This window comes from Oncorhynchus mykiss, chromosome 1 (genome assembly GCF_013265735.2).
Source record: "Oncorhynchus mykiss isolate Arlee chromosome 1, USDA_OmykA_1.1, whole genome shotgun sequence".
Taxonomy (NCBI): Eukaryota; Metazoa; Chordata; class Actinopteri; order Salmoniformes; family Salmonidae; genus Oncorhynchus; species Oncorhynchus mykiss.
In genome coordinates this window covers 74473217-74545305 of record NC_048565.1, presented here as the reverse complement: position 1 = coordinate 74545305, position 72089 = coordinate 74473217, and the positions used below count along the sequence as shown (strand labels likewise).

The 72089-nt window shown below is 40.1% G+C and overlaps 2 protein-coding genes across 4 annotated transcripts; both read left to right on the top strand.

Annotated features, from left to right (window-relative positions):
- Positions 1-13680: 13680 nt before the first annotated feature.
- LOC110529277 (receptor-type tyrosine-protein phosphatase epsilon) lies at positions 13681-65368 on the top strand. Of its 3 annotated transcripts, XM_021611396.2 has the most exons (21): positions 13681-13928; positions 38879-39173; positions 47120-47191; positions 47375-47468; positions 47932-47996; positions 48634-48770; positions 50556-50646; positions 51149-51225; positions 51353-51389; positions 51564-51661; positions 52198-52317; positions 52455-52618; positions 53252-53387; positions 53480-53629; positions 53752-53845; positions 54072-54148; positions 54248-54382; positions 61308-61433; positions 61664-61815; positions 62885-63020; positions 63226-65368. In XM_021611396.2, the coding sequence occupies exons 3-21, from the start codon at positions 47125-47127 to the stop codon at positions 63298-63300; spliced, it is 2031 nt and encodes a 676-aa protein (XP_021467071.2). In that variant the 5' UTR covers positions 13681-13928; positions 38879-39173; positions 47120-47124; the 3' UTR covers positions 63301-65368. The 3 variants fall into 3 exon arrangements, with proteins under 3 accessions (XP_021467071.2, XP_021467079.2, XP_021467087.1); XM_021611404.2 differs by lacking the exon at positions 38879-39173; XM_021611412.2 differs by lacking the exons at positions 13681-13928; positions 38879-39173; positions 47120-47191; positions 47375-47468 and adding an exon at positions 47706-47815.
- Positions 65369-67027: 1659 nt separating this feature from the next.
- On the top strand, positions 67028-68135 carry gnrh3 (gonadotropin-releasing hormone 3). Its single transcript, NM_001124280.1, is given in 1 exon segment — positions 67028-68135. A coding segment is annotated over 1 exon segment (165 nt). The 5' UTR covers positions 67028-67247; the 3' UTR covers positions 67413-68135.
- Positions 68136-72089: the final 3954 nt, after the last annotated feature.

The following is a 72089-nucleotide window of genomic DNA, read 5'->3' as shown; positions in this document are numbered from 1 at the left end:
CTGTTATTTTCTGTTGGCATTATGAAGGTTATTTGGTGCCATAGATGTGTGCTCTCCGCCTTTTCATACAGACTTATATCCTGGATATAAAGATGGTTGATTTGTGCATAAAAAACTAACATACAGGAATCTACAGTTAAGTTATGGTGTACAGAATCTCTCTCCATTAAGATTCTAGTGGACTTCGGGTGAAATTGTTGCTTCCGTACGACTAAGAAAATGATTCTCTAAAAAGTGATGATGCATTTATACATTTGGATTGGAGCAATTTCATGCTCCACCCTCTCACTCAGGTTAAAAAGCATATCAACAGCATATCAGCATTATGCATAATTACTGAACTCTGATTCTGTGAATATTCATAGAATGACTGCTTTTCAAGCTGCACGCAATTGCAAAATGATACTAATGATGCAGTGTGTGAAACTTAATCTCCCCAGTTTCAGTAAGATTCTTCTAGAATGTTTAATATGAGTAAGGATGAGAATATTCAACATGAGAAAATTATGGTTGGTATGGTTTAAATTAGGCCAATACAATTTGAGAAGGAAGTGTAGGCCTGCAACGTCATCCATTTTACTTATATTTGCCACCAAGCAGATTGAAACATGCATAAGCTACAGGCCCATGACCAATGTAAATTGACTAAGTATTAGGCCTCTGATGTAGCCTAAAGTGTGTGTATGCCTGTGATGACGGCCATCATCATGTGACTGTAGTGCACCATTTTCTCTACTCTGTGAAAGCTACACTTTACACTGAAAGTTGAGTGTTTTGCAGCGTTTTACCCCCGCTAATAATTTGTTGATTTGGCTACATTTTGCATAGATTTTTCAAATGCTTTTTGCAACTAATATGAGCAGACTGCGTTTGGCAACATTATGTCTCAGCCATATCCTTTGTAGCCCATTACAGTAATGTTTTTTTTTATTTAGGACTAATTGCATTTGAGTCATTTGAGTTACCATTCCAGTATTCAAGAAAAAATCTTATCTGTATCATTACCTTGTTCCCCAGAGGTAATTTCCTTGGCGTGCACTCCCAGAAGAGCACAGGTAGTAGTTTGGGAATAGATGCGGAGTCAATGGAACACAGACGCAGACGTTCCATTGTCCAGATTGGCACACAGTCAACAAATCTGATCTAGCAAAGTAGATATTCATTAAATCTGTCATGATTTATGTATTGTAACTGGCCCAGAACTTCCACCTAAAATGACATGCCCAAATCTAACTGCCTGTACCTCAGGACCTGAAGCAAGGAAACGCATATTCTTGATACCGTTTGAAGGAAACACTTTTTGTGGAATTAATGTAGGAGAATATAACACATTAGATATAGTAAAAGATAATACAAACAAAAAAACATGCGTTTTCAATTTTATTTTAATCTTAGAAATGCAAGAGAAAGTCCATTCAATCAGATACGAGTTTAGGTATAATTTAGAGTCTGACTGATCCTGTGAAGCATTACATTACTATACTATATTTTGTATCAAGTCTGCCAGGAGCTTGCCCAAATGTGCTGAATTGGTCAATTGATATATATATGACTCACCACCTGGATTCGGTCTTATGCAGCAAAATTTGAAATGTTTTTTGTTTGGATTGGATAAAAACAGACTCAGAGCGACAAAATGATATATCCTAAAAAGCATTTTTCAGGAACCATGGGAAAGTAATGATACTTTGAAAGTTGATACACTTGAAAGTCACCTTTGAGAAAAGGTCATTTGAATGTTTTGGTACCTACTGGAGAGCTCTCCTTTGTCTACACCCATTCAGCATTGTTCAGATCCTCTTAAGGCAGCCCCACTCATTTCTTTAAGGATTCACATAAACAGTGAGTAGTGTAGTAAAGATTAAGACTAAAAGTGGTAGTAGCCTACAATAAGGAACAATTCCAGGTAAATGGAAAGTGTCCAGATAAAAATGACCCAGATACACTTGTCAAGATTGATGGGTCATGTGAAATAAATGCTACAAGCCCCAGCCACATCCAGCGGTGGAAATTGTCATACTTGAGTAAAAGTATAAATCATTTCAAATTCCTTATATTAAACCAGACAGCACAATTGTTTTTATTATTGACAGATAGCTAGAGGCACAATGTACTTACGTATCAAAAGTTAAATTACAAATATAACCCATTTCAAATTCCTTATATTAAGAAAACCAGACGGCAGAATTGAATTATTGTTTTATTTTTATTGATGGATAGCCAGGGGCATGCTCCAACACTCAGACATAATTTACAAATGGAGCATGTGTGTTTAGTGAGTCTGCCAGATCAGAGGCAGTAGGGATGACCAGGGATGTTCTGTTGATAAGTGAGAGAATTGGACAATTTTCCTGTCAAAATGTAATGAGTTCTTTTGGGTGTCAAGGAAAATGTATGTAGTAAAAAGTACATTATTTTCTTTACAAATGTAGTGAAAAGATTCAAAAATATATAAATAGTAAAGTAATGTACAGATACCACAAAAAACTACTTAAGTAGCACTTTCAAGTATTTTTACACCACTGCCCAAATGCCTTCACACCAGTACATTAGCATGCTTTATATACTGTTACACATGCACTTATCACATAGTATTCCAAACATAAGTTAAGGCCATGCAACCTGTTGAAACCTGAGTGAGTTGTTTTTTTGCACATGTACAGTATATAAACAGATGCATGCACCATATATTTATGTGGTGGACACTTGATACTTATACATAATACAAAATCATGTTACGACCAAACATATCAATATTCATTTTATATATCAATATTTTGCTAAGTCTTGCTAAGTGGAGGGTCTCTACAGAAGGTGTAAATGGTACAGCCAAATGGTTACTTGCATAGTAGCAATATCAGAAATAGTGTCAATATAAATCAAATATACAGTATGTACAAGAACAATATCAATAACGATATCAGTGATAGACGAGGTAGTTATATGCCTACAATCAGGGGTAAAGTGGTTGAGCAGCAGGATAAAAACAAATAGTAGCAGCAACGTCTGGCTTGTGTGTTAGAAGAGAGTCATGTGAATAGAGGCACTGCAGATAGTGCTGATGACTGGTCCGTCCAAACCACGCATGAACAAGGAAATCTATATTCGGAGAGCCTGTTTCTGTTCTGCCCTTGTTTTTGCTGCAGGGCATGTGATCTTGTCCCTGATCTTGTCAAAAATATAGTTTGTCTAGCTGTGTCCAGTTCAGATGATGCTTTTAAAGGCAGACCATCTATGAGAGGAAGGATGTCAGCGTTGCGCAGCAGCTGAAACCTGGTGCCGACAGTCCGAAAGCTCCCTGGCGACAACACCAGGCACCAAAGCATGAAAGCTGTAAAACAGGGAATAACAACAAAAAAAATCAGGAGACATTACAATCCTGCACAACATCAATTCACCTCCCAAGTTTAGATAAGAATAACCTCATACAATGAAAATACTTTTTTTACCTGAAGTGCTGGTACTGCTTGATCTGTGGCAGCGGCCTGAAGTACGGAGTCAGGTGTTGTTGACAGCCATAGCTTTCCACCAGCACCGTGCCATCCTCCAGTCCAACTAGCTGTGGGATATTGACCCCGTCACAGTGCTGTCCTTCACAACACCAGCAATCTCAGACAAAGTGTTCACTCTGGTCTTTCTAAAGAGCTTCTTGATGAGGCCGAAGCACCAGTCAGGGACAAACTTGGTGTGGCCTATGATCAGGAAGTGAAGGTCCAGATTGTGGTGGAGCTTGTGCATGGTCCACCAGGCACAATACCAGAGCACAAACTTGTTCTTGTTTTGGCCACTGCAGTCACCACATTTCAGGTCCACATGTGTTTTCCCCAACTCCATACTTGCATGCATAGTTGATGACTGCGCTGCTGCCTTTGCTTGCTTGTGCCAGCTCTCTTTTTGATGGCTGGTGGATTACAGTCAGGTATGTTCTACTAATTGAAGCTGAAAGACAAATTCCAGATACAAATATTTTAGGATTATTATACAAATAGATGTGAAATGGCATTCTGAGATATAAATACACTTGATTTGATTTGTAGTTATATAGCCCTTCTTACATCAGCTGATATATCAAAGTGCTGTACAGAAACCCAGCCTTAAACCCCAAACAGCAAGCAATGCAGGTGTAGAAACACGGTGGCTAGGAAAAACTCCCTAGAAAGGCCAAAACCTAGGAAGAAACCTAGAGAGGAACCAGGCTATGAGGGGTGGCCAGTCCTCTTCTGGTTGTGCCGGGTGGAGATTATAACAGAACGATCTAGAAGAAAAAGAAACGCACACCTATTTAGGCGAGGTGCTGGCTAGCGGAGTAGAAAACTTGAAGATAAAAGAGAGCCAGCCGCACACTCTAGGAGCTCAGATGCAAACATTTTATTACCAACGTTTCGACAGCCAAGCTGTCTTCATCAGGGTATAATGATTATAACAGAACATGGCCAAGATGTTCAAATGTTCATAAATGACCAGCATGGTAAAATAATAATAATCACAGTAGTTGTCGAGGGTGCAACTAGTTAGCACCCCAGGAGTAAATGTCAGTTGGCTTTTCATAGCCGAGATTTGAAAACAGCAGGTCTGGGACAGGTAGCACGTCGGGTGAACAGGTCATGGCTCCATAGCCTCAGGCAGAACCGTTGAAACTGGAGCAGCAGCACGGCCAGGTGGACTGGGGACAGCAAGGAGTCATCATGCCAGGTAGTCCTGAGGCAAGGTCCTAGGGCTCAGGTCCTCCGAGAGAGAGAAAGAGAGAATTAGAGAGAGCATACTTAAGTTCACACAGGACACCGGATAAGACAGGAGAAATACTCCAGACAAGAAAGACCACGTCAGCGACTCAACGCACTCAAGTGACGCACCCCTCCTAGGGACGGCACACAACTCACAGTTCACTTTACACAACTACACACAGTTCATACAAGTAATGTTAGCTACTGTAGCCAGCCAGCCATCTAACGTCAGCTGGCTAGCTAACAGCAAGCATTAACTAGCAATACAAACTGATTGTCATAGCAGGCTAAAGTTAACCAATAGGTTCAATGGTAGCTAGTTAGCAATGCAAAATGGCATTCTGAGAAAACATCACTAATGTCACACCTCATATACATAAGTTAATGTTAGCTAGCAAGCCAGCTACCTAACCTCAGCTAACGTTAGCTAGCTAACAGCAAGCTGGGGACTTTTGTTTAGACATGTCACGTTGACATTAGCTAGCTAATGAACTATAATCCCAATTCATAGAGTAACGTTACTAGCAATACAAACCGATTGTCATAGCAAGTTAAAGTTAGGTTCAAATAACATTAGGTTCAATGTTAGTTAGCAAACCAGCCATCCATCAAACTCCAGCTCGCTAGCTAACAGCAAGCTTTAGCCTGCAATGAAAACTTTGACAAAATTAGAAATGCATATTATCTGTAGCTAGATTTTTAACTGTATACATGGATGAAAGCTTCACGGCAGGCTGCAACCCCTTTTATAAGACATCGTGTGTTTCCATTTAGTTTGCACAGCTTGTTTGGCCTGTTGTGTTCCACTGATTTCAAAACGTGTTATTTTCAGGGTGAGAGAGTCAGCATTGCATGGCAGACAGCAGGGATCCGAACTGTAGATCCCAGTTCCTACATTTAAACATAACAATTGATTTTATCAAACAAAACTATGCTACATTTTATCTCTGGGACCCTCAGGATGACAAATCAGGCCTCAATGTAAGTACATTATTTACCTTTCAGTGATAAAAGTGTTTTGTTGTTGTGCACTCTCCTCAAGCAATAGCATGGTATTTTGTCACTGTAATAGCTACTGTAAATTCGACACTGCAGTTAGATTAACAATAATTTCAGCTTTCTGCCCATATAAGACATGTCTATGTCCTGGAAAGTTGTCTGTTAGTTACAACGTCATTCTAGTCACATTAGCGCACCTTAGCAACAAATGTCCCGTTTTAGGGACACCGATCCCATTTAAGTCCGATTTGGATATACACCTGTATTTGCCTGTTTTCACTGCAGAACAATGAATGGAATTAATGAATTAATATTTTTATATTTGTGTCAAATTGCCAATTAGCAACCCATTCCTTATGGTATTAATTGACAAATAAACAAACATTACAATAATTCATTATGGTAATTAAATTATCATTCTTCTTCCGGTGTTCTTTACATTGCACATCGCATAAAAAGTGAAAAAAAAGGGTAAAAATAAATACATCAATACAATCAATCAATAGTAAATAAGATTATCCAAACATTAATAACATCCCTAGAGCAGTAAAATAATAGACAGACAGACAGAAAAAAGGAAACAGAAGTCATTTGAACCCAGTCTGGTAAGAGAAGATTCATGTAGAAGTTGTCCATTTCAGGTTTAGAAGAAGTGACTGCTAAATGCTAATGTAAAGGATGTCACACGGCTTGCTTAGCGAGTACCAGTCAGCGCCAAGCAGAAAGCTAGCTATTCGCTGGTGCAAGTGGGGACAGTTCAGGCACACACATCCCCATGTGCTACATTCACCCCTCAAACTTACTCAACAGCAAAACCAGCGCGACTGTAGATCCGAGTCCTGCAATTCAACTTATTTTGACATGGCTTAGGCCTATGACCAGGGTGGGACATTTTTTTATAAAACCACAGGTTAGGTGTATTCAGGATTCTTGGAACATTAAATGAACACACAAAATGTGACTACTTTTAGATTTTGGGGGAATGAAATGTAAAATATGCTAATATGTTTTAGGTGGTTTGACACTTTACTCAAACAGTAATGAAATAAGACAGGCAAATGGGAGTAACAGTGTGGAGGTTGGAAGCAGGGACTGATCCCGGTACTCAGGTGGAAATGATGCCATACGATACGTGCCGGGGAGTGTTACCACTACCTCAAGGCTCTGCACAGGAAATAGCCCTGCTAGTATTAATGGTTGTTGGCAATGGGTAACCAAATCATAGATTGCAGTCTCCTTGGCCATAGACTGCTTGCAAAGTAAAGACACAAGCATTTTGTAAGAAAATCCTGCTTGCTCCTCAGGAGGGTTGGCCACGCCTGGTCTATGTTTCCCAAGTACTAGGTGTTTGAAAATGTTCTTGTTATAACAATGAATTTCCTTAATCACCTAACCTCAAGAAAAATATAATGAATATCAATATTCAGGTGGTTCATGCCTACCTGTTGAAGATCCTTGCCATGATCTTACTGTACATAGACAAAATATGTGTTTATGATTTGTGAGTCCCCTTACCATCTCTGCCTAGCATGCGCACAATACTAAAATGTCAAATTATATTTCATTCTAGGAGCATTTAATATCCAATGCTTATTTGTATGACTTATTCAAAACTGTCCATGAATGGCTACAAAAATACATTTCTGATGGCAAAATTGTGAAGAAGTGGAATAATAAAATAAGTGTGGGGAATAACAGGAATGTTCTTGCTGACAAGCACGCTAATTACCATATATTTTAGCCCATTGTTAAGAATAAAATTGTTCCTCTGATCAGACTAAATAAAGTAAATAAATATTAAAATCTCCTGATGACAAGATGACAATCTGCATCTCACCCTAACCAAATAATTGTTATATTTATTGTCACCCCTCTAGAAACGTATACTTTTGGGTTAGAAAAAATTATGTTCATTGTTACAAATCAGGTCACCCTACCAAACTTCCCTGCTAATACATACAGTAGGTCTCTGTCTGCTGCCTTTTTTGTTGTCTCAGCCTAAATACCAATCACCAAACGAGGGGACAAATGTACACGTTTTTAAAATGCATTTAACCTTCCTTGAACTAGACAAGTCAGTTAAGAGCAAATTCTTATTTACCTCGGCCAAACCCGGACAACTGTGCGCCGCTCAATGGGACTCCCAATTACAGCCGGATGTAATGCAGCCTGGATTCAAACCAGGTACTACACCTCTTGCACTAGTGTCTTAGACCACTGCGCCACTCGGGAGCCCCTAAATGCATGTGTGAATTAAATCGACTTTAGTACATGCTGTCAAAAGGCTGCATTCTGCAATAGGGACGGGAGTAACAGCAACCTAATTTTGTTGACAACGTTGTACATAAAACTACGGAAGTCCAGAGAGGTCATATGAATAAACAATTATTCCCTTGTTATGTCGCGATCACAATTGAATTATCTCATGATCACGACAAAACAAAGTTATTTTGTCTAGTTGTTTAACAAGATTACCTAGCTAGCTAGTTCGCTTATAAGACTAGCCAAGTTAGCTATGTTTGCTTGCATGTGATTGACTGTGGTCTTGGGGGTGCCTGGGAGACAGCCTGGGAGACAGTGCTGCATGTCAGGCATGTTCACTGCTTAAATGCCCCATGAGGGCTTAGTTCCCCCATGAGCTCTTAGCTCAAGGTAAGGGACATTTAGCTTGCTAACATTCTAACGTACAATATAAACGGATAATGAGCTCCAAACACAAATGAAAGCATGATGTTAGCATGAAATGTACCATCGCTAAGTGTGGCAAGCAATAAAAACGTATGCACTGATCGACCGTGGCCTCTGCTGCCTCAGCCATACTGTCAATCTATCATCAATACGCCCACTCCTATTTATAGTTTATCTCGTGATCTCGACAAAATAACTTTTGTTATGTCTTGATCACGAGAAAATTATCTTGTGATCTTGACAAAACAACTTTTGTTATGTTGTGATCATGAGAAATAATTTGATCTCGACATAACGAGGGAATCTTTTTTTAAATTCATGAGAAGAGGGTCAAATGCGTGTTTCACGGCCAATGCGGGAGAGTTGGCAGCTCTGCTACTTAGCCTACCTGATGCAACATGTTTACAGAATGGGGATAGTAGGCCTACAGAGTACCACAGTATAAGTCATAATATCCATAAAACTGAAAGGTCAAACAGGGAAATGGTTCCAAAAACATTTCTCCAATAAGGGATTTTAGAAACAATTAAAATAAAGGTTGTGTTTCGTGTAGGCTTACCCTGGAGTGATGTTTTGATAACCTTGGATATCCTTGATATCAATTAGCATTTTAGATTCTAAGAGTAAATGGAGCTGAATATATTGATAAAAGTAACCTTATCCGAGAGGGATTTACATGGTTATCAGAACGTCACGCCAGGGTAAGTCTACACGAAACACAGCCCTTATTTTAAGTGTTTCTAAAATATCCTATGGGATAAAGGAATGGTGGAAAAATGATTGGAACCATTTCCCTGTTTGACCACAAGGTGTTATGGGTATTATGACACCCGCAATGTAGGGCCTATGTCAAGTTAGGCCAATTTATTTTGCTCCTTTTTTTCTTGCTTTCTCCTTGGTCTTGAGCACATAATGCAGTTGCCAATGATAGCTCCCTAAACCTTACTTCAATAAATTCGGCACCTATTGGAAATACTCTTACATCCTGTTCTACCAACCTATCCTTTGGTCCTGAGACACAGAGAGATTGGGAGAATCTCAATTGTATACTCCTCACATCCTCTCTCCTCACCACCTTCTCAAAACCAATTTAATGAGTAAACTAGTCCCTCCCCTCTGACCTTCTCCCCCAATGGGTCTTGAGAAGGAGAAGAGGAGAGGGGATGTATGCAATTGAGATTCTCCCACAGTAGGCCTATTGTGTGTGTGTGAGTCAAATCAAATATAATTGTATTGGTCACTTAGGCTTACACATACTGTATTTTGCTGATGCTATCACAGGTAGCTCCAATAGTGCAGTATTACCTAACAATACACAGACATAAATAAATATCAGTACGAGCAAGGTCCAAGTCCGGAATAAAATGAGAAAAAGAATACAAATACAGTGCCTTGTGAAAGTATTCGGCCCCCTTGAACTTTGCGACCTTTTGCCACATTTCAGGCTTCAAACATAAAGATATAAAACTGTATTTTTTTGTGAAGAATCAACAACAAGTGGGACACAATCATGAAGTGGAACGACATTTATTGGATATTTCAAAAAAATTTAACAAATCAAAAACTGAAAAATTGGCCGTGCAAAATTATTCAGCCCCCTTAAGTTAATACTTTGTAGCGCCACCTTTTGCTGCGATTACAGCTGTAAGTCGCTTGGGGTATGTCTCTATCAGTTTTACACATCGAGAGACTGACATTTTTTCCCATTCCTCCTTGCAAAACAGCTAGAGCTCAGTGAGGTTGGATGGAGAGCATTTGTGAACAGCAGTTTTCAGTTCTTTCCACAGATTCTCGATTGGATTCAGGTCTGGACTTTGACTTGGCCATTCTAACACCTGGATATGTTTATTATTGAACCATTCCATTGTAGATTTTGCTTTATGTTTTGGATCATTGTCTTGTTGGAAGACAAATCTCCGTCCCTGTCTCAGGTCTTTTGCAGAATGGTCCTGTATTTGGCTCCATCCATCTTCCCATCAATTTTAACCATCTTCCCTGTCCCTGCTGAAGAAAAGCAGGCCCAAACCATGATGCTGCCACCACCATGTTTGACAGTGGGGATGGTGATGGGCTGTGTTGCTTTTACGCCAAACATAACGTTTTGCATTGTTGCCAAAAAGTTCAATTTTGGTTTCATCTAACCAGAGCACCTTCTTCCACATGTTTGGTGTGTCTCCCAGGTGGCTTGTGGCAAACTTTAAACAACACTTTTTATGGATATCTTTAAGAAATGGCTTTCTTCTCGCCACTCTTCCATAAAGGCCAGATTTGTGCAATATACAACTGATTGTTGTCCTATGGACATAGTCTCCCACCTCAGCTGTATATCTCTGCAGTTCATCCAGAGTGATCATGGGCCTCTTGGCTGCATCTCTGATCAGTCTTCTCCTTGTATGAGCTGAAAGTTTAGAGGGACGGCCAGGTCTTGGTAGATTTGCAGTGGTCTGATACTCCTTCCATTTCAATATTATCGCTTGCACAGTGCTCCTTGGGATGTTTAAAGCTTGGGAAATCTTTTTGTATCCAAATACGGCTTTAAACTTCTTCACAACAGTATCTCGGACCTGCCTGGTGTGTTCCTTGTTCTTCATGATGCTCTCTGCGCTTTTAACGGACCTCTGAGACTATCACAGTGCAGGTGCATTTATACGGAGACTTGATTACGCACAGGTGGATTGTATTTATCATCATTAGTCATTTAGGTCAACATTGGATCATTCAGAGATCCTCACTGAACTTCTGGAGAGAGTTTGCTGCACTGAAAATAAAGGCGCTGAATAATTTTGCACGCCCAATTTTTCAGTTTTTGATTTGTTAAAAAAGTTTGAAATATCCAATAAATGTCGTTCCACTTCATGATTGTGTCCCACTTGTTGTTGATTCTTCACAAAAAAATACAGTTTTATATCTTTATGTTTGAAGCCTGAAATGTGGCAAAAGGTCACAAAGTTCAAGGGGGCCGAATACTTTCGCAAGGCACTGTATATATATATATACAGTACCAGTCAAAGGTTTGGACACACATACTCATTCAAGGGTTTTTCTTTATTTATATACAGTATATATATTCGGGACTCGGACGTTGCTCATTCTAATATTTATTTTTAAAAATGTGTATTGTTAGGTATTAATGCACTTTTGGAGCTAGAAAAATTATAATTTCACTGAACCTGTGATAGCATAGGCAAAATACACTACATGACCAAAAGTATGTGGACACCTGCTCGTCTAACATCTCATTCCAAAATCATGGGAATGAATATTGAGTTGGTTCCCCTTTTGCTGCTATAACAGCCTCCCCTTTACTGGGAAGGATTTCCACTAGATGTTGAACATTGCTGCGGGGGACCAACTGCTGCTTGCTTCCATTCAGCCTCAAGCATCAGTGAGGTCGGGCACTAATGTTGGGCCATTAGGCTTGGCTCGCAGTAGGCATTCCAATTCACCCCAAAGGGGTTCGATGGGGTTGAGGTCATGGCTTTGTGAAGGCCATTCAAGTTCTTCCACACCAATCTTGACAAACCATTTCTATATGGACCTCGCTTTGTTTACGGGGGCATTGTCATGCTGAAACAGGAAAAGGCCTTACCCAAAATGTTTCCACAAAGTTGGAAGCACAGAATCTAGAATGTCATTGTATGCTGAAGCGTTAAGATTTCCCTTCACTGGAACTTAAGGGCCCACAGTAGCCCAAACCATGAAAAACAGTCCCAGACCAGTATTACTCCTCCACCAAACTTTACAGTTGGCATTATGTATTCGGGCAGGTAGCGTTCTCCTGTCATCCGCCAAACCCAGATTTGTCTGTTGGACTGCCAGATGGGGGAGCGTGACTCATCAGTCCAGAGAACGTGTTTCCACTGCTCCAGAGTCCGATGCAAGCTTTACACCACTCCAGCTTGGCATTGCGCATGAGGATCTTAGGCTTGTGTGCGGCTGCGGAAACCCATTTCATGAAGCTCCTGACTAACTTGTGCTGACTTTGCTGTTTGGAACTTGGGAGTGTTGCAACTGAGGACAGACAATTTTACTCTCTACATGCTTCAGCACTCGACGTTCCCCTTCTGTGAGCTTGTGTGGCCTACCACTTTGCGGCTGAGCTGTTGTTGCTCCTAGACATTTCCACTTCACAATAACAGCACTTACAGTTGCCCGGGGCAGCTCTAGCAGGGCAGAAATTTGACAAACTGACTTGCTGGAAAGGTGGCATTCTATGACAGTGCCATTTTGAAAGTCATTGAGCTCTTCAGTAAGGCCATTCTACTGCCAATGTTTGTCTATGGAGATTGCATGGTTATTTGCTCAATTTTATACACCTGTCAGCATTGGGTGTGGCTGAAATAGCTAAATCCACTCATTTGAAGGGGTACTCTTGTATATATGTTTCTTATTTTATTTAACCTGGACAACCCTGGGCCAATTGGGACTCCAAATCACAGCCGGTTGGGATACAGCCTGGAATCGAACCAGGGTCTGGTTCTGAGATGCAGTGCCTTAGACCGATGTGCCTTAGACCGATGCGCCACTCGGGAGCCCCATATATAGTGTATGTGTAAGCCTATGTGACCAATAAAATGTGATTTGACCCACGCACACTGTAGGCCTACTGTGGCAGAATCACAATTGCATTCTCCTCGCATCCTCTCTCCTCACTGCTCAAACTCCATTGTAGGAGAAGATCAGAAGGGAGGGACTGGCTTCCTCATCCAATCGGTTTTGAGAAGGAGGCTTTTGGATGATGGTGTGTGTGTACACAATATGGACAGCATATGAATAGAAAGTGTGTGTGTGTGTGTACGTGTGTTTTATAGTTGCTCTCGATTTAAGTAGGCCTAATCCTACCAGCAGATGGCTCTGTTGATACTGTAGTATAGGTTTTGTATGAGAACTGGATGACAACATTAATTATCCTTGAATAAACTTGATTTTGGCTAATAATTAAGTGTGTAGCCTTAATTACTTATTAATATACAACATTTTAGATAGGCCTTTACATAAAACAAAAACGACACATTTAGGCTACCAAAATAATAATCTCATTTTAATTTTCTTCACTTTCGGCTAGTGTGCCTTGTGCCTGCTTATAATATCTTTATTACACTTATGCCGGTACTCGTGCGATATCACTTCAAAGCGTAAGGCAAGGTGGTTACAGCAAAAATACTTAATCATAGAGAAAGTATTATCATAGAACGTCCAAGATCCTATCAACATCAGGAATGTGGATGATGCGAATGCTCTGCTGCGGTGCTCACTTACAGATTAATGTATGCACCCCGGGGAGGGACTAGTTCGCTCGTATTTCTAATGTAGGGACTGTCATAAGGCTTCTCTATCCGCCGAATAGCAAGAGAAATCCTCTCCTAAGAGGTTTACGTCATGGAAGATAGGCTACATTTCCATATGCACTTCTCATAAATACCAGTGAATTAAAACATTAACAGAGCTTTTTTTTCCTCAAACACGAAACCATATCATTCCTCAAGACGCCGCGAGATCACATTTCCGACATCTACGGTAAGAATGCCTCTTCTTTGATGATGCCTCTGTTATTCATATGCCAGCCTGAGCCTCGTTAGCATAAAACCAATTGAAATCGTATTATTGAGATATTACTCTAATGTAGGCTAACCATAGCCCACCCAATCATGTTTGACAATTAAATCCGCGTCAACGAGCTCTGTAAATAGGCCTACCGCATTAAGGCTAACGTTATATGGCAGATGTCAAAACATTTATTATCAGATTGTCCATGTAGCCTAGGTATATTGTGTGCTGTCTTCGAATGCAACATGAATCAATCGATATTTTGCATACCGCTGTTCCTTACATTGGCATGAGACAGAGGTTACCCCATGTAGGCAACGCCTACACACAGCCATACAGTAGCAGCCTACGCTACAGTAAATGCGGGTTAGTGGAGCAAGCCCGCGCCTCTTGCTCCCACCAATAATATTCACAAATGCATTCATTGATAACGTTTGATAACTGTGAATCTAAAAAAATTTAAATGGCACATTTCTGAGCCTTCAGTATTCACCAGCAGTAGACTTTCACAAACAGGGCCGGCTCCAGGCAGAAGCGGTCTCTTTGGGCCCCGAAACTCAGTTGGGGTCTCAATTTACAGTTTAGAGTTAGAATAGGAGAGTACACAAAGTTCAAGTTCATAATTTGGTTGTGCATCAGAAGTTGTACTCTTGTTTTGTCAGCTACTGACAGTCGCTCAATTAGCAATGTCAGCTACCCATTATTAGATTGGTTAGTTAGTCAAGTCAATTATCTACACATCTAGTAAACATGCCCCAATACGGACCGGGCACACAGGGCACATGCCCAGGAGCCCTGACATCCATGGGGTCCCCATTTTGATTTTGTGAGTTATCTCACTCAGACATCATTAATATGGCATAAGTCGTGGCAAAATGTGTAGAATTGCAGGAAATTTGCTTTAAAACTGCAAAAATGTCTCTCCACCCGATGGCAAAATATGTACAATTGCAGGAAATTAACTTTAAATTGTACATTTTTCTCTCCGCCGTCAAGAGGGGGACCACAAAAATATTTGCCCGCTTGGTGGGAGGGCCTCTCAAACAAATATTGCTTAGGGCCCCCAAAAGGCTAGAGCCAGCCCTGCTCACACCTTCAGTGAAGGTGAGGTTAGTCCACCTGGTCTAGACAGAGTTGTGAAGGGGTGAGGAGCAGAGAACACATTAATGTATATTTACAGTGCCTTGCGAAAGTATTCGGCCCCTTTACTTTCAGTGCAGCAAACTCTCTCCAGAAGTTCAGTGAGGATCTTTGAATGATCCAATGTTGACCTAAACGACTAATGATGATAAATACAATCCACCTGTGTGTAATCAAGTCTCCGTATAAATGCACCTGCACTGTGATAGTCTCAGAGGTCCGTTAAAAGCGCAGAGAGCATCATGAAGAACAAGGAACACACCAGGCAGGTCCGAGATACTGTTGTGAAGAAGTTTAAAGCCGGATTTGGATACAAAAAGATTTCCCAAGCTTTAAACATCCCAAGGAGCACTGTGCAAGCGATAATATTGAAATGGAAGGAGTATCAGACCACTGCAAATCTACCAAGACCTGGCCGTCCCTCTAAACTTTCAGCTCATACAAGGAGAAGACTGATCAGAGATGCAGCCAAGAGGCCCATGATCACTCTGGATGAACTGCAGAGATCTACAACTGAGGTGGGAGACTCTGTCCATAGGACAACAATCAGTCGTATATTGCACAAATCTGGCCTTTATGGAAGAGTGGCAAGAAGAAAGCCATTTCTTAAAGATATCCATAAAAAGTGTCGTTTAAAGTTTGCCACAAGCCACCTGGGAGACACACCAAACATGTGGAAGAAGGTGCTCTGGTCAGATGAAACCAAAATGGAACTTTTTGGCAACAATGCAAAACGTTATGTTTGGCGTAAAAGCAACACAGCTCATCACCCTGAACACACCATCCCCACTGTCAAACATGGTGGTGGCAGCATCATGGTTTGGGCCTGCTTTTCTTCAGCAGGGACAGGGAAGATGGTTAAAATTGATGGGAAGATGGATGGAGCCAAATACAGGACCATTCTGGAAGAAAACCTGATGGAGTCTGCAAAAGACCTGAGACTGGGACGGAGATTTGTTTTCCAACAAGACAATGATCCAAAACATAAAGCAAAATCTACAATGGAATGGTTCAAAAATAAACATATCCAGGTGTTAGAATGGCCAAGTCAAAGTCCAGACCTGAATCCAATCGAGAATCTGTGGAAAGAACTGAAAACTGCTGTTCACAAATGCTCTCTATCCAACCTCACTGAGCTCGAGCTGTTTTGCAAGGAGGAATGGGAAAAAATTTCAGTCTCTCGATGTGCAAAACTGATAGAGACATACCCCAAGCGACTTACAGCTGTAATCGCAGCAAAAGGTGGCGCTACAAAGTATTAACTTAAGGGGGCTGAATAATTTTGCACGCCCAATTTTTCAGTTTTTGATTTGTTAAAAAAGTTTGAAATATCCAATAAATGTCGTTCCACTTCATGATTGTGTCCCACTTGTTGTTGATTCTTCACAAAAAAATACAGTTTTATATCTTTATGTTTGAAGCCTGAAATGTGGCAAAAGGTCGTAAAGTTCAAGGGGGCCGAATACTTTCGCAAGGCACTGTATTAGTAGGCTACCCAATACCGCAGGTTGCCTAATGTCTAGCTGTGCGTCAAAAATTGTGCTTGATACTGTAATTGTTAGGGGTGCAGTAGATATGTTATTTGTCAAATAAGTATTATATAAATGATTTCTCTTCATTTTTATTGTCAGTTAAGAACAAATTCTTATTTAGAATGATGGCCTACACCGGCCAAACCCGGACAACGCTGGCTGGGACAATTGTTTGCCGCCCTATGGGACTCTCAATCACGGCCGAATGTAATACAGCCAGGATTCGAACAAGGGTGTCTGTAGTGACACCTCTAGCACTGAGATGCAGTGCCTTTGACCACTGCGACACTCGAGAGCCCCGAGTACATAAGGACATGGAATTGTGTAAATACTTCAGCAATAACTTGTGCTCAACTCTGCATATGTTTATGTGCTCATCAGTGAGGTAATGTTGACTTTTCCATCTTGTGCATAACAGGAGCCTGTATTTAGCCTATCAGACAGCTTTCGGGGGGATTGTTTGATTGAATGAGTGAGTGAGTGAGTGAGTGGATTTGTTTGCATACCTTTCTAAAATCCGATCCTCTTAACAAAGGCACATAATTGAAAGGATATACCATATGCAATGAGTAATTGCTCTGTGTAATGTAAGGAAAACTCTATTAGCCTGTATAACAGTAAATAGACTATGCGGCCCCATTTGGCAGTAATTGGTCCATTATTTGACGTAGGCCTAGCATTCAAATGAATCAATGTTCTCATGCATGAATTATAGATGTTGTTCAATCACAGTATCAGTGTAATGTCCTTCAGCACTATCCCTGATCAAATGACCCAATAAAGCTAGATCATTTTAGACTGATATACAGACGCTTTATCCAGAAGTCTATGACTAATTTATTGGCTGTGACATTCTTTCTCAACCTGGAGATATGTGGGATGGGATTAGATACAATGTGTTGCTCAAATGTAGATTATTCATTTCATGATTACTTTTTTTCCCCATGTCAAGAATTCACAGTCCGGGGGTTGGTAATCACTTCAATAGCAGTGTCTTGCAGGTTTGTCTTTTGCTCAATTGCAATCCAGTTAGGCTGCGTTTAGACAGGCATCCCAAATCGGATAGTTTGTTTTTGCTAATTGATCTTTTGACCAAAAATCAGCTCTGAAAATGTGATTGGAGCCTTAAATACTTTATCTGAGACATTTCAAACAAATGGCATAATACGTGTATTTTGTGGGGAACTTGGACCTTTGCAAATGCGTACTATTCCCATGGAGTAACAACTATACCCTTCATGCTTTTGCTTGGACAAAATATTTTACCAACTGGTTTCTCCTCAGCATTCAATATGCTATGTCTACTCTTACAAGAAAGCAGAAGGAAAGGCTGATTGAAACAGCTTAGCAGACGTGTCTACTGGTTTGAGTTTCCTCAAAATGGTTTAGCATTGAGTAAGCTTACAATGTCTTCAGAAAGTATTCACACCCTTTGACTTTTTCCATATTTTGTTATGTTACAGCCTGAATTTAAAATGTATTAAATTGAGATTTGGTGTCACCGGCCGACACACAATACCCAATCATGTCAAAGTGCAAATATGTTTTTCGACATTTTTACAAATTAATTTAAAATTAAAAGCTGAAATGTCTTGAGTCAATACGTATTCAACCCCTTTGTTATGGCAAGCCTAAAAAGCTGCTTAAGAAGTCACATAATAAGTTGCATGGACTCACTCTGTGTGCAATAATATTGTTTAACATGATTTTTGAATGACTACCTCATCTCTGTACCCCACACAGTGCAGTCGAGCAGTGCATTTCAACCAGTAAGACCAGGGAGGTTTTCCAGTGCCTTGTAAAGAAGGGCACCTATTGGTAGACGTGTAAAAATAAAAAAGCAGACATTGAATATCCCTTTGAGCATTCTGAAGTTATTCATTAAACTTTAGATGGTGTATCAATACACCCAATCACTACAAAGATCCTAACTCAGTTGCCGGAGAGGAAGTAAACTGCTCAGGGATTTCACCATGAGGCCAATGGTGACTTTAAAACTTAGAGTACAATGGCTGTGATAGGAGAAAACTGAGGATGGATCAACAATATTGTAATTACTCTACAATATTAACCTAAATGACAGAGTGAAAAGAAGGAAAATATCCCAAAACATGCATCCTATTTGCAATAAGGTGCTAAAGTAAAACAAAACAAAAATGGCAAAGAAATTATGAATACAAAGTGTTATGTTTGGGGCAAATCCAACTCAACACATCGCTGAGTACTACTTCATATTTTCAAGCATAGTGGTGGCTGCATCATGTTATGTGTATACTTGTCATCGGCAAGGACTAGGGAGTTTTTTAGGATAAAAAAATGGAATAGAGCTAAGAACAGGCAAAATCCTAGAGGAAAACTTGGTTCAGTCTGCTTTCCAACAGCCACTGGGAGACAAATTCATCTTTCAGCAGGACAATAACCTAAAACACAAGGCCAAAAATATCCTGGGGTTGCTTACCAAGACAACATTGAATGTTCCTGAGTGGCCCAGTTACAGTTTAGACTTAAATCGTCTTGAAAATCCATGAAAAGACTTGAAAATGTCTGCCTAGTAAAGATCAACAACAAACGTGACAGAGTTTGAAGAATAAAACAAATAATAATCTGGAAATATTGTACAATCCAGGTGTGCAAATTTCTTAGACTTACCCCGAAACACTCACAGCTGTAATAGCTGCCAAAGGTGATTCTAACATGTATTTACTCACGGCTGTGAATACTTACAGTTGAAGTCGGGAAGTTTACATACACTCAGGTTAGAAGCATTAAGCATTATTTTTCAACAACTCCACAAATTCCTTGTTAACAAACTATAGTTTTGGCAAGTCGGTTAGGACATCTACTTTGTGCATGACACAAGTAATTGTTTACAGACAGATTATTTCACTTATAATTCACTGTATCACAATTCCAGTGGGTCTGAAGTTTACATACACTAAATTGACTGTGCCTTTAAACAGCTTGGAAAATTCCAGAAAATTATGTCATGGCTTTAGAAGCTTCTGATAGGCTAATTGACATCATTTGAGTCAATTGGAGGTGTACCTGTGGATGTATTTCAAGGCCTACCTTCAAACTCGGTGCCTCTTTGCTTGACATCATGGTAAAATCCAAAGAAATCAGCCAAGACCTCAGAAAAAACATTGTAGACCTCCACAAGTCTGGTTCATCCTTGGGCGCAATTTCCAAATGTCTGAAGGTACCACGTTCATCATACAAACAATAGTACGCAAGGATAAACACCATGGGACCATGCAGCCATCATACCACTCAGGAAGGAGGCACATTCTGTTTCCTAGAGATTAACGTACTTTGGGGTGAAAAGTGCAAATTAATCCCAGATCAACAGCAAAGGACCTTGTGAAGATGCTGGAGGAAATAGGTACAAAAGTATCTATATTCCCAGTAAAACGAGTCCTATATCAATATAACCTGAAAGGCCGCTCAGCAAGGAAGAAGCCACTGCTCCAAAACTGTCATAAAAAAGCCAGCCTACGGTTTGTAACTGCACATGGGGACAAAAGATCGTACTTTTTGGAGAAATGTCTTCTGGTCTGATGAAACAAAAATAGAACTGTTTGGCCATAATGACGATCGTTATGTTTAGAGGATAAAGGGGGAGGCTTGCAAGCCGCAGAACACCATCTCAACCAACAGTGAAGCACGGGGATGGCAGCATCATGTTGTGTTTTTTTTTTGCTGTAGGAGGGACTGGTGCACTTCACAATATAGATGGCGTCATGAGGACGGAAAATTATGTGGTTATATTGAAGCAACATCTCAAGACATCAGTCAGGAAGTTAAAGCTTGGTTGCAAATGGGTCTTCCAAATGGACAATGACCCCAAGCATACTTCCAAAGTTGTGGCAAAATGGCTTAAGGACAACAAAGTCAAGGTATTGGAGTGGCCATCACAAAGCCCTGACCTCAATCCTATAGAAAATGTGTTGGCAGAACTGATAAAGTGTGTGGGAGCAAGGAGGCCTACAAACCTGACTCAGTTACACCAGCTCTGTCAGGAGGAATGGGCCAAAATTCACCAAACTTATTGTGGGAAGCTTGTGGAAGGCTACCCAAAATATTTGACCCAAGTGAAACACTTTAAAGGCAATGCTACCAAATACTAATTGAGTGTATGTAAACTTCTGACCCACTGGAAATGTGATGAAAGAAATAAAAGCTGAAATAAATCACTCTGCTATTATTCTGACATTTCACATTCTTAAAATAAAGTGATGATCCTAACTGACCTAAGACAGGGAATTTTTACTAGGATTAAATGTCAGGAATTGTGAAAAACTGAGTTTAAATGTATTTGGCTACGGTGTAAATAAACTTCCGACTTCAACTGTATGTAAATTGTATATTTCTGGGGGTGGGGTGCTTTGGATAACTACTGGCTGTATGCGAACGAGTGATGCGCGTTTGGACCAATACTGGCTGTATCCGAGGCTCAGATCCGAGGCTCACATATAAATCGAATGCTGCATGCGACTGAAGAGAGAAAAAACAATCAATTTGCTAGTTACAGCATCAGCGCCCGTTCTGGAAAGTGGAGAGTGGAAAGGCAGTTTGCCAGTATAAACCTGTTTGGGTGCATTGAACCGCTAGCCGGACACCAACGACAACATCCGGTGAAATTGCAGAGCGTGAAATTCAAAATACAAAAATCGTAATATTAAACATTCATGAAAATACAAGTGTCATAAATAATTTCAAAGCTTAACTTCTTGTTAATCCAACCACGTTGTCAGATTTCAAAAATACTTTACAGCGAAAGCATACCATACGATTATCTGAGAACAGGGCCCCACATCAAAATACTTTTTCAACCAGCACAGTCGTCACAAAATCACGAATAGCGATTAAATAAATCACTTACCTTTGAAGATCTTCATCTGTTTGCAATCCCAAGTGTCCCAGCTACACAATGAATGGATGTTTTGTTCGATAAAGTCCTTCATATCCAAAAAGGTCTGTTTAGTTGGCGCCAAAGATCTCAGTAATCCACTTGTTCAACATGCATACAAACAAATCCAACAAGTTACCGGTAAAGTTTGTCCAAACAAGTCAAACGATGTTTCTAATTAATCCCCAGGTACTCTAATATCTAAATAAACGATAATATTTAGGATGGAGAATAGTATGTTCAATAGGGAAGATAAATAACGAAGGGCACGCAACTCATTCACGCGCCAACAAGACTACTTTTCTAATGAGAGACACCTTGTAGTTTTTCCAACTACATGCTAATTTTTCAAAAAACAAGCCTGAAACCCTTTCTAAAGACTGTTGACATCTAGTGGAAGCTATAGGAACTGCAATCTGGGTCCTATCTATTTGTATTTCCCATAGGCTAGCACTGAAATGGCCTGTGACCTCAAAAATATTAATATTCCACATGGATTTCGCCTGCCATATCAGTTCTGTTATACTCACAAACATTATTTTAACCGTTTTAGAAACTTCAAAGTGTTTTCTGTCCAATGCTACCAAATATATGCATATCCTAGCTTCTGGGCCTGAGTAACAGGCAGTTTACGCGAATCGAATTCTCCGTTAGCTAGCCAGAGAAATGTTGAGCAACATTAACCAACGTTACAACATCAGATGAGCTAATGCTAGTAACCTAATACTTTAATTCGCTATAGTTTTAACTGGTATAGGACTGCTTGCTGTTCCTCAAGTTATAACGCGTTAGTTGCTTACTGGACCCTGGCAATCTGTGTGAAAAGTTATCTAGCTAATGAACTATCTGTGAACTAATGTTTTCCCTCTACAGTATGTGGTTAATTTTCAGAATGAAAGAATTAGGTGAAAATGGAGCGTGCTTTGTTAAACAAGTAGATTCAGAGATCAAGCGGAGCTGGAGCTGTTGACTTTGGGCTTTGGCTTAAGCTGGATGTCACTATAGAGTTGAAACACCACACACTTTCCCTCTTTCTCACCTTTTCAATACAGTGGATGAAAAGGTGTATACTCTCTGCCTGAAAGAGATCAATTATGCCAACAAAGGTTATAATTCTCTGCTGGCACATTGTAGAACAGATGTCCACAGGCAGAAAGTGTAGAATGTAATAATGTGCAGTGTAGCCCAAATATATACAGTGCCTTGCGAAAGTATTCGGCCCCCTTGAACTTTGCAACCTTTTGCCACATTTCAGGCTTCAAACATAAAGATATAAAACTGTATTTTTTTGTGAAGAATCAACAACAAGTGGGACACAATCATGAAGTGGAACGACATTTATTGGATATATCAAACTTTTTTAACAAATCAAAAACGGAAAAGTGCAGCAAACTCTCTCCAGAAGTTCAGTGAGGATCTCTGAATGATCCAATGTTGACCTAAATGACTAATGATGATAAATACAATCCACCTGTGTGTAATCAAGTCTCCGTATAAATGCACCTGCACTGTGATAGTCTCAGAGGTCCGTTAAAAACGCAGAGAGCATCATGAAGAACAAGGAACACACCAGGCAGGTCCGAGATACTGTTGTGAAGAAGTTTAAAGCCGTATTTGGATACAAAAAGATTTCCCAAGCTTTAAACATCCCAAGGAGCACTGTGCAAGCGATAATATTGATATTGAAGGAGTATCAGACCACTGCAAATCTACCAAGACCTGGCCGTCCCTCTAAACTTTCAGCTCATACAAGGAGAAGACTGATCAGAGATGCAGCCAAGAGGCCCATGATCACTCTGGATGAACTGCAGAGATCTACAGCTGAGGTGGGAGACTCTGTCTATAGGACAACAATCAGTCGTATATTGCACAAATCTGGCCTTTATGGAAGAGTGGCAAGAAGAAAGCCATTTCTTAAAGATATCCATAAAAAGTGTCGTTTAAAGTTTGCCACAAGCCACCTGGGAGACACACCAAACATGTGGAAGAAGGTGCTCTGGTCAGATGAAACCAAAATTGAACTTTTTGGCAACAATGCAAAACGTTATGTTTGGCGTAAAAGCAACACAGCCCATCACCATCCCCACTGTCAAACATGGTGGTGGCAGCATCATAGTTTGGGCCTGCTTTTCTTCAGCAGGGACAGGGAAGATGGTTAAAATTGATGGGAAGATGGATGGAGCCAAATACAGGACCATTCTGGAAGAAAACCTGATGGAGTCTGCAAAAGACCTGAGACTGGGACGGAGATTTGTCTTCCAACAAGACAATGATCCAAAACATAAAGCAAAATCTACAATGGAATGGTTCAAAAATAAACATATCCAGGTGTTAGAATGGCCAAGTCAAAGTCCAGACCTGAATCCAATCGAGAATCTGTGGAAAGAACTGAAAACTGCTGTTCACAAATGCTCTCCATCCAACCTCACTGAGCTCAAGCTGTTTTGCAAGGAGGAATGGGAAAAAAATTCAGTCTCTCGATGTGCAAAACTGATAGTTTTGTGCAAAACATGTGCAAAACATACCCCAAGCGACTTACAGCTGTAATCGCAGCAAAAGGTGGCGCTACAAAGTATTAACTTAAGGGGGCTGAATAATTTTGCACGCCCAATTTTTCAGTTTTTGATTTGTTAAAAAAGTTTGAAATATCCAATAAATGTCGTTCCACTTCATGATTGTGTCCCACTTGTTGTTGATTCTTCACAAAAAAATAGTTTTATATTTTTATGTTTGAAGCCTGAAATGTGGCAAAAGGTCGCAAAGTTCAAGGGGGCCGAATACTTTCGCAAGGCACTGTATATTTTTGTGTTCAACTTGACAGTAACGTGTGTTATTGAGGGGGGACTATTACATTTTTTTACCCGGTGAACGTTATTTATTTTTTTGTAACACAACAAAATGTGCCATAAATCAATATTAATACTTTCTGAAGGCACTGTATACACTTCCTCTTTTTGACTCAACTAACCAGTGACCACATTAAGGCTGAGCCATCAGCTACAACTATGCATGAGTATGTCAAATGTTTTAAAAGGGGGCTTCCTGTCTTCATCTCATTTTCTTTATCGGCACCAATTTGACAACACAGAATTTGTTAAATACATGTGTAGTTGAATGAATCCCTTGTTGCTCTTATCGTGAGATACTCGTTGTTTACTACAGTTTGTTCATACACCGAAACACATACAGAACACGCCCATGGTTGCACAGAGTTGTTATATGAATTTCAAGATCCACTTCCATGCTCTGACATTGCTGAAAAAATTCAGATTGCAGTCTGTCTGAGAAATAATTTGATGGTTGCCATAGATGTGCAATTATATTACAGCTATAAAATCTCTTCCTGCTACCTTTACAGTCCCATCAGGCATGAGACTGGACAATAGAGCATTAGGGTTGGATGGATGAAAAAGGTATGGTAGGGGAGGATGACAGGGAGAGATTAGATGAGAGGAAGTGGATATCGATGAATTGGCCATCTCTAAGTAGAATGAGTCCAGAGAGAGGTCAAACAAGCCATTTTCCATGCTAATCTGAAATGTGAATTGGCTGTAAACTCAATCAATCAATCTAATGTATTTATAAAGCCCTTTTTACATCAGCCGATGTCACAAAGTGGTATACTGTTTAACATTCCATGATATGTTGTCAGTGTTATCAGATTTACAGACAATAACACTAGGGAGGACACTGAGAACCATGTTGACATCACTGTGTTTGCAAATGGCAGAAAATAAACAGAGGCTACCTCATCCATCTGTCATTATTCATATTTGAGAGTATGCAGAAGGGTTTTGTGTTTCAGTCATTCAAATCTTTGCAAAGATTGAGTTGCATAGTATTGGCAGGAAGTGTTAAGATGGCTCGTGTCATGTCTTTGGCTATGACGGATTAAGTCATATGAAAGAAAAGAAAAGGGGCTGGGTTTGAGTGAAAGAGCGGAAAGACTGAGGGACAAAGGGAGAAGCTGTGCTATTGTAAATACAGTATCTTATGCATTCTAAATTATTGCCCATTTGGAAAAGGAAAATGCAATAAATATTTACTCTGAGCTGCGCCTCGGTAGGTTGGTGGTAGATGGAAGGCCGTGTTGCCAAACCGAGTCCTTTGTCCTTTGAAGAATGTCTCTGGTGGTCAATTGGATACGTTGTAGTAACATCATTGTGTGGTAGACAGAATACTCTGTCTGTTCTTTCCTAGCCCGCGTTTGCAGCTGCTGTGGCTAACTCAACGGCTAGGAGGAATCACTTCTGTAGTGAATAAGAGTTCAAAGTTCATACCATTCACAACAAAAGCTCACACTGAGGTTGGCTTAGTTCTGTAGTTGACATGTTAGTCCTTTTAACGCAGAGGCTGCAGACCTCACGTACTTGGAACAGGAGGTTAAAACTTTCGTCAAAACTTTATATAGTGGATCGAGAAGGGTGTGTCTGAAAAGTTTTAGAACCCATGTCTCTTCACTGATTGAGCAGTGAAAACCCAAACCTTATGAAAACCCAAATCTCTCATTTGGAAGCTAAAATTACATTTCATATCCTCACCAATAATGTTATATTCAAACATTTAAATTGAACAATAATTCCATGTGACTCCGATAACTACAATGTGCAGACATTCCACTGTAGAGTTTATGTCATACTGTCATTGATGAGAATGTCTCAGAGAACAACCGAACTGACATCATATTCATTAAGTTCCACCGCATATGTTCAATTGGTCTGATTACCAGAATATAGTTCATTTCCCCACCCCCACCTTCTGATGTTCCCAGAATCTCTATGTTAACAAAGGGGTTTTCAAATGTAACCTCAGTAGGGTAGAGAGAGGAAAAAGGGGGGAGAGGTATTTATGACTGTCATAAACCTAACCCCAGGCCAACGTCATGACACTCGCTTATATCAAAATTGATTAATTCTCAAAGAAAATGGACCTTTTTTATTTTTAACTGCCCTGTATACCCAAAGGTGCTGATACAATCCACACTGTTTATTTTTCAACCCCTGGTAGTAAGCGATTTGGCAAATATTGCAGACCAATCATATTGAGTGACGCTTGCAAACCACCCTGGTATGTGTTCTACTAAAGCTGACATAGGGGGTGTATCTGAGCTTATTGCTACTTTAAATCTGGTTTTGAGCGGCTGGTAATTGCAATTGGGAGGATAAAGTTAAGAGGCTCTAGAATGTTATGCATTTGATTTAGTCTGCCTTGCGTCATTGAAATAAGATGCTCCTGTCAATAGGAGGCCTGTTGGCGTGAGAGAAAAGAAGAGGGAGAGAAACCTTGTATACACTTGTATGCATGTGCATAGGCTACATCTGTTTATGGGGGAGTGAAAACATGACACGTTGAAGTATCAACCTCAATGTGCATTTTACAATGCATTAGTCACCCTGGAGCAAACCAAGATGATGAGGTACGCCTGGCCTTGCACTGTCCCTGTAGTATAAGCCGTGGGAGGAGGTTGACTTGCCAAAGGATCACACAACAAAGTTTCCTTGTTGTCATAATGATGCATTGTGTGGGAATGGATTTGCCTATGTTCCTTATATGGCTTGTGGGACTGGGATGTGTTGGTGATACCAACCCTATATCCTCTGGTATAATAAATGGACCTTGCCATAGCATTACTGTAATAAACAGTTAGTAGCAGCATCACAGTGAGGGGCAAGGTCATCAACAGGATGACCACCGTCAAGTCGTGATTTCATGTGTGTTTTACATCAGATATCGTTCAACAACTTGATGTGTGCTGATCTGACTCAGTGGAGAGGATGTTCATTAATAGGGGATGCCAGTGGTTTCAGTGAGTAAATGACGGGGTGAGAGAAGAAAATGTTTATTCACTTTAATGAGCCCGTCTGCATCATAACACAAAGAGCTGTTTAGCAGTCATGAAACCCAACTGTGAGAAGCTAACTTGGAACATTAGAGACTGAAACTGTAAAGTGTGTTTTATGATTATGACACTAGTTACCATGCATTTCTGTTAAAGTTGGAACCCACATTGTAGGATGATTTGTTCAGTTGTTATGCTAATGATCATGTTTTCCGGTTCCTGGTCCCGCCTTGGCTGTGGCCTAGAAGTGTCATTTTTGGTCCGCTGAAACTCGAGGGTGGGATCTCTGGAGTCAGTGGTTGAGGTTTGCTCTTCCATCCACACTCTAACTCAATCACATTCATTCATGACATGATGTGCAATATCTGTGATGATAAATATGTATCCTGTTAGCATTTCAAATGCACACATCCACTTTGCAAAAACTCCACAAACTTCTCCACACATCCGTGTTCAGTATCTTTCTCGAAACGGCAGACCACAACTACAGATGTTAGTAGCTTATGTTATGATTAGGAATGTTAGACACCAGTCATTTACTGGAAAATACAGGTTCAGATTCTCCTCATACATGTACTGGGATGAGGAGAATCTGAACCTGTATTTTATAGTAAATTACTGTGTAACTTGTTTATTTGCATGTCACAAATTCTGCTTGGTAACTGCTATGCCATTTTTGCTGTCAATCTTCACTATCATTTAACAGGATGCAATTATATACACGCATCAATCAATATCACAGTTCTTATCTTGTCATTGAGGTTTGGACCATGAGTAAAATAGCAAATCAAATCAAATTGTATTTGTCACATGCGCTGAATACAACAGGTGTAGTAGACCTTACAGTGAAATGCTTACTTACAAGCCCTTAACCAACATTGCAGTTTTCAGAAAAATGGCTACAAAAAAAATTGAAAGAAAAGTTACAACTAATTAAAGAGCAGCAGTAAAATAACAATAGCGAGGAAATATACAGGGTAGAGATCGACTGATACTGATATTGATTATTGGACGGCCAAAAAAAGCCGATACTGATTAATTGGACGACTGTTTGAATATATATTTGTAATAATGACAATTACAACAATACTGAATGAACACTTTTATTTTAACTTAATATAATACATAAATAAAATAAATGTAGTCTCAACTAAATAATGAAACATGTTCAATTTGGTTTAAATAATGCAAAAACACAGTGTTGGAGAAGAAAGTAAAACTTTTAAGTTCCTTGCTCAGAACATGAGAACATATGAAAGCTGGTGGTTTCTTTTAACATGAGTCTTCAATATTCCCAGTTTTAGGTTGTCATTATTATAGGAATTTATAAAGGAATTATGATGCGTTGACTATTTCTCTCTATACCATTTCTATTTCATAAACCTTTGACTATTGGATGTTCTTATAGGCACTTTAGTATTGCCAGCCTAATCTCGGGAGTTGATAGGCTTGAAGTCATAAACAGAGCTGTGCTTCAAGCATTGCTAAGAGCTGCTGGCAAACACAGTAAAGTGCTGTTTCAATGAATGCTTACGAGCCTGCTGCTGCCTACCACCGCTCAGTCAGTCTGCTCTATCAAATATCAAATCATAGACTTAATTATAATATAAGAAACACACAGAAATACGAGCCTTTGGTCATTAATATGGTCTAATCCGGAAACTATCATTTCGAAAACGAAATGTTTATTCTTTCAGTGAAATACAGAACCGTCCCGTATTTTAACGAATGGGTGGCAACCCTAAGTCTAAATATTGCTGTTACATTGCACAACATTGTAATTATAATATACACCACTCAAAAAAATAAAGGAAACACTTAAACAACACAATGTAACTCCAAGTCAAAAACACTGTGAAATCAAAATGTCCACTTAGGAAGCAACACTGATTGACAATAAATTGCACATGTTGTTGTGCAAATGGAATAGACAACAGGTGGAAATTATAGGCAATTAGCAAGACACCCCCAATAAAGGAGTGGTTCTGCAGGTGGTGACCACAGACCACTTCTCAGTTCCTATGCTTCCTGGCTGATGTTTTGGTCACTTTCACTCTAGTGGTAGCATGAGACGGAGTCTACAACCCACACAAGTGGCTCAGGTAGTGCAGCTCATCCAGGATGGCACATCAATGCGAGCTGTGGCAAGAAGGTTTCCAGAGCATGGAGGCGCTACCAGGAGACAGGCCAGTACAGGAGACGTGGAGGAGGCCGTAGGAGGGCAACAACCCAGTAGCAGGACCGCTACCTCCGCCTTTGTGCAAGGAGGAGCAGGAGGAGCACTGCCAGAGCCCTGCAAAATGACCCCCAGCAGGCCACAAATGTGCACGTGTCTGCTCAAACGGTCAGAAACAGACTCCATGAGGGTGGTATGAGGAACCGACGTCCACAGGTGGGGGTTGTGCTTACTACAGCCCAACACCGTGCAGGATGTTTGGCATTTGCCAGAGAACACCAAGATTGGCAAATTCGCCACTGGCGCCCTGTGCTCTTCACAGATGAAAGCAGGTTCACACTGAGCACATGTGACAGACGTGACAGAGTCTGGAGATGCCGTGAAGAACGTTCTGCTGCCTGCAACATCCTCCAATATGACCGGTTTGGCAGTGGGTCAGTCATGGTGTGGGGTGGCATTTCTTTGGGGGGCCGCACAGCCCTCCATGTGCTCACCAGAGGTAGCCTGACTGCCATTAGGTACCGAGATGAGATCCTCAGACGCATTGTGAGACCATATGCTGGTGCGGTTGGCCCTGGGTTCCTCCTAATGCAAGACAATGCTAGACCTCATGTGGCTGGAGTGTGTCAGCAGTTCCTGCAAGAGAAAGGCATTGATGCTATGGACTGGCCCGCCCGTTCCCCAGACCTGAATCCAATTGAGCACATCTGGGACATCATGTGTCGCTCCATCCACCAACGCCACGTTGCACCACAGACTGTCTAGGAGTTGGCGGATGCTTTAGTCCAGGTCTGGGAGGAGATCCCTCAGGAGACCATCCGCCACCTCATCCGGAGCATGCCCAGGCGTTGTAGGGAGGTCATACTGGCTCGTGGAGGCCACACACACTACTGAGCCTCATTTTGACTTGTTTTAAGGACATTACGTCAAAGTTGGATCAGCCTGTAGTGTGGTTTTCCACGTTCATTTTGAGTGTGACTCCAAATCCAGACCTCCATGGGTTGACAAATTTAATTTCCATTGATAATTTTTGTGTGATTTTGTTGTCATTACATTCAACTAGGTAAAGAAAAAAGTATTTAATAAGAATATTTCATTCATTCAGATCTAGGATGTGTTATTTTAGTGTTCCCTTTATTTTTTTGAGCAGTGTAATATTAACCTAATTGACAGAGTGAAAAGAAGGAAGCCTGTACAGTATACAAATATTGCAAAACATGCATCCTGTTAGAAGCAAGGCCCTAAAGTAATACTGCAAAAAATGTGGCAAAGCAATTCACTTTTTGTCCTATATGCTGTGTCCAATGCAACACATTACTGAGTACCACTCTCCATATCAAGCATAGTGGTGGCTACATCATGGTATGCATATGCTTGTAAACGTTAAGGACATGGGGAGTTTTTCAGGATAAAAAAAAACAAACGGAATTGAGCTAAGGACAGGCACAATCCTAGAGGAAGACCTGGTTCAGTCTGCTTCCCACCAGACACTTGGGAGATGAATTCACCTTTCAGCAGGACAATACTGCCCTACCAAGCAAAACTGCAGTAACTGTTCATTTGGTCAAAAACTAATAACAAAGGAGTTGAAAACTCATTGACTCAAGACATTTCAGCTTTTCATTTTTAATCAATTTGTAAATATTTAGAAGAACAGCATTCCACTTTGACATTATGTGTTATTGTGTGTAGGCCAGTGACAAAAAAAAATCTAAATTTAATCCAATTTAAATTCAGGCTGTAACAACAAAATGTTGAAAAAGTCAAGAGGTGTGAATACTTTCTGAAGGCACTGTGTATACACATGAATATTTGGTCTTTAATATCACTTGCACTTCTAGAGGCCTTAACAAACGCTTCCAAAGTTGCCGTGACTACAGGGCAAAACAGACTAAGGACATGGCAAAACGATGTGCACGCTTCAATGGGGCAGAAGGCCGTGTGTTGTGATTTTTGAATGGCAAGATCGGGCCAGATAGCTAGCAACAATGACAATAAGCTGCCATGTGAGGAATCGTAGATGGTTTGTTTCGGCTAGTTTTAATCTTGTTCATGATACCATGTCTTGTTTTCAGGTGTTTTGACTGATGTCATGTCTATGCTAATATAGCTAACATTCGCTATCTCAGGGGTCTTCAACGTTTTCCTGCCCAGGGACTCCCTCCCTTGCAAACCGGCGACCTAGGGACCCCCATCATACGTTAGCAAAACATATTTTTTCACATGTCTTGTCATCAGGTGATTGATAATTTCAAGGAGTAATGAACATTTTAAAATTAATTGATTTGGTAGATAGTTTTTCATTATTTTGAACTCACCACATTATAATTGGAAGAGGAAGTGTAACTCTAACATAGCCTATTAGCTAGACTGTTAACCCCAAACACATTTTCACTTAGAGCAGCTGTTTAGCTGGTTAATCATAATCAGCCATGTGTTGGCAAAAATGTATGTTCAAGTCAAGAAAGCTCGCCAGCAGCTAGCCTCTTAGCTACGGGAGACATGTATAACGTTACACATATATCTGTAGAGATCTCTCGGAGCAAAGAGGCTAACCAACAATCAGTGGCACTTGCCGCACTCAATTATTTTAGAGGTGGCACAAAGTACGTGAGGATGGAGGGAGGGTGTTTGGAGATTTTTTAATTTTCAAACACCTGAAACAGCATTTTCCTGCAATCTAGAGCCACAATCATTATGCCTAATTCTATGTAAAAAATATATATATTTATATTTTTCTGCATAGGTTATCTAAGCATACCTCTTTTCCTGTTCAATTGGGATTTTAATGAGGGTGTCATTCGGATTGTTATAAATCACACAGTATTAATCTGCAGGTAAAGTTAACCAACCAGCTAGCTAACAGTAGGCTTTAAATAGCAATGCAAATTCATTTCTGACAAAATGAAATACGATTTTTAACATTAGCTGGTGTTGGATACCAAGCAACTAACATTAGCTAGCTTGCTAACAGTAGGCTTTAACTAGCAATGCAAATAACATTGTAACAAAATTAGATACAAATAATATCTGTACACGAAGCTAATGTTAGCTGTATACTTGGATGAATTCTTCCCCAGCAGACTGGAACTCCTTTGATTAAGTAAAATGACCTCTGTCTGCTCAGCTTTTATCGTGTTTTTCCTTGCTTGTTATTGTTCATCTACAATTTAGTTTTTCACAGTCTTGTATGGAGTGTGTCAGTAATTCCTATATTTGTGACTTTCAGTGCTGTTGTACTTGTTTGGAAAACTCACTTATTTGTCATGGGGCAATCCTTTTTATGTAATTATGTTGCCATTACAAAACCTCAAATCACAGAAAGTAAAATCACACCCATCTTTTTCTGTGGGGGGTCCAGGGAGATTATGTATGCTTTGGCTATCCAGAGTATTTCATTAATTGTTGGAAACATCCTTTGTCATGGTATAGAAACAGACATGCACAATAGACACAATGTTGTAATGTGTATATTTAAATCCTTAGGACATATACTAGGACCTCATTGTGATTTTTAGTAATGTTGCTTTATTTCAGACATGTATGTTGTAGTCTCAGCAGTAAACTGGTCAGATTAAGATATGGACTTAATCCACACTGCTTCAATTAGAAAATGTATACTTCAGCACAAAAAATTATTAGTAGATGTATTAGTTTATATATTTTTGTTCTGCGATTAGTCAGTGTACAAAGATTCATTCAGAAACATTCAGCCAGGGTCAATCCACTTAAAACCATTTTAAGAATCTAAAGTAAGTTTTATGTTTTTATACACTGAAGAATGTTAACAGCTGTCTTATGTTGTGTAGCTAAATATAGTGAAATCGGAAAGTATTCAGACCCCTTGACTTTTTCCACATTTTGTTACGTTACAGCATTATTCTAAAATGGATTAAATACATTCAAATCTTCAGCAATCTACACACAATACCCCATAATGACAAAGCAAAAACACATTTTCAAAAATGTTTGCACATTTTTCAAAATAAAAACTGAAATACCTTATTTACATAAGTATTCAGACCCTTTGCTATGAGACTCGAAATTGAGCTCAGGTGCATCCTGTTTCCATTGATCATCCTTGAGATGTTTTTACAACTTGATTGGAGTCTACCTGTGGTAAATTCAATTGATTGGACATGAGTTGGAAAGGCACACACCTGTCTATATAAGGTTCCACATTTGACAGTGCATGTCAGAACAAAAACCAAGCCATGAGGTCAAAGGAATTGTCCGTAGAGCTGTTAGACAGGATTCTGCCAAGGCACAGATCTGGGGAAGGGTACTAAAAAAATGTCTGCAACATTGAAGGTCCCCAAGAACATTGTGGCCTCCATAATTCTTAAATATAAATTTGGAACCACCAAGACTTCCTAGAGCTTGGGAGATGACCAAGAACCTGATGGTCAGTCTGACAGTGCTCTAGAGTTATTCTGTGGAGACAGGATAACCTTCCAGAAGGACAACCATCTCTGCAGCACTCCATCAATCAGTCCTTTATGGTAGAGTGGCCAGACGGAAGCCACTCCTCAGTAAAAGGCTTATGAAAGCCCACTTGGAGTTTGCCAACATGCACCTAAAGACTCTCAGACCATGAGAAACAAGATTCTCTGGTCTGATGAAACCAAGCGTCACATCTGGAGGAAACCTGGCACGGTGAAGCATGGTGGTGGCATGCTGTGGGGGTGGTTTTCAGTGGCAGGGACTGGGACACTAGTCAGGATCAAGGCAGAGATGAACGGAGAAAAGTACAGAGATCCTTGTACAATTGATTAGCTGTTCAGCAGTCTTATAGCTTGGGGGTAGAAACTGTTACGAAGCCTTTTGGACCTAGACTTGGTGCTCCGGTACCACTTGCTGTGCAGTAGCAGAAAGAACCGTCTATGACTAGGGTGGCTGGAGTCTTTGTCAATTTTTAAGGCCTTCCTCTGACACCGCCTACTATAGAGGTCCTGGATGGCAGGAAGCTTGGCCCCAAAGATGTACTGGGCTGTATGCACTACCCTCTTTAGCGCCTTGCGGTCAGATGCCGAGAGCAGTTGCCAAACCAGTGGTGCCCTCGATGGTGCAACTGTAGAACGTTTTGAGGATCTGAGGACCCATGCCAAATCTTTTCAGTCTCCTGAGGGGGAATAGGCATTGTCATGCCCTCTTCATGACTGTCTTGGTGTGTTTGGACCATGATAATTTGTTGGTGATGTGGACATCAAGGAACTTGAAGCTCTCAACCTGCTCCACTACAGCCCCGTCGATGAGAATGGGGGCATGCTCGGCCCGCCGTTTACTGTAGTCCGCAATGATCTCCTTTGTCTTGATCACTTTGAGGGAGAGGTTGTTGTCCTGGTACCACACTGCCAGGTCTCTGACCTCACTATAAGCTGTCTCATCATTGTCGGTGATCAGGCCTACCACTGTTGTGTCGTCGGCAAACTTAGTGATGGTGTTGTAGTCGTGCTTGGCCATGCAGTCATGGGTTCAACCGGGAGTACAGGAGGGGACTAAGCACGCACCCCTGAGGTGCCCCTGTGTTGAGGTTCAGCGTGGCAGATGAGTTGTTGTCTACCCTCACTATCTGGAGGTGGCCCGTCAGGAAGTCCAGGATCCAGTTGCAGAGGGTCCCAGGGTCCTTAGCTTAGTGATAAGCTTTGTGGGCAATATGGTGTTGAATGATGAGCTGTAGTCAATGAACACCATTCTGAACACCAGTGGTTAAGAACACGGAAGCCGTTTCATGTGGAGGCATTTAAAATAAGTTAATGAAGATGGAGGGTATCAGTTAATGTGCAATTACTGATACAAAAATGATACAAAGTTGCAGTTTAATTTGAACAACTGTAAAAAGGGCCCAGGAAGCTTTAAAGAGAAGTCACTACAACCCTCTACTTAACCTTCAACTCTCAGCACAGCATCATCAACTTCTGAGTCAGCAGCAACTACCCATGGTTTGGATAGGGCTCCCGAGTGGCGCAGCGGTCTTAGGCACTGTATCTCAGTGATTGAGACGTCACTACAGACACCGTTGTTCGAATCCAGGCTGTATCACAACCGGGCGTGATTTGGAGTCCCATGGGTTGGCGCACAATTGCTGCAGTGTTGTCCGTGTTTGGCAGATCTAGGGCGACATTGTAAATAAGAATTTGTTCTTAACTGACTTGCCTAGTTAAATAAAGGTTAAATATAAAAATGAAAAAACAAGCAGAAAGCAGATGAATGACTGGCTTGAGCCGTCTATGCCACATGCTCCCTTCTCATGCTTACAATCAACGTTCACTGGAAAAGATTCTTGAACATTCTAAGTCCTGCATACTCCCCTCCAACCAGGCATGCTTTGTCAACCAACTTGTTGCAGTCAGAACATGTCAGTGCAAGAAAAGGTCACTATTGACAAGGCCGAATGTGTTGCTGTGATAGATGCTCCAATGTATGTGGGGAAGGTATTATCGATGACATTTTCTGCACTCCCCAGCCAGTGTTTTACAAAAGCATTGGCACAAAAATCAACAAACACATAAGCAAATTCTTTGCAGATGAGCTGATAAGTATGTTTTGCCGTAGTTACAGACAATGTGGTAAATATGAAAGCAGCTTGGAGACAAGTCGAAGAAGCCTTCCCTCACGTCACTCCAATTTGCTGTGCAGCACATGGTCTCAATCTTCTCCTGGGAGACATCATGGGCCTGGAAACCATGCAGACCCTGTACAATAAAGCCTACAAGGTAGTGGAATATGTCAAAGGGAAATGGATGGCCTCAGCAATGTTTAGAGAAAAACAGTGTGAAAACCAGAAAAACACCTCTCTCAAACTGCCCTGCAAAACCAGATGGGGCTCCTCTGTAATAATGTGCACAAGCCTTCTAGTAGGGAAAGTGTCCCTGCAAGATATGGCCATCTCAGAGTCCATAGAAATTAATTCTACCATCAAGAAGACATTCCTTGAATATGTGTTTTGGGAGCACATTGACAACAACCTGACCATACTCACCCCAATTGCGTCTGCCATTAACCAGCTGGAGGGAGATGGGGCAGTCTTATCAGATGTTTAATGGCTCTTCACAGATCTGCGTGAGCAGATTGGTGCTGCACTGACAATGTCTTTGCTGGATGAAGCAGAAGAAGAGGCAGTTTTGGAAATGATTAACAAAAGGCAAGACTTCTGCACCAAGCTCATCCATGCAGCTGCTTTTTTGCTGAATACAAAAAGCCTCCAATCCTATCTGCGGAGCAGATCATGTCAGCATATGACATGACTTCAGCCATGGCACACCACCTTCAGCTGGATGAGGGAAAGGTTCTGGGGAGTTTGGCCATATTCAGGACGTAAGATGGCTTGTGGAAAGATGATGGGTTTTGGAATTCCGCTGAACACATCTCTGCGTCAAGCTGGTGGAATGTACTCTGCAGCTTTGAAGCCTTGTCCTCTATTGCCTCAATTATACTGCAGATGTAGTATAGACCAGATGTAGTATCTGCTGCATCAGAGCGCAATTGGTCACTCTTTGGGATTGCTCACACCAAGGGAATTTTTGTTTTTATAATGAATTGATGATGTGCTGGTTTTATTGTCACTGTATTTGTGTATTTATTGGTGTTCTATGTGTTGTACGCATCTTTTCTTGGTGTCCAATAGGCTGACCAACGAAAGGGTCCAGCAAATGGTGGCATTTTGTTCCAATCTGAAACTGTTTGAGCCAATAACAGATGTCACAACACAAGATGAAAGTGACTCAGAAGAATATACGTACACTTGAAAGGGACAAAAGATACACTTGAAAGTGACTCGGAAGGAAATAAGGATGACGGAGGCCAATCCTCCGAGTACTAATGTCTGGAAAGGAGAATGCAATAAAAAATTAAAGCCCTGAATATATTTGATTTAATTTAAGATTATTTTCAACAAGAAAAGCCACATGTCCATATATCAGAAATACCTGTACACTGTATTTCTAAAAGCTATTTTTATTTTACTATGTTAATATATCTTTGTTGCAAATGTTTTGTGGCTGCACTGGTGGCAGTAGTTACAATTCATGATGTTCTCTATGATCTACCTATTCATGGACAAGATGGACACAGATGTAAATAATGTGACCAAAATATGAATACATATATTTTTTAAAGGATTCAAATATAAATTACAAAAGATTGCCATCAAGTCCATGTGAATTATCAAAGTTACTGAATATTCCGGTAGCTTTGGTAAACAACCGGTAGCTTTGCAACCCCAGTCCCACCCTTGTTCCTAGAGGCCCCATTCACCCATCATGGCTCTGTATGAGTGGGCTTCTCCAACTGGGATCACTGGTTCACCTTTGCTCTGACTCAGTGGCCGGTCACTAAACAATCTGGTTTTGTGTCTCCACCTGTGGGTAGAGGAACCCTGTGTTGGGAGAGAGGGAGTATGTGGGCACTCAGAGCCATGTTCTCTCCTTCATACATGGCTAGAGCCATAGAGTAACGTCACAGTCAAGGCTTTGCTTTTGGCACTCAGATTCCAAAATGCTACAATGTGTAGCAATACTTAGCTCTTTAGACCACATTGGAATGAAACACTGCCAATTCCAAATATGTATAGAATTGGATATGTTTTGTCTATGCCATGCCAATCACAGTATTGTAAAGGTGTTAGTCTTGGCTATTGTGTATATTTTTTGTGAGTATTTATTGTCTCTATTTTTGAGAGTTAACATAACGGATTGTATATTCCTCACACTTTTCCTCTGAATTTCTGTCCGTGGGTGGGATTAGATTGGTATGCTTAACAATTAATAGCTCTTGAAATTGACATGTATTGCTTTGCCATGCTGTGGGGGCTAGATTAAAGTGGTTTGTCACAGTCCAGACAAAGAAACAGAATAACACACACACAGAAACACACACAGAAACATACAAACACACGTGTGAACACTACACCACTTCTCTCTTTCTCTCGCTTTACCACCCTCCCTTCTCTCTTACCCACAAAGTCTAGAATAGTACAATCTCTCTCTCTCTACGGTACAGTTCACTCAAGTAGACAGACTCCCACTCCTTCTGTACACAGGAAGTAGCTTCATTAGTTTGTTAATCCCTTAGACTTTTCCTCTGTCAGGCCCAAACAATGAACTGGAGAAAAATCCCTATGACTAACAAGTAAACAGAGTGGAGTCCAGGTCATGACTTTATTAATTTAATTTCCTGGTCTTTTGAAAGCTACTTTGAATGTACTATTTCTGGGGGTGTCACCATGGTGAGGAAGTTATAGAGCTTTCTTATAGAGCTTTCTATAGCAGCAACCATGGTATTAACTGGGATCTAACCGTTTTTTCTTGTCTTGTCTTTCTTCAGGTGGTATGCATTTATGTAGGTCACTGAACTCGAGCCTACTTTACTCTGTGGCATGACCTAAAACCCTGAAGTCCCCTGAAACCCAGCTACTGGACCATAGCTTACAGGAATAGTGTGTCCTGATCACATCGACTACTCTCCCACCAGACCCTGTACCTCCCGAGACAATGTGAATGTGGACTGGGTTGTGGGTACTGAATCCCAAGGGGCCAGTCAGGAAGAGAACCAGACCTTCTGGCTGCTATGGACTATTGGATTAACTCCTACTGAATCTGGTCAGCTCTGCTTTTAAACTGTGAGTAACCCCTGAGTCGATTTCATTTCAACTCAGGCCATTTAGGACATCAATCTAAATTCATTATTTTAATGTAAAGGGACCCTTGTTTTCAATTAGGATTTCAATTCAATTCCTGAATTGACTTTGTTGACCCTGACCATGCTCCCGACATAATGATTAGTGATGTATAGGAGATTACAAAAATAAGATTGTCACAGCTTCAATATTAATGCATATTATGCTGTGATGACTTGTATGTATGGATGCTTAGCGCATTTTGGCTGAAAACAAAGCCCATAACCGAGAGGCTACAGTATCATGCTTCTGAACAGACAAATATTCAACCCTCCTTTATACCACAACAACAGAAATAGAACCGTTCTTACAACAATGGATTTCATTGAGTTATGATCTGGTGATCCAGATTTTTATCAGTAGCATGGCCTGCTACTTGCCAGTGAAGCCTCCCTTCGCTTTAGTACTGTTGCTGTTTGTCTAATAGGGAAGTTTCTCATTATAGCTGCTAATACATAGCTTCTGAAGCCTCTCATCTCTCCTCTCATCCTCCCCTCTTCTTTTTACTCGCTCCACTGACATGTATTTGTTCTCCAGGTCCAGTGTCTGCTCTAGCAGACAGCCATGCTTCTGTGGTTGCTCTCCACTGTCTTTGTTCTCTCTCTCCTTGTAAAAAAAAAACTAACATTTTGTGTGTCATCCATCTTTAATCCCTGAAGCAAAGATGCTGCTTTTAGGTTTTATTGATTCATGAAGAAACCTGAACTTCAATGGATGTGGGTTGGGATGTCACATAAAGATGAATGTTTTCTCTTTGTTTCCTAAGACAAAGGGTACACTAGTCTAGCCTGTCTGATGGAATCTCTTTGAAATTGGAGATAAGGAAAGATTTCAAGGGCAGTAAATGGATTGCTATATTTTGGGTGCCTTTTTTATGCTTGGATCAAATGTTGCAATCCCTGTATGCTTGTATCACCATGTCCATTGGTAAAGAACATACACAGAACATATTTATATGCCTGTGAGTACAGTATCCATTGTCCTCTGACATTGGAACCTGTAAAAATATGTTTTAATAATTTAAAAATCATGATGTTTTTAATCTAAGGTTCACTCATCACTATGTGCTCTTCAGCTGGGTTCATTTGGATTCATGTCAGGCCGTAAACCATATTATACCTATAGCCACTTCATGTCAGGGTGGATATTGTGGTCACAGTAATGTGCAATTCAGAATTCAATGCATCCTGTTTGTCAGATGAATGCGCCGTTCAGTTATCCATGCAATCCTGTGTGTGTGTGTGTGTGTGTGTGTGTGTGTGTGTGTGTGTGTGTGTGCAGATGTGCAATAGCTTTTCAGGGCTTCCTGGAGTAAAGTAATGATGAAAAATAGGATTTTCCACTCAGGGTTATGGCTGGGATTAATATTTACCCACCTATAACCGTCAGTATTTCTGAAGGTCAAAATAGATTAGAGTGGATTCATCACATTTAAACAGTTACTTTCACATCATTTGAAGCACATACTGTACATTTGGCCACAGTACAAATTTACATAAACAATTTTTGCACAGCTTAGTGGTGAATCAAGTGAAATAAACCAGTCATTGTCCGTCCAGAACGAATGAGATGAAATGTGATTAAAATAGGAACAAATGTTCTGGGCGATTCCATGTCAGGAAGGCCCGAAAATATTTTTGGGTATCTCAGATTGTTCTGGAAATGATCACTTAGAAACATGAGAGGAAGCATGTTTGATATGCTTTTATATTTGTATCGCAAACCATTTTTGAGAAAATCATGATGAAAGTGGCCATTTTAAACCTATACACACGCCTCCTGTAAGACCCTATGATCTTTGAACCGTACATGATACAGACAACATCATTGTGTCATTAAACTCCATATAGTGTGCGCTAAAATATGGAGTATGTCTGGATTCTGAAATACAATTTTTCACATTAATTTATTCAACATCAAAACAATACACACTAAAAGTACATCACATTTCCAGAGTGGATGCACTGCTAATTTTGCAGTTATGCTACATTTTATGAGCACCACCAACACAGTGAATGGGAAAAATTTATTCAAAGGGTCTTTACACCCTCTGCTGGTGATTTGCTGAATGTGATTGGTTAATGACCTAATGTACATTTCTATGTAGAAAATGTTGAAAATAATCCAAATCTAAAAAATATATATATTAAAGAATAAGGCACAAGAGGTAGTGCTAAGTAATGAATAGAGTCACAGGTAAATGGTGTTGTTTGCATCAGGCCAGTCAATCCATTTACCCTACTGTATTAATTATATATCACTGACTTGCATGCCTTGTTGCTTTTATAAAACTGTTTACCAACATATTAAAACAACAATGATTTGCATATTTTCAGTAGAACCGTTATTTGGATGAGTTAATTCATACAATTTCATTCTTCTACCCGAAGTAGTCGGGACAAAAATCTGGTTGTCAGTTTTTTTTTGGTTATGTTGCAATGCAAATCGAATCAAATCAAATAAGTGTATTGGTCGCGTACACAGTTTAGCAGGTGTCATAGCGGTGCAGCGAACTGCTTATGTTACTAGCTCCTAACAATGCAGTCAAATGGCAAACAGCTCAAATGTAAACAGAAGTACAAAAAAGGAAGGCAAAAAAGCAAGAAAGGCAGGACAAATCCAAAGAACAACCCAAATAACACTGTAGCAGTATCAAAAAATGCAATCTATTCATATATATACTGGGGAAATGTACACAAGATAAACTATGTACAGCAGTAGATATATTAGAGTAATTATGCGGTGCTTAAACAGTGTAAATACAATACAATGTACTGTAGTAGAAATATCAGAATAAGTTATGTTCCTCAGATTTCCTCAGAATAAGTGTTTTTCTCAGATGTCCTTTATTAAAGTCCCCAGCTACAATAAATGCAGCCTCGGAATATGTGGTTTCAAGTTTGCAGATAGTCCAGTTCCGTGAGAGCCGTTGCGTGTCTGCTTGGGAGGGTATGCAGGCTGACTATTCAGGCTGACTAACGTTCTTGTCATTTTCAAGCTAGCCAACTTCAGCTAGCACAGTCATGTCAAACATTGCACCTAGAATGACAGTAAACTAGCCGTATTTACTTGGACATATCCATAATAATGACATTGATGCGTGATTTCGCCAGGCTCAGAAAAAGTTAAGTAAAGGAGAGATTGCATTTAAAAAGTGAAACATTGTTTCTGAGGTCGAACAGGCAGACAGCAAGGCTTATTTTAACCCCCGTTTATACAAACCAAATGGTAGACTAGAAGCAAAGGGAATTAAAGATGCACTATGCAGAAATCGCTCCACCATTTCCTGGTTGCTAAAATTGCTAAAATTTCAGTTTGTGACAAAACAAGCAAGTATAGTGTAGATAATCATTGTACCATCTAAACTGATGTGAATATATATTTTCCATAACCAAAAATATAGTATTTTCAGCTGTTTGAAGCTGGTGTACAAAACCCAAAGTAAAAGAGGCAAAAACAAAACTTAAGAACGGGAAGTATAGAAATAGCGCACATCTATGTGAATTTGGTCATCATCCAAAAAGTGACATATTGCAGCTTTAATGTGCAAGTTGAGAGGTTATTCCAACAGCAACATGAACTAGATTATATTGTTATGGAGGTGCAGTGATAATTCAGATGGAACTGTTAGCAGGACTGTGTTGCAAATACAGCTTGGCTTGGAATGCTGCTCGTCCAATCAGCATCCAGGATCCAAATAATATCGAATAATATGTCAAATACATGTATTTTGGAAAAGTTGTATTATTACATTTCCTTTAAAAACGGCTCATATATATTTTTTGCACATCATTTTATACACCTAAAAACTGAATAAAAGCATAAAACACAGCATTTGAATATTACATTTAAGTTTCTTAAAAAAGTACATGTTAAAGACAATAGAAACAACCATGAATAAAAGTACTTTTCTTTGTAAAAACCTCAAATCTATGAAAGCCATTTGAAATGTGTACAAACTATTTAACAAAAGTAAAGCATTTTTAAGACATGAAAACATGTTTAAAAAAAGTCACACTGTTAAAAAGCTGTCCTCTACAGGAGCGGGGGTGGGGTGGTGGTTATCAAACTCGCCTCCTCATGCACTTCCGAATCAATTACCATCCTGTCCTTCAGGGCCCAGAGGAGATCTCTCCCCTAGGCGTAACGCCCTAGGTGCCGCAGCGCTGTCAGCAGCGCTGTGGGTGTTGTGGAGGACCCTTTGCTTGGGGTCGAGGCCCCCTTTCTTCTGTAGCACCCCAGGGCTTCCGTGGCTACCATGGACACTGCCTGGGGGGTGGTCTCTACTCATTTCGCTACGAGCAGGTTGCGGGAGGACCACAGTGCTTCCTTCAGACACGTTAGGGTGCGCCAGAGCTTTGTGAAGGCCTTTTATGGAATAGGCCTTCGGCCCACCCCATACAGCATGAGCTGGGACGTTAGGTCCTCCCCTGCTGGCAGACACGGGGAGATCAGGGGGCCTGCTTTCTTCCACAACTCCCTGGCGGCTCTGCACTCCCAGAGCAAGTGCCTCACTGACTCCTCTTGGCCTCAGCCTGGTCGGGGGCACGCGGATATCCTCGCCATGCCCCTGGAGTGCATAACGGCCCTGACTGGGAGGATCTCGTGGGCGACCATATATTATATATATGTATATGTGTTTTATACCTTTTCTACATAGAAATGAACATTATAGGTCATTAACCAATCACAAGCAGAGGGAGTAAGTACCCTTTGAATCTATTTTCCCATTCGCTGTCTTGGTGGTGCTCTATAACTCATCATAACTGCAAAATTAGCAGTGTAACCACTCTGGAAATGTAATGTCCTTGTAGAGTATATTGTTTAAAACTATGTCTATACAATGTTTTATTTTGAATAAATTAATGTAATAAAATTGTATTTCAGAATCCAGACATACTCCATATTTTAGAGCACAGTATACAGAGTATAATGACGCAATGATGTTGTCTGTATCATGTACGGTTAACAGATCAGGAGGCATGTGTATAGGTTTAAAAAGGGCCTAAAATGGCCACTTTCATCATGATTATCTCTGAATTGGTTTGTGATACAAATGTAAAAAGCATGTCAAGCATCATTCCTCCCAATGCAGTTTCTATATGAGAATTGTGTCATTGTAATTTCCTGTATTGCTAAACATTGAGAGAGCAAACCACACACAAGTCAGAGTATATTATAAAGTCCATCTTTAATAATATATGAGCTTCACCATAGCCCTGTGACTCTCAGATCAAGTCAGTGTCTATAAATTAATTCTCTGAGAGTGCTTACAAAACAGTTCTTAGTATCATTTATAGCCAAGACACACCCATCTCAACTCACATGACGAAACACAGATCTCAGGAACAGTTCACAAATAACAAATAACCTCTTACTTGAAAGAGGAGTATCCCATAGCCAGATAGCATTAGCGATAAATTATCGTTCAGTTTGGTCTCCTAAAATAAGTTATTGGTACAACATAGTACCAAACCATTACCTCATCCAATGGCATATATCAATTGTCAATTCTAGATACTCCCATCTCAAATACACCCACTCCTGGACAAGATCATAAAAGACAGTGAGCCTCTTAGGCCAGAGGGGACATACAACCTCAGAGGGGACATGCAATGGTTACAGACACATTCCCATAAGAAGACAAGCCTCCATTCTGTCCTCCTCCCCTTCTGATATTCTTCATAGCATCACATGGTTTAACAGATACATTGACATATGAAAACAATCCTGACCTCTCCCCTCTCTGGGCCCCAAGTGACTAAGCCCTAGCAGAGAAGGGATAACTGCAAACTGCCAACAGTATTATCCAAAATAAGACATCCTAATGACAAATATCTCACGTAAGCATTATTATGTAAATAAAACATCTGATTCTGATACCACAATTGCCAGAACAATCTGAGATCACCCAAAACAATGTGGGTCTTCCTGGCGTGGAATCACCCTTCTTGTTCATGGGCTCTAATGGACATGAAGGAAAAAGCTCTCTAATCTGAAAGCTCCTGTACAATACGTATCCAGTTGGAATGGAATGCATACTTTTAACTGCACATCTCTGCTTCAATTAATAATACAACATCAATTAAAAGGTTACAAGTCTTCTGTAGGGAAGGATACATTTGTATGAGCATGCTATTTTTCTCAGGGTCCGCCATGCTCAGGTTTGCGTGTAAGAGTTGAGGTGAGACCGAGTTGGTCCTTTTTTGCATGCGCCTTTCATCCATTTTTCACATCCTGCGTCTTTCTTATAAATACCACTCATTTATTGAGTTACTTTATGATATTGAGTTTTGCAACTTTCCCCTTTTGTTTTTGATGCATTGTTGTAGATATATACATCTAATAATATTTAATGAATTACATTATGTATTAATAACATTACCTGCATGGAGAAATCCTTGTTTAGGTAAATGCATTTTTGATTATGGTAAGCAATGCTTGAGAATTGCTACTGCAGCATGCTAAATACCATTGAGGCAGTCTCGTTGAGTTTGGGAGCTTTTATAATCAGCAATAATAATTACATTGTAGTTCTGGGTCCAACTCTTAACATACTTTTGATAGCACTGAGAAGGACTGCTGAGTTGAAGGATTTAAATGATGTAGCTTTGCCCTCCTTCTTTCCCAGTTATCCTGCCATAGCCCAAACCTGTTTCATTACAGGGCAGAATTCAATCAAACATGCACTCTGGCACACAAAGACTGCAGTGCGGGAAGGAAGCCTAAATGTGCCTAAACCGTGTGCTAGTGCCTAGGCTGTATAGGAATGGCAGAATCATTGATGCCTTCATGGTTAATGTTGTGTGTAGCCCAGTATGGTGGAATGCCAACGCTGTGAGTGAATGTGTTTTTGCCCAGTGGAGTTCTGCAGGGAGCAGGTGTTGACACTGTCAGCTTGTTAACACTGGGGAGAGATTGGGCACCTTCAGCACAGAGTGGCACATATGCAGTACATGCCCCTTGGCTTTGAACATATGTGTGTGTGTGTGGGGAGGGGGGGTGAGATTGAGAGAGACATATGTGTTTCCAAAAAGTCATGAATAAGGCCTTTCAGGATGATCCACTTCTAGTGAAGCTACTAGATTTGAAGTATGAATGATGATGTCTATGCCAAACAGCTTTTTCTAAGGCTAAGGAGACATGTAATATAAAGTGATGCTCTCAAGTCTGCGCATGGATAAAACACTGGGCAATAACTGTTCTCGTATATAATACATTGCATTATTATATATACATTTGCCCAGGAGTGAGGGAATTATAGACAGACTGCCAGCAAGAAAAAGCCTACAGAGGTAGAAATGCATAGTTTGTGATAGAGATGCAATGCAGGTAATAGTGATGAAATAGAGAATTGCTTCACGCTACATAGTGCTACTCAATGGGACCAGGAGTTTCCTCATTCCTCTTCCTTCAGATGGATCGTTCTGGAAATGTTCCACTGTTTCTCACTCCCCCTATCCAAGCACTTCTCATTGCTATTTCTCTGTGTGTGAGACTGCAGTGTGAGATTCACATCCCTTGAGCTTGTTTAGCTCTTCTCCAGTCTGTCTAGGACTACAAGGGATCTGATTTCTGCCGTCTATGAGATAGTGCTTCCTGTTACCATGATATGTGTATTTTAGGGTTGTGAGATCTGAGGTGATGCACCATACTGCTAAGTGCATATGGACAGGACAGGACAAGAAATGGATAGGATACAAGGAGTTACACAATCATACGGTCAGAGGGCCTGACATCATCCCCTTATTTTCGCAGACAGCACTGTCATCACCAGGCAGGGATTTGCTTGTATCGTGGACGCCCTCTAGCGGAATTAATGAAGCATCACAGCTTCTGCATTTTCTTACAGTGTTATGTATTCACTCATGTTCTGTTTATCTCCACAGTCACAATGGTGTTGTTTCTGATTGCAACTACAATAACCTTGAATAACTCCTCTCAAGTGAACCAGACTTCAGGTAACTAACTCCCGCACGAATAGTGAATTAAACAGAACGATCAGCATTAATTAACTTGATCATAACTTTAAACAACTGGTAGACCAATAGCTCAATTATCTATTAAAATGGTTACATGTGAATATTGACAATACTTGTTGTATATGTAGTATACAAAATAATGTGTGTATCTTTGTTTCCCAGAAAACCCCACCTCCCAGGGTGCCCATGTCCTTCCCCCTACGCTGATCTCTCTTCTTCTCATCATCATCATTCTCCTGATTGTATACTTCCTAAGGTAACAAACAACACTGGATGGCTTCACCCCACCCCCACCGTGCTCTTATCAGCCCAGCCTACCCCCACTCTCTGTGTGTGTGTTAGTGTGTGTGGGTGTGTGTTAGTGTGTGTGTTAGTGTGTGTGTGTGTGTGGTGTGTGTGTGTGTGTGTGTGTGTGTGTGTGTGTGTGTGTGTGTGTGTGTGTGTGTGCTCCAACAGCTGCTCTACCAGTTAAATAGACAACAAATGGCTAGCTGGGTCATATCAGACCATGCTCTCACCCATTCCCTCACTCTGTATCCTCACCACTGAGAGAGGAGTTAACAATCTGCTTCTCATGAGAAAGAACAGCTTTCAGTTCAGATGGTGGGTTTCTATTTCTACTGACTTGTTGAGCTGAAATATTCTTTTTCTGGGGTTATGGTCAGATAACGTTTTTGTTTCGTTTCCTTTTTCTGTTCTCTCTCTCACCCTCTGGTTAGGTTTAGAAACCACAGGAAGGCTCTTATCTCTCAGAAGACTCCAAATGGCTTCTTGGAAGATCAAGGTATGTCTCGACTTCATTATGTTGCACATTGCCACGTACATCTTACGTATACAATATTGCATTTGAACCATTGAGTATGTGTTGTGGAATGTGATGCAAGTCTTAGGTTGTGTGTGTACAGTAGTCCTTTTTGAAATTCCATACGGATTGAATCTGTGCTCTAGATAAGTCATCACAATCCAAACAGAAAGTCAAGTCTATTCTGTAGAGATATCCTACCGTTGGCGTATGCTGGTATTGAGAGCTGTCAAGACATGAACCAGACAAGTCTAAATAATAATAAGATTCACAGTCTACATTGCCATAGTTGAAGGAAAATACATTGTAATGAATGTAACTTTCACATGTAATGTACAATGTTGAGAAAGTGAAGTGTGAGTGAAGAATTGAAGGCCCAGACAGTTGTTGATATACATCTCTTGTATGAGGTCACCCTCCTTATGGTCACCTCGTAATGTTTTACATTTTAGTCATTTAGCAGATGCTCTTATACAGGGCGACTTGCAGTAGTCACCTGTGTGTAATGAGGTGATCTGGTTCTGTCTCTAAAAAGAGAGGCAGAACTTTATTTATTTATTTCATAATTCTTGTACTGAATGTAAAAACATTGACGTTCCAATGTTTTTGTTTCACACAGGAGAGCAGACAGTGGTCCTCCTCCCACGATCCCCCTCTCCATCCAAGAGGTACTTCCCCATCCCCCTGGACTCGCTGGAGGACGAGTTCCGAATACGCTCGGCAGACGACTGCAAGCTTTTTAGAGAGGAGTTCAATGTGGGTTGCTTTTCAAACAACACATAGTGCTTACAGTAGTAATGTGATACCTTCATAGTGTGACACCTAATAATGTCAGGAGGAGTTCATACTTCTTTATGCTGTTACATACAGTGCCTTGCGAAAGTATTCGGCCCCCTTGAACTTTGCGACCTTTTGCCACATTTCAGGCTTCAAACATAAAGATATAAAACTGTATTTTTTTGTGAAGAATCAACAACAAGTGGGACACAATCATGAAGTGGAACGAGATTTATTGGATATTTCAAACTTTTTTAACAAATCAAAAACTGAACAATTGGGCGTGCAAAATTATTCAGCCCCCTTAAGTTAATACTTTGTAGCGCCACCTTTTGCTGCGATTACAGCTGTAAGTCGCTTGGGGTATGTCTCTATCAGTTTTGCACATCGAGAGACTTAATTTTTTTCCCATTCCTCCTTGCAAAACAGCTCGAGCTCAGTGAGGTTGGATGGAGAGCATTTGTGAACAGCAGTTTTCAGTTCTTTCCACAGATTCTCGATTGGATTCAGGTCTGGACTTTGACTTGGCCATTCTAACACCTGGATATGTTTATTTTTGAACCATTCCATTGTAGATTTTGCTTTATGTTTTGGATCATTGTCTTGTTGGAAGACAAATCTCCGTCCCAGTCTCAGGTCTTTTGCAGACTCCATCAGGTTTTCTTCCAGAATGGTCCTGTATTTGGCTCCATCCATCTTCCCATCAATTTTAACCATCTTCCCTGTCCCTGCTGAAGAAAAGCAGGCCCAAACCATGATGCTGCCACCACCATGTTTGACAGTGGGGATGGTGTGTTCAGCTGTGTTGCTTTTACGCCAAATATAACGTTTTGCATTGTTGCCAAAAAGTTCAATTTTGGTTTCATCTGACCAGAGCACCTTCTTCCACATGTTTGGTGTGTCTCCCAGGTGGCTTGTGGCAAACTTTAAACAACACTTTTTATGGATATCTTTAAGAAATGGCTTTCTTCTTGCCACTCTTCCATAAAGGCCAGATTTGTGCAATATACGACTGATTGTTGTCCTATGGACAGAGTCTCCTACCTCAGCTGTAGATCTCTGCAGTTCATCCAGAGTGATCATGGGCCTCTTGGCTGCATCTCTGATCAGTCTTCTCCTTGTATGAGCTGAAAGTTTAGAGGGATGGCCAGGTTTTGGTAGATTTGCAGTGGTCTGATACTCCTTCCATTTCAATATTATCGCTTGCACAGTGCTCCTTGGGATGTTTAAAGCTTGGGAAATCTTTTTGTATCCAAATCCGGCTTTAAACTTCTTCACAACAGTATCTCGGACCTGCCTGGTGTGTTCCTTGTTCTTCATGATGCTCTCTGCGCTTTTAACGGACCTCTGAGACTATCACAGTGCAGGTGCATTTATATGGAGACTTGATTACACACAGGTCAACATTAGGTCAACATTGGATCATTCAGAGATCCTCACTGAACTTCTGGAGAGAGTTTGCTGCACTGAAAGTAAAGGCGCTGAATAATTTTGCACGCCCAATTTTTCAGTTTTTGATTTGTTAAAAAAGTTTGAAATATCCAATAAATGTTGTTCCACTTCATGATTGTGTCCCACTTGTTGTTGATTCTTCACAAAAAAATACAGTTTTATATCTTTATGTTTGAAGCCTGAAATGTGGCTAAAGGTCGCAAAGTTCAAGGGGGCCGAATACTTTCGCAAGGCACTGTATAGTGCTGCATGTCTGAAGGCTTCATGACTGGCTTAGTTTGAACCCCTGTGTTTGTGTTTGTGTCTGTATAGTCACTGACCTGTGGCTACCACCATGGCTCCTTTGAGGAGGCTAGCAGGGAGATCAACAGGGACAAGAACAGATATCCAAACATCCTACCATGTGAGTGATGGAATTGTTATGGGAATACGTTTTGTAACCATTACACCCACTTAAAGGGCAATTGCGCTACTTTTCAACTTCCTATTCATTGTCTCAAAAACATACATGAACACGGCGCGTTTCTATGGTATTTCTGGTTTAAAAAGATGATAAGAAAGTTCCTAAAAAATGCTTGTCTGTGACATCACGTGGTAGGATTAAAAGTAAGAACAGGGATTTTTCAAAACCTGCAATGCATTTCTAGCCAGCGGGAGGGTATTTTCTTGCTGATGTCATAACTTCATACTTTTTTCTACAAAGCTTCGAAATGCGCCATTTTCAAATATGTAGACACTGTTATTGTGCTAGAGATAATGAAAATCACGTGGAAAATTGTGGAATTGGCCTTTAAGAGTAGCTTGAACTTTTTTGAGATAAAGCAGTTTGATAGCATAATGAACATTTTAAATAGGCATACTCATTTTCCTAGTACAATTTTGTCTCTTTCTTACATTTTCAACAGATGACCATTCCAGAGTATTGTTAACGCAAATAGATGGGCATTCTTGTACGGACTACATAAATGCCTCATACATAGATGTGAGTTGTTGATATTTACTATGTATTTCGTTCTGTCCCATTACAGATAACTTAAATGCGTCCAGTATAACTTCCTTTCTCACTATGGTCTAATAAACTCAGCAAAACACATTTTCTTTTTAACCAGGGTTATAAAGAGAAGAACAAATTAATTGCAGCTCAAGGTGAATATAACTTTGGACAACCATTTTGTGCAAAATACTGTACTACTAGAGGATTACGGAATGGAAATCAATTGTATGCTTACATAAAATACGTTTTTCTAGCACCATAGGCCTATTGTATAACTAGTATGTCCACTTACATCTATGTAGTAAGTGTCACTCTCTTTTCCATAGGCCCAATGCACAACACAGTGGCTGACTTCTGGCGGATGATTTGGGAACAGAAGACTGCTACTATAGTGATGCTCACTAACCTGAAAGAGAGAAAAGAGGTGAGTTTCTCTTCTCTCACTTTGGCTGCTCCATTATCTGCTAATACAACCAGTAAAGAATCTTCAGATTTGCTCATGGGCTCTCATGTTAGATGTTCTTAAGGGGTCCTTTGCTAGGCTCTTTCTTGTCTTCTCACACCTCAAGGTCATGAGTATAATTGATTTGACCCTTTCCTAACTTTCCCAATCCATACAATGTGTCACCCCAAATGACTTGGCATCACATTTTATTGAACCTCAAGGGGCTGATCAATAAAGAACAAAACAGGGGGTTTAGCTCCACCAAACAGAGATGGGGGATCGATAACTAAATCATTGTTGATAAAGTTGTCCAAGGCTTGATTATAATTAGTCTGAGACTCTCATTAACAGTCTAGAAGATCAGAGTGATGAACTTATTGACTGACAGACAATCACCTATAAATAGAGTTACTAGTCAGTGATATGGATTCCCATAAAAGTCTCTGCCTTTCATATTGGTGAACTATAGTTTGTATTTTTTTGCTTTGCTGAATGTCCATTTCTCCTCTCTTCAGGACAAGTGTTACCAGTACTGGCCAGACCAGGGCTGTTGGATGTATGGGAGTGTGAGGGTGGCAGTGGAGGACTTTACTGTACTGGTGGACTACACCATGCGCAAGTTCTGTGTACAATATGTAAGTGTCATTGTATGTGCCTACATGACAACCCTGCACAGGATCCCTCACTTTGAAATACACGATGTGAGAAACCCTGTGACATTTACAGTATATTTTTCTAAACGATTGATGTCTTTTCCTGTTGTTGTAAACAGCAGGGGAATGATGGCCCAAGGGCCCCCCGCTTAGTCACCCAGCTCCACTTCACCAGCTGGCCAGACTTTGGGGTGCCCTTCTCCCCTATCGGCATGCTCAAGTTCCTCAAGAAGGTGAAGACAGTCAACCCGTCCTATGCAGGACCCATCGTAGTGCACTGCAGGTACTGAACCAGGGGAGGAGACAAGGGATTCTAACTGGGAAATCTCGTCTACATGCTGTACTCAATGAAGGCTATAGTAGTTCATTTAGTTCCTTATGACATGTATAACTTAACACAGTCATAGTGTCAAATTGACCTATCGCGGTGTCTAAAAAAGTATGCCAACCCGCTTCCCTTTATTTTGTATTGGTATGGCTGGAATTTCAAAGCACATGTCGTGTAATGTGAAACCACCACACCACTGAAGTCAGAGACGTGCAGGAACAACTGTTGAAACAGGTGTTGGTATTGGGGCTTTGCTTTCTGAATGGGCCTCATTGATTGGTCTCCAACACCCTAAGCTGGCATCCCTGACTGCTGTCTGTGTCACTGGTCCTTAAATCACTATGGATCTTGTTGGCTTGTAGACATGTAGCAATTTAGAATATTGCTGGTAGACGTAGCAATTTAGAATATCGCTTGTGGACATGTTTCAATGTAGCATTTTTATGCCATACCACAATCAACATTCCTGTGGAAAACTCAGCCACAGAAGTACAGTGCATTTGCTTTGAATTGAATGATCAAACTTTCCTCGGAGGTCTATGACAATGTAAGGGTCACTCTTCTCTCCTGTCCGTTGTCTTTCCCTAGTGCTGGGGTAGGTAGGACTGGGACGTTCATCGTCATAGACGGCATGATTGACATGATGCATGTAGAGAAGAGGCTGGATGTCTTTGGGTTTGTGACCAGAATACGGGAGCAGCGCTCTCAGCTCGTCCAGACCGATGTAAGTGTTCCCTGACAGTTCAATGTGTTAATGCAGCACAAACCAGCAAAGATGCCTCATTTACCCTATCTCTCTCTCTGTCTCCCGTTCAGATGCAGTACTCGTTCATCTACCACGCTCTGCTGGAGTATTATATGTATGGGGACACAGAGCTGGATGTGTCCTCTCTGGAAGGCCACCTGCAGAAACTCCACAACACCAGAACACCCCTTGACAAGCTGGGCCTAGAGGAAGAGTTCAGGGTAAGTCCCAGTCACACAATTTTCTCACCTTTTTTAAGTTGTCTCCCAGTTCTAGTCACATTTAAATGACGGAAGCCATCTCTCTCAAGTAGTCCTAATTTCACCCCATATCCTCTCCTCAGAAACTGACCAATGTACGCATAATGAAGGAGAACATGAGGACTGGAAACCTTCCTGCAAACATGAAGAAGAACCGTGTGCTTCAGATTATTCCATGTAAGGAATACCCTAACACTCTTACATTTTCAGTAATACGTCACAACCCTACCACCATCAAACTCTTAGTGTTGTATCAAATATTATACATTTTAGACCAAGTTACCTCTCTGAAGTAGTTTTACTTTTGAAATGAATTTGCTGTAGTTAAATGACACAAATGACACAAGTAATTAAACTATTGTTGGAAATAAAGTAAGTTGTTAAGTTATTTGCTTGAACACAGATGACTTCAACCGGGTTATATTATCAATGAAAAGGGGCCAAGAGTTCACGGACTACATCAATGCATCATTTATTGATGTAAGTATTTACTGAGCACATTTTAACACCTAAGTCCTAACTTTCTCCAGAGCCCTTTATGTAAGTATATGATGCGCTAAACAGTATGTTATTTTCCAGGGATACAGACAGAAGGACTACTTCATCGCTACCCAGGGTCCCCAGTCTCACACGGTGGAGGATTTTTGGAGGATGGTGTGGGAGTACAGGTGTCACTCTATCGTCATGCTCACTGAACTCAAGGAGAGGGAACAGGTACAGACCCCACTGTGGCAAGAGTTAACTGCAACATAATCATTAAAAGCTGTGTTTTACTTTAGTAGCAGTCATCAAAATTGTTCATAGGTTAAAAATACAATTCTAATAAATGCAGTTGGACAATGGATGAAGATACTCCAAACTTTTGAATATTTTTAAATCCATCAGATATTGACAGAAATATAGCACATAAAACATTGTACTAGCACAGACAAATAATTAATTGAGTTCAGCTATTTTGATGAATGTAAAAATGCTTTTCTAATGCACTCATATGTGACCGACCACCTTGATTCGGTCTTACAGTGGTTCCTCCTTTAAAAGTTGCGTCATACTGCAGCACACCTTTGCCAGCTGCTGCAGCATTCTGTGGCACATTATTTAATTGTCAGCCATTTTTTCGGGAAAATGCAAGTTAGTGCTAGTTTGACCACTAGAGGGCATCTTTGAGGAGCATTTTATAGTCTTCCATATTGGCATTACCGGAGATTTTTAAACCTTTTTGTAATAACATAGTATATGGGATTGATTTTAAGAAATTTGTCTGAATTAATTTGATTAATATTATGGTGTTTCTTTCCGAGAAAGGTTTTTTAAACGAAAATATGATGCTGTACAACGTGACGGTCAGGAGTAAGCTACAGCATAAGAGGATTGAAGGATTCTAAATTGTTTGCCTTCATTAGACAACTTTGTTCCAATATTTCTGTAAATCAGTGATATTTATTCCCATAGTAATTCATTATGGATCCATAACTAAATCCACATCTGCATTTTGAAATAATATTTGTATCATTATTTATTATTTAACGAAAGCATAAAGATGCTGATGAAGAAATACAGTACTGTGCAGTATATGCTTTTACATTTGGATAATAATGCTTTTAAAGCATTTTGAAGATATAAGTCACCTGCATTTGTTTATTAGGCTACTGTGCAGTCTGACAAGCAACCGTAGCCTACAGTACATACTGTAGTAAACATGGGAAAGTGCCTAATTCCTTAAATAAGGGAGAGCAGGCGATGTCTGTACTAGAGAATACGGGCATGCGGGAGACTGGGGTTCAATTCCCTGACAGGGAGGAAGGAGTAGGCTGTCCTTGTAAATAAGAATTTGTTCTTAAATGATTCCATATGTATTATTTCATAGTTGGAATGTCTTCACTATTATTCTACAATGTAGAAAATAGTAAAATAAAGAAAAATAGTGGAATGAGTAGGTGTGTCCAAACTTTTGACTGGTACTTGCTTAATTAATTTGATTATTATTATGGTGTTTATATTCCAAGATAAACGAAAAACTCTCTGGGTTTCTGTTAGGATGGAAAGGAAAATATGGAGTTGTACAACGTGACGATCGGCAGTACTGAGATATTTAGCTAAAGAATCCCTGTGTCGTGCAGGCAGAGCACGCTGGAAACCAGGGTTCAATGCCCCGACTGGGAGGAAGGAGTAGGCTGTCCTTGTAAATAAGAATTTGTTCTTATCTGACTTGCCTAGTTAAATAAAGGTTACACTAAGAGCATATCATTTCTGCACCCAAATGTTCTAATTCTAGCCTAACCAATACCCAAACAGAGATTAAGTGAAAATTTAAATCTCATTGATTTATCAAGACCAGTCCCCATGCTTGTCTCAGAGCAGCGCGAAATGGTGCTAAAATAGTTGTAGGCTTTTGCTTCAAAACTTCAATATGTTCTTTAAATAAATAAGACCTACACCACTTTTAACAGCACATTACTCAACACTAGTGAGACTTATTTCGCCTATGGTAGGCCTACAGTATACCTACAAACATTTTTTTCAATGACGTGACTCTCCGCCAATAATTACATTTAGAGGATTGGAGGACTCTTAATTAATATCTAAGAGGGGTTAGGATGTGGAATTGGAGACATGGTGGTCAAAGATATAGAATGATGGTCAAAATAAAGTATAACAAATAAAGTCAAAATAAAACACAACAAAAAGTAAGTTTGAATGACACTGAGGGGCAGTGTTTTTACAGCTAATGCCAGTTTGCCTGAGGCTGATCTGTCTTGGAGGGCTCGCGTCCCTGTTTTTTTTGGCCTTGTGGGAGATCTGTCGAAGTGCCCTTGAGCAGGGCGTTGACCCTGGAGGCTTCTGTGTGTCGCTCTGAATGGGAGTCTGTTGGATGACTGGTGTGGTGTAGTTGTTGTGCGGCTTCACTGCAAGTATATTGTATGTTTTGAATATTCAATAAAAACTTTTTTTTAAATAACAAGAAAAATATATATATAAAAAATAAAGGGGCATTATCCGTTAGATATTCTCAGATATTTATAAAGGCCAAAATATAGCCCTGCAAATATCCATAATGGCACTGTACAACGTGACTGTGTTTGAAAGACTATTTTCCAGTAGGCAAACCATTTGTTTACCTTTATTAGACAACATTGTTCCAATATTTCTGTAATTCAGTGATATTTATTCCCATAGTAATTCGTTATGGATCCATAACTAAATAAACATCAGCATTTTGAAAGAGTATTTTATCATTATTTTATTAACAAAAGCACAAAGATTCTGATGAAGAAATACTGTACTGTACAGTATAGGCTTTTACATTTGTCGATACAACAATGCAACAAATACATTGACCATCTCAGCAAGGTTTTACCTGTGGTCGTGGAGCTGGGTGGAAGTGCGACTAAAATGTAGTTTAAATAAACATCCACATTTGAATGTCTTTTTTCTCGTTATTTTATTAACGAAAGCATAAAGATGTTGATGAAGAAATACTGTACTGCTGTTTTGAGTTAGAAATGTAACACTTTGGAGTACTTGAGGGATTTTCACTACAGTAGACGGGCTAAAAAAAGTATGCTGTCTTGCTAATAGGAAACATTTGCATGATGGGCTACACCTGCTACAGTACTACAAGTGTTTGAAAACCTGTTTTCAAAATGCCTCCAGTTGTCCATCACTACTGTAATTAGTGTTTATATCTTGTTTTCATTCTTTATTGTAACCACAATGGCACAAATAATTTGTATCTACCTTTCCAATTACTTTTAGAGTTTGGGATTTACAAATGCGCTCTTTTCATTATTAGTTACATTTTTTTAGTTTGAACAGACTTTTTTTCTTTAAATGATTGTTTTATGTAGGATGCTACATTTTTGATCAGTTGCAATTGTAAGTAGGCCTAATAAAAAAAATCCTACTTCCATTAGACTGGTAAGCCTCATAGCCTACCTCAGCCAGTTGTTATATTATATAGGTCTAGGCTCCAAAGAAATAGACTCCAATTAAACCCTCTTGTTATTTGTAAAGTCAAATTAAAATGAAGATAATTGTTGAAATGAATTGCTCAACTGGTGTAGGTTTTCTCCGTCTGTTGGTGTGCAACACTTGCGTAACAAGTTAGCTATATTTTCAGCACCAGCCACTGTTCACCTCCTATTGATTGTGCTGCGGTTGTCGCTAGTTGTTTTTAAAATGTAACCTTTAACTAGGCAAGTCAGGTAAGAACAAATTCTTATTTACAATCCCAGCCTACCCCGGCCAAACCCGGATGACGCTGGGCCAATTGTGCACTGCCTTATGGCACCCCCAATCACAGTCGGATGTGATACAGCCTGTATTCGAACCAGGGACTGTAGTAATGCCTCTTGCACTGAGATGCAGTGCCTTAGACCGCTGCACTATATGGGTGCCATGACCAATATAAACTCAGCAAAAAAAGAAGTAAATCTTTCAGTACCCTGTCATTCAAAGATAATTTGTAAAAATACAAATAACTTCACAGATCTTCATTGTAAAGGGTTTAAACACTATTTCCCATGCTTGTTCAATGAACCAAAAAACAATTAATGAACATGCACCTGTGGAACAGTCGTTAAGACACTAACAGCTTACAGACGGTAGGCAATTAAGGTCACAGTTATGAAAACTTAGGACACTAAAGAGGCCTTTCTACTGACTCTGAAAAACACAAAAAGAAAGATGCCCAGGGTCCCTGCTCATCTGCGTGAACGTGCCTTAGACATGCTGCAAGGAGGCATGAGGACTGCAGATGTGGCCAGGGAAAATTTGCAATATCCGTACTGTGACATGCCTAAGACAGCCCTACAGGGAGACAGGATGGACAGTTGATCGTCCTCGCAGTGGCAGACCACGTGTAACAACACCTGCACAGGATCGGTACATCCGAACATCACACCTGCGGGACAGGTACAGGATGGCAACAACAACGGCCAACACCAGGAATGCACAATCCCTCCATCTGTGCTCAGACTGTCCACAATAGGGTGAGAGAGGCTGAACTGAGGGCTTGTAGGATAGTTGTAAGGCAGGTCCTCACCAGACATCACCGGCAACAATGTCGCCTATGGGCACAAACCCACCGTCGCCGGACCAAACTGGACTGGCAAAAAGTGCTCTTCACTGACGGGTCATGGTTTTGTCTCACCAGGGGTGATGGTCGGATTCGCGTTTATCGTTGAAGGAATGAGCGTTACACCAAGGCCTGTACTCTGGAGCGGGATCGATTTGGAAGTGGAGGGTCCCTCATGGTCTGCGGCAGTGTGTCACAGCATCATCGGACTGAGCTTGTTGTCATTGCAGGCCATCTCAACGCTGTGCGTTACAGGTACCCTTCCTGCAGGCTCATCCTGACCTGACCCTCCAGCATGACAATGCCACCAGCCATACTGCTCGTTCTGTGCGTGATTTCCTGCAAGACAGGAATGTCAGTGTTCTGCCATGGCCAGTGAAGAGCCAGGATCTCAATCACATTGAGCATGTCTGGGACCTGTTGGATCGGAGGGTGAAGGCTAGGGCCATTCCCCTCAGAAGTGTCCAGGAACTTGCAGGTGCCTTGGTGGAAGAGTGGGGTAACATCTCACAGCAAGAACTGGCAAATCTGGTGCAGTCCGTGAGGAGGAGATGCACTGCAGTACTTAATGCAGCTGGTGGCCACACCAGATACTGACTGTTACTTTTGATTTTGACCCCCCCCCCCCCCACCCTTTGTTCAGGGACACATTCTCCATCTCCTTAGCTATCATACTCGAATTACACTGATTTCAAAACTCAGTCTTCCAGAAAAGTGGAGAGGAACACTTATGCAGTTTTACTACGCAATACATATTTTTAAAGACCGCGTTAGCCAGGGTTACCTAGACATACTGACCAGCTCAAATAGACAGAAGCATGCTATATGGCAGACCAATCCAAACTCATCTCTCAGCATGTCCAGCCCACTTATTATCTCAGCCAATCATGGCTAGCGGGAAGGTTGCTGACTTTTTTTGTGTCTAAACCAACAAGGCTCTTCATTTAACTATTTTATTTGTATTTACAAGTTTGTTGTTAAGACACATTAAAGTTAATGTGTTCGAGAAGGCATTTCAGACAAAAAACATATTTGGATCACATATATACATTTTCTTAGTATATCAGGTATTATGTTTTGTACTTTGTGATAAAATAAAGAATTATATGTGCCTCATTTGCATATAGACTGAGTATACCAAACATTAGAAACACATTCCTAATATAGAGTTGCACCACCCCTTTTGCCCTCAGAACAGCTTCAATTCTTTAGGGCATGAACTCTACAAGGTGTCGAAAGCGTTCCACAGGGATGCTGATCCGTGTTGACTGCAATACTTCCCACAGTTGTGCCAAGTTGGCCGGATGTCCTTTGGGTGGTGAACCATTCTTGATACACATGGCAAACTGTTGAGTGCGAAAAACCCAGCAGTTTTGCAGTTCTTGACACACTTCTTGGCTCCCGAGTGGCGCAGAGGTCTAAGGCACTGTATCTATATCTATGCAAGAGGCGTCACTACAGACCCTGGTTCGATTCCAGGCTGTATCACAACCGGCCGCTATTGGCCCAGCTTTGTCCAGTTTAGGATTTGGCCATGGTAGGCTGTCATTGTAAATAATATTTTTTTAACTACACTGATTGAAGTGTATTTAACAAGTGACATCAACAAGTGATAATAGCATTATACCGGCAGTAGAGTTGCCACCAAATTACTGTGACATCAATAAGGGATTATAGCTTTCATTTGGATTAATCTATTCAGTCTATGTCATGGAAAGAGCAGGTATTCTTAATGTTTTGCACACTCAATGCATATTTCCACACTGAGGTTGGAATAATACTTTGAAATTATGAACATGATGATACTACCCTTTTAGTGTAAGAGCTGTTTGAAAAGACCACCTGAAATTTCTGTCTGTTTTGGTGAGATGGAGTTTTGGCCTTCCTGGTGACATCACCAGGCGGTAAATTAGTTAATAGACCAATAAGAAAGAGAGTTCCAAACCTCTCTGCCAATAACAGTTGTGGGACTATAGCAATATTTTTTAGATTGAGTATTTATTGGGTCATTATGTTAGTATATTATGTATGTTTGTAATAGTCTGTTATATGTGAAAACGTATTTGTATTATAAATTGTATTTTAATGTTTAAGGACTCTTGGAAGATTAGTCCAAATGGGGACTAAAATAGATCCAAATCAAAATCAAATCAAAAAACAGCTAGTTTCCAGTTTTCCCCTCCCCACTCAGACCACTCCCAGACAGTCCCAACAAAATTCTTGCTTGAGAAATTGCTCTTTGTTAAGATGCTATTTTTGGTTCTTTTGACCATTTTAATTGAAAACAATCACACTAAGGCACTTAACCAGAAATGATTTGATATTGGGATAAAAAATGGCTGTGTTGCCTTCAGTTCGAATTAACACCAGCCCTGGTATAGAGGAACGGAGAGACTGTATAAATGTAGGTCCATTATCATTACCTTTTATTTTAAACCATTATCATTTCTACACAGTTTTGATGTGTTATTTGTCATTTAAATGTAGATTGAAGTCGTTTTTCCCACCCGTGGGCCATATGTTTGACACACCTGCCTTTCGTCAATCTGTCACTTTCCCCAGGACAAGTGTTTCCAGTACTGGCCAGCAGAGGGCACTGTGACATTTGGAGACTACACTTTGGAGCTGAAGGGTGATGCACTATGTGACACTTTCACTCTGAAGGACATGGTGCTCACATATGGACCAGTGAGTTTCTTTCACATAAACATGCTACCTGATGTGCATTTTAAATATATTATTTGTGATGTAAGTCATTTTTGTCCTTGTGGGTGACTGGGTTTGGTCCTCTAATCAATGGCTTTCTGCTATCTCAATTTGTGTCTTATCTTGAGCATGTCAAGTTCATGTTATGTTTATTTTTCATTATCAGGTATACTAATGTATGTAATGATGAAACACATGTTTCCAATCACCAGGAAAAGCAGTCACGGCACGTCAGGCACTTTCATTTCCACGGCTGGCCTGAGATCGGAATACCGGCAGAGGGAAAGGGAATGATCGACATCATTGCTTCAGTGCAGAGACAGCAACAACAGTCTGGAAACCACCCTATTATAGTACACTGCAGGTAAGGAACGGGTACTGTTAACACAAACCAAATCTGGGAGCCGCAAAACACTCCCATTACTCTTTCAACTGACCTTTTTTTCTGACATAAAATATTAGGATCATACCAAACACAAAATTATGTTTCAAAGAATATAGATTACTTTTTTACATTTTTGGCACTCTGTAATATCGGTTTCAATACATTATACAGTACATTTAGCCTTTGTAGACTCTGTTTTATAGCCCAACTCTTTATAAAGACTTTGCTGTGAAAGCTATGATCAGAACGTACATAGCTCCAGGTGAAGTACTTCTAATGCAGCACGGCCCACTGGGATTGATCCAATCCACTGATTCACAGTCAATTAAAACCTCTCAAAGTGAAATCTCCTACGACTCCTGCTTTGATTAATCTGATAGAATGAGCTAACGACAGGAAATGGTGTCTTCACTCTCTCTCATATTCATTCATCAGGGCCTGTCTAAAGAGGGGCTTTTTAAAGCTTTTTCTCCTCCGCTGGGAATGGGGGCTTGCCCATTACAACCCCCCTCTCTCCTTTACCTCTCTCGCCGGCATTGTAAGAACTGACTCAATCCAAAGAGGTTGAGAGAGCGACCAGACGCGTTAGTGTTAGTGTTATTAGTACTATTAATCAAAGGTCACCTTTTCTCCAGCAAATTATTTTCAATATAAATGGGAAAGACTGGGGTAAGCTGTAGGGTTCACAGTATAGCCCTATGACTAGGGGAATGGGAGACTAGGAATCTATAGATCCATCAACTCTACTGTTAGAGATCTCTCCTATCAACCACCAACTAGACAACTTACCTGTGTTGTTGAGCACTAAGGTAATCCAGCACTGTAAAGACATATGTTGTAAAATCGGCGCATTTCTTTGGCGCTCAATGAAGTGCAATCGGCATGATGGCGAGCTGGTAGACCCCTGACAGTGTACTGAATGTAGTATACTCCCTTGACTCACGTTCAGTTCTAAGCACATATTAACGGTCCTCTAATGGTAGTTACTGGGTTTTAGAGCAAGCGTAGCTGTAGATGCTGATGGTTCTGTCCTGGGTTTATTTCTCAGTGCTGGTGCGGGTCGGACCGGTACATTCATCGCCCTGAGTAACATTCTGGAGCGGGTGAAAGCAGAGGGCCTACTGGACGTGTTTCAGACTGTCAAGAGCTTACGCATGAAGAGACCACACATGGTTCAGACTGTGGTAGGTATTATATATTGTAGTATAAACGCATTGTTTTTCATGGTAGGATACCATTTAGTCATAGAGATTCAATGCATGAGAGAGAGGTGAAATACATTAAAATTATCTTCAAAAGATTGACAATGATGCTTTATTCAAATATTGGTTTTCCAACTGTAATGTAAGTGATTTATGGTCATGTTGTTCGTTATTTTTGTCGTTTCAGGAACAATATGACTTCTGCTACAGAGTGGTTCAAGATTTTGTTGACATTTTCTCAGACTATGCCAATTTTAAATGACAATATCTGCTATATACCCATGTGTATTTCCACGTAACATATGCAATTTTGTCAGAACCTTCTTTTCTAAGCTCTTTCAAGCTCTTTTTACACTTTGCACTTACCCACAATACTTAAACATATTGTACCATATTTTATTATACAGGTAACTGCCAAAATAAGGAAATGAGGGATACAAAGTATATTGAAAGCAGGTGCATCCACACAGGTGTGGTTACTGAGTTAATTAAGCAATTCACATCCCATTTGTTTAGGGTCATGTATATTCATCCATTATTTTGGCTACCATGGCTATGCCCACGATAGGATGACAATGCCCCCATCCACAGGGCATGAGTGGTCACTGAATGGTTTGATGAGCATAAAAACAATGTAAGCCATATGCTATGGCCGTCTCAGTCACCAGATCTCAACCCAATTGAACTTATGTGAGATTCTAGAGCGGCACCTGAGACAGCGTTTTCCACCACCATCAACAAAACACCAAATTATGGAATTTCTTGTGGAAGAATGGTGTCGTTCCAGACACTTGTAGAATCTATGCCAAGGTGCATTGAAGCTGTTCTGGCTCGTGGTGCCCAACACCCTATTAAGACACTTTATGTTGGTGCTTCCTTTATTTTGGCAGTTACCTGTATATGTTTGCTTATCTGTCTGTTTGTTAAAAAGAGCCCAAATGAAAATGGATTATTATCTCTATTTAGTCACGGACGTTTCAACTAGCTTTGTCTCCTCAGCATTTGTATGTCAATTGTTTTGAATTGAAAACGTAAGACCAAAACCGGTGTGAAGGGTTTAATTGAATAGGTTCTCGGACTCAAGACAATACTGAAAAGTATGTTATTATGTACATACTGTGTGTATTAATTAAGTTATGCATATAATCTTTTTCTATTTATATAATGTAGAATTTTATGTACATTTTGAGTTTTACTGATAGTCTATGTTGAAAAAATGACCATGAGATTGCCTTTCGTTGCCTGTGGTCTGTACTGTAGACATGGCACATACTGTAGAACTCCTGCCGTTGTAAAAATACACAACCTGTCATGAGAGTTTGTGACAAGTGACTTAACAAATTAACATTCAGTTTTTGGTGTGTATGTCGTCTGTTTCATCGTAACAGTCTACTGAGTATCCAATGGAAAACACTCCATTTGGGCAACTTGCCATCTGTTTCAAACAGCAATTTTGATCTGACCTCACTAACAAATGGCTGTTCATATGTACACGGTTGTAAGAACTTTTGTACAACTTTTTTTTTTAACTATGTTGGACCTTCCATTTCAGCATTTGCATGTTTGAATGAAACAGTACCATACAAAGATTAGAACAAATTTCTGATCAAGTTCAAATTGTCCCCAAGTGACTTCAACTTCAATATACATAGCTAAGGCAGCAGATGGTTTAATGTTTCTCAAGACTAACCTAAAAAGGAAGAAGATTTCAATAAAATGAGTTGATTTTCATGATATCCTTATAGTGTATAGAACATGATTGGGATTAAAGCAAATGATTATAATGCTCATATACCCCCCAAAATGTGTATTGAATGTATAGAGTTCTCAATTAGAAAAGTGTCATTTAGAGCCAGGCAGCAATTTTCCGCTTGGTAAGTATTTATAGCCACAGTGCTCTCATACCACTAAATAACTGGGTTATTGATAATAGTAATTGATTCATGGAAGTTTCAGGAAGATATTTTATTGAATTTCATTGTGCTGTAGTTTACTGTGAAATCTATATTTTAGCAATGATCATAAATAAATAGAATTTAAATTCAAATTACCTGGTTACCCAGTTATTAAGTGTTAAGGCACTCCACAGGGCTATCCTTTTCATGCCAAAGGTACATTTATGGATTCATAGCCTGTTAGGTAAAGATACAAGTGTAAGGATTATGTCTTCTTACAGAACATTTAGAATCAGTCTTGTGTACAGAGTATGAAATTGAGCCATAATGTAGCGCTCAAGCATCTTGTTCCTGTATATCTCGTCATAAGTCTGTATGAAGTTAAAATTTCATTTGTAAAATCTGTCCGCAATAAATGCATTGAAAATAAACAAATTTGCCATTAATTTCTGAATATTTGTAAAAGATACAAAACATGGGTATCAAAGTCACTTTTTTGTTGACCAGCAGATATTGTTTCATTTACAAACATGAAATATTTTAGAATATGTACACTACCGTTCAAGTTTGAGGTCACTTAGAAATGTCCTTGTTTTTGAAAGAAAAGCAACATTTTTGTCCATTAAAATAACATAAAATTGGATCAGAAATACAGTGTAGACATTGTTAATGTTGTAAATGACTATTGTAGCTGGAAACGGCAGATTTTTTATAGAATATCTACATAGGCGTACAGAGGCCCATTATCAGCAACCATCATTCCTGTGTTCCAATGGTATGTTGTGTTAGCTAATCCAAGTTTATAATTTTAAAAGGCTAGTTGATCATTAGAAAACCTTTTGCAAATATGTTAGCACAGCTGAAAACTGTTGTTCTGATTAAAGAAGCATTAAAACTGGCCTTCATTAGACTAGTTGAGTATCTGGATCATCAGTATTTGTGGGTTCGATTACAGGCTCAAAATTGCCAGAAACAAAGACTTTTCATCTGAAACTCATCAGTCTATTCTTGTTCTGAGAGATTAAGGCTATTCCATGCAAGAAATTGCCAAGAAACTGAAGATCCTGTACAACGCTGTGTTCTACTCTCTTCACAGAACAGCGCAAACTGGCTCTAACCAGAATAGAGTGGGAGGCCCCGGAGCACAACTGAGAAAGAGGACAAGTACATTAGAGTGTCTAGTGTCTCACAGTGTCTCACAAGTCCTCAACTGGCAGCTTCATTAAATAGTACCCACAAAACACCTATCTCAACGTCAACAGTGAAGAGGCGACTACGGGATGCTGGCCTTCTAGGCAGAGTTCCTCTGTCCAGTGTCTGTGTTCTTTTTCCCATCTTAATCTTTTATTTTTATTGGCCAATTCTGAGATATGGCTTTTTCTTTGCAACTCTGCCTAGATGGCCAGCATCCCGGAGTCGCCTCTTCACTGCTGACGTTGAGACTGGTGTTTCTGGCCATTTTGAGCCTGTAATCGATCCCACAAATGCTGATGCTCCAGATATTCAACTAGTCTAAAGAAGGCAAGTTGTATTGCTTCTTTCACTAGCACAACAGTTTTCAGCTGTGCTAACATATTTGCAAAAGGGTTTTCTAATGATCAATTAGCCTTTTAAAATTATAAACTTGGATTAGCTAACACAATGTGCCATTGGAACACAGGTGTGACAGTTGCTGATAATGGGCCTTTTAATGCCTATGTAGATATTCCATTTAAAAAATTGCCGTTTCCAGCTACAATAGTCATGTACACTATCATTAACAATGTCTACACTGTATTTCTGATCAATTTGATGTTATTTTAATGGACAAAAATGTTGCTTTTCTTTCAAAAACAAGGACAATTCTAAGTGACCTCAAACTGTTGAACGGTAGTGTACACTGACTTCACCTCTTAACACATTATAAATATGTTTGTTTCCATCAAATGCAGTTTGAAGCTTATGCACTAAGCAGGTGCCATTAGTGACGTTTAGTGTCCATTAGGCACTTAGTGTGTCACACCTGTGGAGAAGGGATTCTAATCCTGATGACACAGACTGTTCCATGTCTAACGACCCCTATAAAAGGGACTCATGATATTCCCACCACAGTGTAGGAAGGAATACACAGAACGGAGAAAGTATGTGATTCATATAAGTATATTTCAAATTGTTAACTAATGTGCATTTGTGGGTAGTTCATATATACTGTACAATGTGCATATTCAATAGGTAATCATTGCAAAATGATCGCAAACTTCTGCTTGATGTAAAAATACATTATTTTTGACGATCACATTTAGCTGATATTTGACTAGCTTTCTTTCCAGCTCCCATGGATCTTAGCAACAGAACGGTCGTGCAGGTGGTGGTGTTGGCGTTGGTAGCGCAGGTCACGCTCTCTCAGCACTGGTCGTATGGCTGGCTACCTGGAGGGAAGAGAAGTGTTGGGGAGCTGGAGGCCACCATCAAGGCAAGTACTATTTACCTCTACCTGTAACTACTGTTACAGCTATGTCTACATGTGCATACTGTACATGTAATTGTCCTTTAAGGAAATCTACTGTGTCTTGAAAACCTGTGAACATTTAAATGTGGCATTTATCGGGATAGTTTGTGTGGAATATTAGTTCAAGAGGCCTTTTCAAGAGTATATTGGCAATGTATATTAATTAAACTCTGTAAGTGTGTTGCATAAATGGTATATGGGTAATAGCCTTACAAATTCCTCCTACATATTGCTATCCAGATGATGGACACAGGAGGTGTAGTGGTTCTTCCTGAGGAGACAAGTGCACATGTCTCAGAGAGACTGAGACCATATGATGTAGTAAGTAGTCATATTAATTTATTAGGTTAGATATTGTATTCATTGTATTCCTAATGGCCAATTATTTATGTTTCATCTGAAGATGCTACATTTTCTCCTGGTAAAATATGTTGTAAACAATATACCAAAGTATCTGAAATAAATGTTTAGATAAGAGTAATGGCTGACAAATGGAAATCTTCCCTGAATTTAGCGAAGTGATACCTATAAATGTAGGGAGACAATGTTGCTCATGTCTGACACATCAGTATAATATACAACATAAAGTAGACTTCTGAAGTTAACGCTTTGATTTCCCTAGATATTGAAGAAATGGATGCCCCATAAATAAACAACTGAGACCATTATTCACAAAAGAAGCGAGAAGACAACATCAAGCAGACATACAGCATCACTATCAACATCAATGATGGAGCATTCAACTACAGTTCTGTCCATTTCCAACAAACATCACATTTAGATTGATGTCATTTACTGAAAGTATAACACTTTAACCTTCTGTAAAATTGTAATAAAGAAGTGATTCAAAAGGAGAAGTATCTTTGTATGTCTATTGAACGTCCTTACAATACAGGAGCTTAAGTGTCCTATCCCAAATTTCAATTGATCAATTCGTGATCCATCCACATTTTTAGGTGGAGTTGACAGACCATTAATTGATTATTAACATACATTTGCTTTCTATGACCGACAAGCATGATCAACTTGTGATACAACGATCGTAGCATGACAACAGCTGGTAATTAAGTCAATTTATAAAACATCTATGGTGTCATTAGATTGAAACAGGGGTTTATGTCCCTTTTGTAATTAGATTATAGATTATTGCTTGTCAGTCATGCATCATTTCAAAAGGGAAAATCCACACTACCAGGACGTTTGTTTCACCTCAAATTTCTGTGAGAGTATGTCACTTGTTGAATAATTGAATTTGCATAGTTAAAAATAATTCTGAAATGTCATGAGGGTTGACATGTTTCTCATAGTTTTGCCAGGACCATAGGCATCACAAAAAGAAAATGTGTTAAAACTTTCATGTCGTTCAATAAATTGCTGTTAATTATAAAAATTGGAATTGCATATCAGGCAAGGAAAGGAATTAGCAGGGGCATATGTTTTAAAGAGAACTCATTTCTGGCAAAGCCCCACAGACAGGGTACCGTACTAATCGCGTAGTGTATTAGGGGCCCATGATTCATGAACTGTACTGACACGAGGGACACCCTACACTGTTAGTGTGTGGTTGTGATGCACACCAATGAACCCAGACCACTGGTACTTTTGGGAAAAGGTGAACCGTAAAAGCATGTAGAATTGGAAAGAAATAAAACCAATTTCCATTGCACTTTCAGAACAATGGTGATTCATTTGTGATCCCTCACATTGTTAGTTTAATATTCATGGTTCAATTTGCATAATGCAATACTTTTCTTTGATGGGGAAAGACTGTATTTTACTTTAAAAGCGTACTTTACTCATTTTTGTTGCTGAAGAACATGCTCCAACTATTGCAACTAAACACTTCTAAGATTTTGCCTGTTATAGTGAAGTTATACCTCTTTTGCCTGTGTGATTCTTGGGTTGTGTTTCTCCAGCTCATATATTTTTGTTTTTTTCATACTTTTTCACTCAAGTAACACAGAATTGGTTCATGAGGCAGGTTAGTGGTATATATATTTGGTTAACATATGTTTAGGTCTACCCACACATTCATTGTATATTGTTCCAGTTGTAACCACCACCTTCTTAAATCCCCCTTGCAATCTTCTGTTTGAAAATATAACTTTCTTTTCCAGTTTAATTGCACATCTTTTAACACATTTTTATTTCATTTTTTTTAGCTGGTATCTATGTTTCCAAATTTGATTTAACCTCACTTTCTCCTTCCCAGACCCCCGGGTGGATATTCACTTTGTTTACCTCAAATTAAACTTCATATTGTTTACAACCTCTTAGTCCCTGAACATTTTATAGCATTTTGGATTTATTTATTTATTTATTTGTGGTAATGATTGGAGTGTTGGGATTCATTTCAATGTTGCCCTCATCTGCATGAAAATTATATAATTAACTTTTGATTAACCAGCTCGGCAGTTTGCTCCCCTATGCACACTGGTGAATGGTACCCACCGCATTCTAATGACTGTTTTCCAATTGAGTGGTGACCTTTTCATCAAAGACCTGCAACCGGAGTTAAACAACAGTGGCAAATAATCATAGTGGAGACAATGGTAGAGGCCGGCAGGCTAGGATGTCATCTTTAAATATAACAACAGAGATGAAAGCAACCTTATTGGGCTTTAGTGATGGTGGCGGAAAGCCAAGTGCTTGTTGGTTGGCCATTGTTCAAGCTTTGGAGGTCACATCCATTGGCGCATTGAGAGGGAAAGGACAGGAAGGTAGAATGGTGCATTGTTACTTGTCCTCGCTCGGAGGGAATACTATTATGAAGGGCAATACATTTTGATTCTTTGTGCCATTTATTAATCTTCAAAACAATACTTTTTTTTGATAATAGCTTCAGGGAGAGAAAAAAAAAAAGAGTCTGAAAACCCGTCCATCCAAGGCTAAAGCATTTCATAGAAGTGTATCCGTCAATCAAGTACATCCAACAAACATCCATAATTTCATAATCAGTTTTGACGATTATCTACAGTATAACATATTGTCTCAATATGCTATTTTTCATACATTCATCATTTCGACCAGTTAAGATTGAGTGTATGATAAAGTTGTGTTCCATAGTAGGTGACTTATTATAACGTCTCTTATTATTAACAGCTTGGTGAATATCCCATGAGGTAACTGTGAGACGGAAGTTTCATGTGGGTAGTGGGCTACAATGTTCCCGCAGGCTATAGAGAGAAGCAAAGTCAGTCTTCAGAAAGAGTTTAAATGCCAGAAAGGTCTTGATACTTCAGAGGGTACTTAAAAGGGATTTTAGCAACTCATAGTCAGGATGTCCATCAAGGAACTTGGGATGACAATGTTATGTGGTGGTCTGAGGACCTTTTGAAATCATTAGCCTATTTGATGAGACAGTCTATATTATTTGGCATTTCAACTACGACAGCGGTGCTGAAAAAATTAGAATAATGATTATGTTATTGTTATATTTTGGACTGTGAACAACGAAGCACCATTGCAATAATGTAGTTACTATGCCCCCCCCCCCCCCCCCCCCCCCCACTCAAAAAAAATAATTTGCTCAATGAATGAAAATGGTTTCATAATGTGCCACATATTTATGTTAACGTTTTGTCATATCCACATTTCCCCACATGGTGACACTCTTGAGCTGTCTGATTATGAATCTGGTCTATACCTCATCCAGCACTTCAATCATACAAGTTGAACATTCCTCAAAATCAAACAAAGAATTCAATCAAACGACTGTCACTTCAACCGATTGCAACATGCATGTTGTATATGTTGTTGAAAACACACTATACACACTATACACACTATATATACAAAAGTATGTGTACACCACATAAAATTAGTGGATTCAGCTATTTCAGCCACTCCCATGGCTGACAGGTTTATAAAATCGAGCACAAAGCCAAAAATTGGCAGTAGAATGGCCTTACAGAAGAGCTTAGTGACTTTAAACGTTGCAACGTCATAGGATACCACCTTTCCAATAAGCCATTTCGGCAAATTCCTGCCCTGCTAGAGCTGCCCCCGGTCAACTGTAAGTGCTGTTATTGTGAAGTGAAAATGTCTGGGAGCAACAACTGCACCACTGTGAAGTGGTAGGCCACACAAGCTCACAGAACTGGACCGCGAGTGCTGAAGCGCATAAAAATTGTCTGTCCTCGGTAGCAACACTCACTACTGAGTTCCAAACTGCCTCTGAAAGCAACGTCAGCACAAACTATTCGTCGGGAGCTTCATGAAATGGGTTTCCATGGTCGAGTAGCCGCACACAAGCCTAAGATCCTGCGCAATGCCAAGCATCAGTTGGAGTGGTGTAAAGCTCTCCGCCATTAGACTCTGGAGCAGTGGAAATGCGTTCTCTGGAGTGATGAATCACACTTCACCATCTGTCATTCCGATAGACGATTCTGGGTTTTACGGATGCCAGGAGAACGCTACCTGCCCCAATGCATAATGCCAACTGTAAAGTTTGGTGGAGGAGGAATAATGGTCTGGGGGATGTTTTTCATGGTTCGGGCTAGGCCCCTTAGTTCTAGCAAAGTGAAATCTTAACGCTATTCTAGACGATTCTGTGCTTCCAACTTTTTGGCAACAGTTTGGGGAAGGACCTTTCCTGTTTCAGCATGACAATGCCCCCATGAACAAAGCGAGGTCCATACAGCAATGGTTTGTCAAGATCGGTATAGA

Coding starts and splice junctions, on each gene's coding strand:
- LOC110529277 (XM_021611404.2), top strand. CDS start 47,125: ATGGTGTTGTTTCTGATTGCAACTACAATAACCTTGAATAACTCCTCT. Junction 48,771..50,555: donor TTTTTAGAGAGGAGTTCAAT/GTGGGTTGCTTT, acceptor GTGTCTGTATAG/TCACTGACCTGTGGCTACCA. Junction 52,619..53,251: donor CCCATCGTAGTGCACTGCAG/GTACTGAACCAG, acceptor GTCTTTCCCTAG/TGCTGGGGTAGGTAGGACTG.